This window comes from Eleutherodactylus coqui, chromosome 3, assembly GCF_035609145.1.
Source record: "Eleutherodactylus coqui strain aEleCoq1 chromosome 3, aEleCoq1.hap1, whole genome shotgun sequence".
NCBI lineage: Eukaryota > Metazoa > Chordata > Amphibia > Anura > Eleutherodactylidae > Eleutherodactylus > Eleutherodactylus coqui.
Genome location: NC_089839.1, coordinates 169,259,680 through 169,328,955, shown reverse-complemented (window position 1 = coordinate 169,328,955; position 69,276 = coordinate 169,259,680). Strand labels below are relative to the sequence as shown.

The 69,276-nt window shown below is 44.6% G+C and overlaps 1 protein-coding gene across 3 annotated transcripts; it reads left to right on the top strand.

Moving 5' to 3' along the window:
- Positions 1–12,348: 12,348 nt before the first annotated feature.
- TKT (transketolase) lies at positions 12,349–51,237 on the top strand. 3 transcript variants are annotated; one of them, XM_066596524.1, is made up of 14 exons: positions 12,349–12,542; positions 25,505–25,622; positions 26,725–26,838; positions 27,052–27,149; positions 30,795–30,986; positions 31,622–31,740; positions 32,883–33,076; positions 37,350–37,514; positions 38,288–38,444; positions 46,296–46,426; positions 47,308–47,391; positions 49,003–49,096; positions 49,916–50,038; positions 50,807–51,237. In XM_066596524.1, exons 1-14 carry the CDS (start codon positions 12,436–12,438, stop codon positions 50,986–50,988), a joined length of 1,878 nt encoding a protein of 625 aa, XP_066452621.1. In that variant the 5' UTR covers positions 12,349–12,435; the 3' UTR covers positions 50,989–51,237. The 3 variants fall into 3 exon arrangements, with proteins under 3 accessions (XP_066452621.1, XP_066452622.1, XP_066452623.1); XM_066596525.1 differs by lacking the exon at positions 12,349–12,542 and adding an exon at positions 12,753–12,779; XM_066596526.1 differs by lacking the exon at positions 12,349–12,542 and adding an exon at positions 13,394–13,409.
- The last annotated feature ends 18,039 nt before the right edge of the window (positions 51,238–69,276 follow it).

The window sequence follows — 69,276 nt, the reverse complement described above, 5'->3', positions numbered from 1 at the left end:
TCTCGCGGTTTTTCCGCGCGTTTTTCGCGGCGTTTTCGCAGCGTTTTGCGTTAATTTCCATTGACATTCATGGGTGCATTAGGAGAAAAATAGGGACACATATGCAACTGACAGTTCCTATGTTAAAAACGCAAACGCAACGCAAAAAAAACGCCAGTGGACAGGAACACATGTTATCTCTATGCCTGTGCAGGAAAAACGCAAAACGCAGGTAAAAAAACGCCAGTGGGTGCTCGCCCTAACTGTGCAGGAAAAACTGGTAAAATCCGTGCCATAAGTGTGGATTTTGCTGTGGCTTTTGTTACAGATTTGCAGAAATCTGCTGCGGATCCACAGCAAAAAACATATCAAAATCCGCACCTACAGCATAGATTTTGACGGGTTTTCCATCATGAGCTGCGGTGCGGAGTATCCATATTGCACGTTCCCGAGCATTTTTTGCTACGTGCGAACCCTAAATCCACTCTCGCACATCCGCTTTTTACCGCAATTACCAAAGCATTTTGAATGCCATGGTAATCGTGGTATAACATTCCCATTGATTTCAATAGAGCCTCGCAGGCATGCGCTCAAAGACACTGATTTTTGAGCGCTGTCTGCTCTATTTTACTGCGGTTTTGTGCTTTTTAATGCATCTTATCACCCACCATAATGATGGGGTACGTTAAAAACCACTGTCGGACGCAGTAACCTGCGCTCAAGCACTTCTGATAAGTATAAACTCTCCCCTATGACCCCCCAATGTTGATCCAGAGGAAGGTAAATAAACAGTATGTGGCCACAATATGGACCCAAACATTTGTCTGTATTATCTCCTTGTTAAACTAGTCGGACTTGTTCTGAACAGCGTCCTGCAGGACACCTGGCCCATATCTCTCATATCTGAAATTCCAGGCACTTATATGTGGGCTGACCTCCACACGCCCACTACATGTATGCAGGTTTACATAAACACTGAATGGCCACGTTTTTAGAGACACCGGCCCTTTTACGATTGGAGCTTCCCGGCATAGAAATTAGACCTGTGACCCGGAAGTTCAGCATAAAATCAAGTAAATACATTTTCTGTGGATCAGTTTCAGTGTGCATCCACATTAGATGGGAAAATCGAGCAACTTCTCGAGTCTGGTCATTAGTGTCAGACTCGCTGGGGCCAGGATTTATATGCCAGCCTTGTGGGGTTTTCTGATGCAATGGGGTGGAGAGTACACTGAGAATGCTGTGATCGAGTGGGCTCTGTGCGGTCCATTGCCGATTCCAGCCTCCTGATTGGCTGGAATCGGCACACGTGATGGGGCGGAGCTACAAGGACCAGCTCTCTGGCACGAGCGGGCCCATTCACCAGGGAGAAGACCGGACTGCGCAAGCGTGTCTAATCGGGCGATTATACGCTGAAATTAGACGGCACCATGGCGACGGGGACGCCAGCAACGGAGCAGGTAAGTGAATAACTTCTGTATGGCTCATAATTAATGCACGATGTACATTACAAAGTGCATTAATATGGCCATACAGAAGTGCTGAACCCCACTTGCTTTCGCGGGACAACCCCTTTAAGTGCTGCTCAGCCAATCAATGCAGTGCTCGATTAACCAATGTGATGGCTGTGATTGGTTCATCAAGCGCTGCATTAATTGGCTCATCATGGGTTGAAAAACCAATCGCATCGCATTGTGGAGGCGGGATTTATGAATTGCGATAGTGTTGGAGCTCTGGAGAGCAGTGGGAGGGACCTGAACCGAGCCTGCTAGGTAATGTATTCCTTTTTTCTAATGCAGTGCAGGGTGGGGCTTATATTTCAAGCTTCTCCGAAAAATCATGGTAGTGCTTACATTTTGGGTAGGTCTTATTTTCGGGGAAACAGGGTAGGTGAGTTTCTGTAATAATGACGTTATTCAGTCTACATACTCAATATAAACGCACACTAGTATGTATACACTTATAAAATATGATGTATCTCGGATGGGGTCGTGTCGCCTCCGGGATCCCATGGAACCCATTGAAAAATTGTTTCTACAAACTACCCCCCCCCACCCGTGCCCTCTCAAGGATCCACGGCATTATGCTGGGGAAGCTCACCCAGGGTCTTCCCCAATACACCAAGGGGTGGGAGAGGGACCTGTCACTGGAGCTGCAGGACTCTGATTGGGAGAGAGCATTCACGTTCGCTCACAAACTACCCCTGGCCTGTGTGGCGTAAGAGAAAAACTTCAAGCTACTCTCCAGATGGTATAGATGCCCAGATCTGCTCCATCGCATATTCCCATCAGTGCCAGACACTTGCTGGAGATGCGGGTTCGCGCGTGGAACCATGCTGCACATCTGGTGGGAGTGCCCGCCCATCCAGTCCTTTTGGAGGACCGTTTTTGAACTGTTTGAGGGGGTGTCCCACAGCACGGTGGAGGTCACCCCACAACTGGCGCTGCTCTCTGTTATTCCTGGTCCCTTTGCTACGATCAAGAAGGGTCTCCTACGTCATTTCCTCACTGCAGCCAGGGCCGTTATTCCACGCCACTGGCGAAGCGGCATCACCCCCTCGATTCTGGAATTTATACAAGAGCTGAATCAGCTAATGTACATGGAGGAATTGGGAGATGAGGGCTCTGGTGTCGAGAGCACAGGCAGGCGGGCCTGGTCAATATGGAACGAATTTCGCGACTCAGCAGAGTTTCAGAATATCACAGGGTGGTGAGGAGACAAGCCTCCCCAGGGTTCCCACGAAGTCAGGCCGCAAACACGGTTCCTGGGTTGACAGCTGATTGGAGTAGAGCGGTCATACATTTATCCTGCATGCCACGTAAGGGCCACCCCCCTGCTTGTTTGGTTACCTACCCTTGGTAACTCCCCCCACCCCCCTTTTTATTTTTATCATTATTTATTAATGTTTTTTTTTCTCTTTCCTCTTTCCCCCCTATCCCCCATACTATCTCCCTTCCCATCTGCTTGTATTCTAGGTCTGTACGCTCCTGTGTTTTTTCTTTTTGGTGCTTTTTCTTCCCTTTTTTTTTTGTGGTCTTAACTACTCAATCTGTGGTGTTTTGTCTTAGTTTTCCTTTTTTTTTTGTTTTTGTTTTTTCTTTTGTTTACAAGGGCTAAGCACATTGGCGGGTCCGGTTATGGAAAGACCCACGTCAAATGTATAACTACTGATGGGGCGCCAGCCAGGCACCGAGTATATGTGAGCTTCAATAGACTTTGGTATGATTGAACAGTTTTATAGCTCTTAGTTTAATGAAGCAGTCCTGCGAGACTAGCTACTTGTTATGTCTGTATTGTTTATTTTTATGTAAAGAATTTCTACAAAAGTCTTAATAAAAACATATTAAACATAAAATATGATGTATGGTTATTACTTATGTTTTTATGCTGAGTTCTTTACAGCAATGGCCGACTATAATAGATAGTTGCCCCGAGTTCCCTAGAGGGGGTTATAAGTGGGGAATCTCTTCTTTAAGCCACATTCACACGGACGAATGAGTTTTGTGCGTTGCGAGATCCACACAAATATGAACTCCATTCTTTTGAATGGATTTATTCACACAAGGATGAAAATCTTAGCAATCTTTTGATGTTCCCTCCGAACACCTCAGCCATTTTTAAAGAGGTTGCATGGCACTAGCGATCCTCTGACACATGTGAAACACCTGCCTGAGGATCGCAATTTCACAGAAACGACGCAAGGCATTTTTGAGAAAAAACGCCTCGCATCCGTGTGAAAAAATGATATTGGCTGGCGCAATATTGGACCGAGTTTCTCGGTTTGATATCACGCTCGCCTGTGTGAATATAGCCGGACATTAAGGCCTCATGTCCACGGGGAAAATCGGGCCCGCTACGGATTCTACATGTAGAATCTGCAGCGAGTCCCTCCTGCCCCGCGGACATGAGCGCTGAAAATACAAATAAATAAGAATTTACCTATCCGTAGCAGGCGGCGAAGCTCTGCTCTTCCTCACGGCCGGATCTTCTTTTTCGGCCGGAGGATGAATTCCTGACGCCGGCGGCACGTCCGGGCACATCCGCCGAGCCGAAGCAAGGGAGTTGCGGCCGTGAGGAAGAGAAGAGCTTCCCGGCCCGCTGCGGGTGAGTAAATGCTTTAAATTCCTATTTTAGGTCTCCCGCGGATCCGGACGGCTTCCATAGGCTTCAATAGAAGCCCGCGGGAGACCCGCACGAAAATGGAGCATGATCCAGATTTTTTCATGCTCCATTTTTTTTAAAATCCATTTTATTGACGATCCGCGGGTATTTATCTACCCGCGGGTGGTCAATGCATCCCTATGGGGTGCGGATCCGCGTGCAGGTAATCCGCTGCGGATCCTAAATCATATTTTGCCCGTGGACATGAGCCCTAAGAATCAGTGCTGGAACAGCAAATCTAGATTTAATTTGAGTGACTACAAATCTGCTTCCCTCTTTTCACCTGTTTATAATGTAGAAGTTTTTGCTTTTGAATCTCTGATAACTGTGAATTTCGGCCGCATGAGCGTATTTGCGCAGGCAAGATGCAGAGAACTGAATCCATTGATTTCATTCACATCTACGTATTTTGTATGCACATTTCGGTGGCGCAAAAAAATAGAATGTGCTCTATCTTTCTACATATTGGCACACCAGAAGTTCCCATAGAAGTCAATTGGGATGCGAAAATGCGCACGCAATACACTAGGTGATGTGTGAAATTCTGTGTAATTCCACTGGAAAGAGAACACATCTGCAACTTATTAGCCATTTCAATCAGTGCGTTTGTTTGCCGTGCGCAAATGAACATCTTTCAGTGCGCAAATACATTGCGCTGAGGCGCACCCAATTGCACTTACACTCATGTGAAGCCAGCCTAAGGCTGTAAGCACACAGGCGATTTTCATGTGCAAGATATGTCCGAGATGGACAAAACCCACGCTTGAATGGATGAGTTCACACACGCCATTTTTCTCTCAGATTGATAGTCCGAATTTGAAAAATTACTGCATGTCTAATTTTTGCGCATCTCTTCATCAAGAATTGCCCATCATTTTCTATGGGAGTGTTAAAATACAATAAAAAAAAAAAACGAATCACACTCGCATACCATGCTCAATTTTTAGAGCATGTTACTATGGAGAGTACGTGGAAAAAAAGAATTAGTAACTGCAGTGCAATGACTAATGATTGTAAATCATGTGTGAAAATCACAAAAACACATAGCAGACGCATGAAAATCGTATTAAAATCGCACGGAAAAATGATCAGTTTTTCACTGCCTAAACTCACACTCATCCATGTGGATACAGCTTAAGGCCATTTTCACACGGCCGAGAAGATCGTGCAGGATTTGTGCATTGCAAGATACACAAATCTCGCATGAATATGATCCCCTTTCTTTTGAATGGGGTCATACACATAAGTGATTTTTTTACCGCATTGACAAAAATAAATCGCAGCATGTCCTATCTGGGCATTTCTTCGTATTGCCCATTGTTTTCAAGGGGGCCGTCACAGTGTGCAAGGTGCACATGAGTGTGATGCGATGCAAGGTTTACCCATTGAAAACAATGAGAAACACTCCATGATCCTCCACCACAGCTAAAAGCCATGATGGAGGATCGCTACTTCCCTGAAGTGATGCGAGCTAGTTATAACACAAATACACCTTGCATCTGTGGGGGCATTGCATGTTGGTGGGCGCAATATCGGGCCGAGTTTCACTCCCTGATATTGCACTCGCCTGCGTGAAATTAGCCTAAATATTCTTTTGATGTTGCTTGTATTTTTAATTCGGGGTTTTACTTGTTCCCTGGTTTTCATGTCCCGCTGCCGTCTTACTGTAATGACTTGATTCCGTTTTGATAATCTTCCATTTAAACATCCAATAAAAAAAATCCCAGCAATCACAGATATAATGGGATGAATCCTCTCGCACATTGACATCTTCCATGTATACGGGTGTTACATTACACAATGTGTATGTTTGTATACACTATATACATATTTGTAAACTAAGTAAATGTTGAGGATCTCCCTAGTTGTTTTTCTTTCTTATTCTTCAGTAACAATTTAAAATCTTACAGGCAAAGTCGAATTAATAAGAAAGTGACATAATGTCCATTATCCAACATCCGTGATCACAGTGTCCGTAGTAATAGTAATCTCTGCCAGGTAGGGGAAAAACTTTATAGGAGCCTTGAAAACTTTCAGGGAACATATGCAAGTAAGCGGCTCTCAGCTCTTCTACAGTATGTGGCATATTAGACAACCACATTGCCTGCATATTGCATTTTTTCAGGGAACCAGTTGCTCCTACAGAAGGGATGCTGGCAGTAAGTTTGGAGGATTTCTGCACCAGCCTATGTTTATTTATTGCAATGCCAAATGATAAATCATTTTATAGGTGTAGTCTGGTGTCAGCATAAAAATGTCAAAGTGGTTTTCTGGCCAAAGCTATCCTTAGGATTGGTCATCAATAGTTAATAGTTGGGGAACCGCAGCTCAGGATCCCTGGGGATGAGCTGAACACCTGGCCCCTGTCAGTGTAGTGGGGCCTGACGCGTGTCATATGAGGCAGGAGTGGAAGGAAGTGCCCTAGCTGGCTTCACCTCCACTGAAATCAATGGGAGCCGCAGCAGCTACTGCACTTCAGTAAGCTCTCCCCAGTGTCAGAAGTGTAATAGCTGCTTCAGATCCCATTAATTTCAATAGGAGTGAAGCGAGCTAGGGCACTTCCACTCTCATCTCCTATGATGCACGTCTGGCCCGCTACGCTAACAGTGGGCCTGGCAATCACCAGAGATCACACATTGTGGGTCCCCAGTGAATAAGCATAGGATAGGTCATCAATAGACTAAGGCGTTATCCAGTGGGGGGATGCTGCCCCCTGCTGATCAGCAGATTGAAGGGCCTGTGGAGCTTGTGCTTTAACATTTACACTTAGTCAGTCTGTCTGCGCAGAAAGCAGTATACTCACACCAGAACGCTCAGTGAATAACTACTGTACTGGAATTAAGCTTAGTACATAAATACATCATCAGAACCAAGCTCATAACATACATACAGGACCAAAACCAACCTCAGGACATACATACAGGACCAAAACCAACCTCAGGACCTAGATACAATGCCACAACCAAGCTTATAACAGTAGCAAAACAAAATGATTATTTTGCAGGGGGCGCCGATAGGCTGATAGCGGTGCCTTAGAGTATTGGAGGGTCGGAGACACAGCCTAGAAGAGGATGATTCATGTAGCTCCGAAAGACACTGCTGCATGGAGAAAAAAGGTCATCTGACTGGGCGAACATAAGGGGGATCACTGCAACTAGCCCACCTCCGCCTCGTGCCCCCTGTACAAACTGGTGGTCGGCAGCTAAGTGCCATGCTTGTAGGTACTCCGACTGCTGCCGTATGGGGCCAGGCCTTATCAACATGTTCATTTCACAGTACCCATTGTGCATGGGAAAAAAAGCACAGGTGTGAGTAGCCCAATAGAAGTCAACGGGCTTTTAGCACCGCGTATTAGAGGCGCTTCAGAGCAAGGGGCTCTCCACTGTAATGTCCATATGCACTAATGAGCATATGTACCGAGGCAGTCTAAACTAAGTGCTGTCTCACATGAACGTATGGTAATAGCGTATTCCGCTCATGTAATTTGCGTGCAGAATTCGCTGTTCCAATCTCACCTAGACGGCTATGTGACCGCTCACACGAACTGCGCAAAATATGCATGCAAGAAAAACCACAGCATGCTCTATAGTACACAGCGATGGGCGACACGCAGCCAGTACATCATGTTATTGCGCACTGGCTGCGTGCCACACGCATATATCTCGCAGCCTGCATGCTGTGAGATATGTATGTGTGAGCCCAGCCTTTAATGTATTGGGAGACTTTTGGACAACCCCTTTAACTCCACAGCTTTTTATACCTTAAAGCTACAAATGAAAGCTCCGTGCAGCCTGGAAAGGCAGGTTCTTGCAGGTCAATGACATGCTTGTTAGTGAGCGGGATTGTGCCATCTAGGATGACTCTGCAGATTTCCCTTCATCATGTACAGTAGGAAAAAACTGCACATTTACTTCTGACTTCTACACAAACAGGTTTCAATGCATAATGGAGGATTTTTTCTAAGGAGGAAACATTTACATTTACACAGTTCTGCAGAAAGTTAAAAAGTATCAACTTATTGCGCTAAGGAAGTTGGCTCAATGCAGATTGCAATACTGCAGGGTCCAAGAAGAAAGTATTACACAAAGTATCAAACTTCCTGGAAACTTATAAAACTGTCCCCCCATCTAAAACAAGGGCCTGCAGAGTACAATACTGAGTGTGACTATTATCATAGTATCATGCATTGTACGTTGTAGTGATGGACGTTATCAGATGGGGATACAGCACTGCAATACCCATATGGTTTAGTTAGTACATAAGGAGTATAGAGGTGCTTTCACGCTGGGTGTAAAAATATGCCAAGGACAAATTTCACCAAAATCCCGATCTTTTATGTGCAAACTTTACCCTTTGCAAATCCGTGATAATATCCATGTATAAGTCACGTGCATCGACCATTTTTACAACCCGCCTGAAAGCCCCCCAGATAAGTGACGCTCTTGCTTCTCCAATGCATACAATACAATGAGCAAATTAGTATTTAAAGGGCTTGCCTCACCCCACTGAGATCAGATCTTTTGCGACATGCAGGTTGCAGCTACAGCAACCTGCGACTCACACCGTGACCCCATAGACCCATCTCAGCTTTTCAGAACAGAGATTGGAATCCACTGCTGCAGTTACCGGCCACCCACTACGAAAACAGCGGAGTGCTGCAGCCCAGCGCTATTTGCATATTGCTTAATGAAGAGAATGGGAGCAATGAAAACAGCGTAGCACACCGCGCATCATGGGGAGTTACAGAAACAGTGTAGCGCATCGTACTATGCCGTGTCCGCAGCTCTCATTCATTTCAATAATAGCTGGGCTGAAGCGCTCGGGAACAGAGGGCTGGGTTTTCCCATCATCGCCATGAAAAGCCGAAATGGAATACTCCTTTAAGGGGGTATTCCCCAGACTGAATTTTATGGATAGGTGATAAAAGTCTAGTCAGTCGGGATCTCACTGATCCCAAAAATGGGGAGTCCTGTGTCCCCCTCTTCTCCTCACTGCACTGCCACAATGAGCAGGAGACTGAATGGAGTGGCAGTCAAGCATGAGCGGTGCTGCTCCAGTCATCTTCAGTGGGACTGACGGAGATAGCCAAATGCTTTTGCTCAGCTATGTTGGTCAGCCCTATTGAAATGAATAGAACAGCACCGCACACACTCCGCCACCCCTCTGTTCAATCACTCGGTCACCATGGGGGGTGCAGTGAGGAGAGGAGGACACAGGACCCGCAGCAAGACCCCCACTGATCAGACTTTTATCAAGTTAAGCTTGGGAAGACCCCTTTAATTAAAGTTCGGGGTCGCAGGGCTGCGCAATGATCCTCTGTTGAGGCCAAAGTTGCCGTGTAGCCTTATCTTAAAATAGAAGTTAATCCAGCTTTTCTTGCTCGCGGCAATCAGTTGTCATCGGTAGGAAAGTTGTGGCTAAGCATTTCCTCTACAATGTACACTCAGGACTTTTCAGTCCGGTGAAATGGCGGTCAGCTGAACGGAAACTGAATGGACGCCATTATAGTCATTGGGGTCAGTTCTGCGCTGTTCAGTTCTGTTATAAAACAAATCCATTCAGACAGGGGATTATGCCATGATGGAGCAGAACCCTCGATGCAGATGTGAGAGCAGCCTGGCACTACAATGGGGGCAGTGGGGCTGGCACTGTTATGGGAGCACAGTACCTGATTGTCTTTTGGGGCTGAACTTTGACACTGTAAGGTTGGATTCCCACGGGGCAGAATTGCGGCGGAATTTCTGTGCAGACTTTCTGCATGGAATTCCGGCTGCATTTTTAATCCTGGGATTAAACAGCAAAGTGGCTGAGATTTGCAAAAATCTCGTCCACACGTTACAGCTGATCCATTGCGGCTAAACCGCGCTGAAATTGACATGCAGCGTGGAATGCAAAGCCGCAGCATGTCAATTGTATTGCTGTTTCTGCTGCCAGCTCTCTCCTCTCTATGAACTGCCTCTCTGCTGCAGAAATCTTGCAGAATCTTGTAGAACTGATGAGCTAGTGGCATGACAGTTGTATGAAGTCAGCGGCACACAGAGGTGCTGTGAGGGCTCACCCTCCTGCAATATAGGCACCTGTTGGCTCTCCAGGCCTATAAACGGGACTGTGAGGCTATACCACTGTCCCATCCTTAACACTGTACATACACAGTCCAGTATGTATCCCCTGTATGTAGAGTACAGTATATATTCCGGTATATACAGTACAGTATCTATCCACTGTATATAGAGCACAGTATATATCCCTGTATATAGAGCACAGTATATATTTCTGTATATAGAGTACAGTATATATCCCTGTATATAGAGCAGAGTATATATTCCTGTATATAGAGTACAGTATATATCCCTGTATATAGAGTACAGTATATATCCCCTGTATATAGAGTACAGTATATATCCCTGTATATAGAGTACAGTATATATCCCCTGTATATAAAGCACAGTATATATCCCTGTATATAGAGCACAGTATATATTCCTGTATATAGAGTGCAGTATATATCCCCTGTATATAGAGCACGGTATATATCCCTGTATATAGAGTACAGTATATATCCCTGTATATAGAGTGCAGTATATATGCCTGTATATAGAGTACAGTATATATCCCTGTATGTGGAGTACAGTATATATCCCCTGTATATAGAGCACAGTATATATTCCTGTATATAGAATACAGTATATATCCCTGTATATAGAGTATATTATATATCCCTGTATATAGAGTACAGTATATATCCCCTGTATACAGAGTACAGTATATATCCCTGTATATAGAGTACAGTATGTATCCCCGTATACAGAGTACAGTATATATCCCCTGTATATAGAGTACAGTATATATCCTCTGTATGTAGAGCACAGTATATATCCCTGTATATAGAGTACAGTATATATCCCTGTATATAGAGCACAGTGTATATCCCTGTATATAGAGCACAGTATATATTCCTGTATATAGAGTACAGTATGTATCCCTGTATATAGAGCACAGTATATATTCCTGTATATAGAGTACAGTATATATCCCCTGTATATAGAGTACAGTATATATCCCCTGTATATAGAGTACAGTATATATCCCCGTATATAGAGTACAGTATCTATCCCTGTATATAGAGCACAGTATGTATTCCTGTATATAGAGTACAGTATATATTCCTGTATATATAGTATATATCCCCTGTATATAGAGTACAGTATGTATCCCTGTATATAGAGTACAGTATATATCCCCTGTATATAGAGTACAGTATATATCCCTGTATATAGAGCACAGTATATATTCCTGTATATAGAGCACAGTATATATTCCTGTATATAGAGTACAGTATATATTCCTGTATATAGAGCACAGTATATATTCCTGTATTTAGAGTACAGTATATATCCCCTGTATATAGAGCACAGTATATATTCCTGTATATAGAGTACAGTATCTATCCCTGTATATAGAGCACAGTATGTATTCCTGTATATAGAGTACAGTATATATTCCTGTATATAGAGCACAGTATATATCACCTGTATATAGAGTACAGTATATATTCCTGTATATAGAGCACAGTATATATTCCTGTATATAGAGCACAGTATATGTCCCCTGTATATAGAGCACAGTATATATCCCCTGTATATAGAGCACAGTATATATTCCTGTATATAGAGCACAGTATATATCCCTGTATTTAGAGTACAGTATATATTCCTGTATATAGAGCACAGTATATATTCCTGTATATAGAGCACAGTATATATCCCTGTATTTAGAGTACAGTATATATTCCTGTATATAGAGCACAGTATATATGCCTGTATATAGAGCACAGTATATATTCCAGTATATAGAGCACAGTATATATCCCTGTATTTAGAGTACAGTATATATTCCTGTATATAGAGCACAGTATATATCCCTGTATTTAGAGTACAGTATATATTCCTGTATATAGAGCACAGTATATATGCCTGTATATAGAGCACAGTATATATTCCAGTATATAGAGTACACTATATATCCCTGTATGCAGAGTACATTATAGATCCCATCTATTTATATATATACAAGATATACACACTGCACTGTACAGTATATATATGTATCCCGGTTGTATCAGGAAGCTGATGGCCGCCGCCCTCCTCCAGTCAGTCCCCTTCCCTCCTGTCAGTCCCCGGCCGCCTCCTCCCGCCCCCCGCTCTGCCTATAATACGGTCGGTGTGCGGTCCCCGGGTGTCTCCAGCTGTCAGCCCCGCACACTCCTCACTAATCCCCGGCAGCCGCAGCTCTACCATGGCGGATTACCACAAGCCCGACCAGCAGACTCTGCAGGCGCTGAAGGACACGGCCAACCGGCTGCGCATCCTGTCCATCCGGGCCACCACCGCGGCCGGCTCCGGGTGAGTACCAGTGCCACCTGCCTATACATAGTACCTGCCGGGGCCATGGGTGCCAAGCAGCACTGCGGCCCCAGGTGACTACCAGTGCCAGTGGGCACCTCTATGTAGATAGTACCTGCCCGGGCCATGTGTGCCAACCACCACTGCGGCCGGCTCCGTGTGAGTATCAGTGCCACCTGCCAATACATTGTACCTGCCGGGGCCATGTGTGCTAACCACCACCGCGGCCGGCTCCGGGTGAGTACCAGTGCCACCTGCCTATACATAGTACCTGCCCGGGCCATGTGTGCCAACCACCACTGCGGCCGGCTCCGTGTGAGTACCAGTGCCACCTGCCTATACATTGTACCTGCCCGGGCCATGTGTGCCAACCACCACCGCGGCCGGCTCCGGTTGAGTACCAGTGCAACCTGCCTATACATTGTACCTGCCCGGGCCATAGGTGCCAACCCCCACTACGGCCCAGGGTGACTACCAGTGCCAGCGGGCACCTCTATGTAGATAGTATCTGCCCTGGCCATGTGTGCCAACCACCACAGCGGCCGGCTCCGTGTGAGTACCAGTGCCACCTGCCTATACATAGTACCTGCCCGGGCCATGTGTGCCAACCACCACTGCGGCCCCAGGTCACTACCAGTGCCAGTGGGCACCTCTATGTAGATAGTACCTGCGCGGGCCATGTGTGCCAACCACCACTGCGGCCGGCTCTGTGTAAGTACCAGTGCCACCTGCCTATACATTGTACCTGCCCGGGCCATGTGTGCCAACCACCACTGCGGCCGGCTCCGTGTGAGTACCAGTGCCACCTGCCTATACATTGTACCTGCCCGGGCCATGTGTGCCAACCACCACCGCGGCCGGCTCCGGTTGAGTACCAGTGCAACCTGCCTATACATTGTACCTGCCCGGGCCATAGGTGCCAACCCCCACTGCGGCCCAGGGTGACTACCACTGCCAGCGGGCACCTCTATGTAGATAGTACCTGCCCGGGCCATGTGTGCCAACCACCACAGCGGCCGGCTCCGTGTGAGTACCAGTGCCACCTGCCTATACATTCTACCTGCCCTGGACATGTGTGCTAACCACTATTGCGGCCCCGGGTGAGTACCTGTGCCACCTGCCTATACATAGCATCTGCCTGGGCCATGTGTGCCAACCACCACGGCTGGCTCCGGGTCATTACCAGTGCCAGCGGGCACCTCTTTATAGATAGTACCTGCTGGTTACACCCCATGTGTGCCAACCACTAACTGCACCCACTCACTGCAGGCAGAGGAGATGCTAACTGTATGGGCAGTGCCAGGTAGAAGTGGCATCACACATGGTGCCAGGCTGTGTACATCAGCTGTCATCTCTCCGGTCACAAGTGATAACAAATATGCGCACCTGTCCGGCGTCCATGCAGCAGACATAGAAGTGCTACGTGCAAAGTCTGTCTGTCCACCAGTGCAACTTCTGACCCCCAGTGACTGGTTTGGCATCCTTTTCCCTCCATTGTTTTTGGAACGCATCGGAGAGAATCCTGACAGGAGGGCTGGCATACGCGAAGGAGGCGTACATCAGCTCCATAACGGAATCCGTGGAATTAGGGTATATATCAATGAGATGGGCGATATCAATGAGATGGAATTCACATGGAATCCATTCATTCGAATGGGCTCATGCCCACGGGCAATTTGTCACTCAGACCGACGGTCCGTGTTTCAGAAATCGCTGCATGTCCTATTCTTGTGCGCGTATCATACGAGAAAACCATGTGTCATGTGCAGCGTCCCCCCCCACCCCACATCGGACAGCGCACAGACCGGGTTGCGCCCGATAATGTGGACCGCAGCCTGCATAGCCAGTGTAAATATACCCTGAAGCAAACGGACGCCATGGAGTATAACAGGATGCGTTCAGTTTCTGTCCGGTGACACTACGGGCAGACTCAAATGGACGTATGCGCAAAAATGCACGCGGTAGTATGATATTTTTGTGCATGAAAGAATTTTTTTTGCATGTTTTAGCGCATTTTACTGTAGTTTTGCACTGTTGGGGATCGTTGACATTGGCGCGGGTGTGTCCCTGCGTGATTTAAAAGCCTGTGCAGCCTAATTAGTACCAGATGTGTCCGCTTTCCTGTGAAATTGCGTAGTGTAAGGCCCAATTACACAGGTAGCGGGTGCGCACCCCCCGTTGAACATGTTGCGTTTTTTCGGCAAATGCAAAATGAGAGGATCCATTGAAATTGATGAGCTCTATTCTCTACGTATTGCACGCGCAAATACATCCGTGTGCGTCCGCCCTCAGGCTTCGTTCATATTCACGCTACAACGCCATTGCCACTTTCGTTGTTGTGCTCCACTATACCAACACAACAGTGCAAGTATCAGTGGCGCGGGACACCAAAAATGCCTGGCGGACCCCATGCCTATAATGATGGCCGTTAGGTCAGCGTAGGCATGCGCACAAAGTGCACACGTTCACTGTGCAAAAGAGTTGCGCAGGGGGAGCGTAATTTGCAAACAGCCCATGTGAAGCCTCCTTTAATCACACACCGGCGAGCATCACGGTTATGGATGAACGGCTCCATTGTCCGGTGCACCCGCCTGCAGGGGGGACATTTTTGTATTTAGTTGTACAGGACTTTCTTCGTGTCTTGTCCGTTTTTTTACATGCTCATTGATTTTAATGGGCAAGTCCCGTCCGTGCATCATATCAAAATAATGGGTTCTACCTTATTTTTCACGTGAACCGTGTGTCCGTGTGAATAAACTGATGCGTGAATTTGCTCATTGACTACTATGATCCGTGTGCTGTCAGAGGGCGGTCAGCTGCACACTGGGACAGCGCACCGACTGAAAATATGCTGCTGTGAACGACTGTAATAGAGGAATTGCATTCTGAGCGATTTCCTTTTCTGATGTCTTTAGTAGCATCTTTCCCTTTAAGAGCGAGAGCTCGCCTGCTACACGTAGGACTTTCTCCCAGGCTCGCAAGACTGCTGCTGGAATGTGGCTGGCTCTATGAGCACCATCCTGATCAGACCGGACGGGGACAGCGACTATCTCCCTGAAGGCAAATCTCACAACGTAGAATACATGTGGCTTCATGCTAAGCCATACAATTATCTGCATCCATTCAAATACTACTCCTTGCCTAGAAGCCCCCACATTTTGTCCTCCGGCTCCTCCATGGTCTTATTTATCAGCACTTTTTGTCACTATGTAGTCCGTGATATTATGTTGCAATTATCCTATAATTTTTTTACTTATTATATACCGCCTCCTACATGTATAGTGCTTTCTGTGTATTGCATACACCGTTTCCCCCTTTTTCCCAGGTGAGACAAATGCTGATAATGCAATTCCCCAATGCATTATAATTGTATCCAGAAGGAAGCCGGAACGATCCTTCCTGTAAGCGGAGTGTCCCATACAGTCAGGGACATGTAATGTGGTTCCTTATACCAAAATGTACAGTGTTACAACATAATTCTATATTAAGTATTCTCTAACGAGGAAATATGAATAGTGATCATGTCCCAGAAGTAGTCCTGAATCTACCCAGCACAGAGTAAAGTCATTCTTGTGTAAGAATGGAAGACCAGTGAATTACCTGTCCCCAAGAAAGGAGTGCCAGGGGTGTGGGAGGAAGGATGTACTGACACGAGTAATGTTATTGATGTACAGGGAAACATATTTAAAGTAATAGCACTGCATATATTTATAAATATGTGTGTATATAAAAGTATGTGTGTGTACATAATATATTTACACATACATCGTATATATCAAATATTTAGCAATTCAGAATAAATATATAATATATTCTCAATTGCTGAATATTTGCTACCCTAGCAGTCACTGGACCTATTGCTCCTGGGTTAAAGGAGGGGTTGTGCTGTGATTAGAGATGAGCGAACCTACTCGTTTCGAGTAATTACTCGATCGAGCACCGCAATTTTCGAGTACTTCCGTACTCGGGTGAAAAGATTCGGGGGGCGCCGGGGGGCAGGGGGAGGCGTGGCGGAGCGGGGGGTAGCAGCAGGGAACAGGGGGGAGTCCTCTCTCTCTCCCTCTCCCCCCCCCCACTCCCCGCTGCAACCCCCCACTCACCCACGGCGCCCCCCGAATCTTTTCGCCCGAGTACAGAAGTACTCGGAAATCGCGGCGCTTGGGCGAAAAAGGGGCGTGGCCGAGTACGCTCGCTCATCTCTAGCTGTGATCCACTTTTATCACCTATCCATTGGACACAACTCCTTTTTGTATGTGGTCCCTGAGGCAAACATCTGATCACCCATTGTCCTACTCCTAGGAAACAGCTGTTTTTGCCAGGGGAAGACGCATCCAGACAGAAGCTTCCTGCAGGTTAAATGTATGTTCTGTAATAGAAGAAAGTCCAAAGTTTGCCAGGATGGTTGCTGCTCGCCCGTAGAGGAATCCTCAGCAGGGACCTCCATTTTCTTATGTTTTTTGAACTAATAAAGAATATAAACAAGGGTTGTGTTCTTGGCACAACCCCTTTAAAGGGATTTTCTGAGACTTTTACTATTGATGAGCTATTCTCAGGATAGGTTATCAATAGTTAATTGGTTGGTGCCTGATGGTCGGGATTCCCGCTGCTGATCTGATCTCTGACACCATGGGTAGTGATGGACACAGATAGCGCCGTCAATACTGCAGTAGCCCAGTTTGGTACAGGCCTCAATAAAATCAATGGGAATTGCACCTGCACTCCCAAACTGGGCCACTGCAATACGGACGGCGCTATTTGCTTCCAGCACTGTCCACACTGTCATTGGGCAGACCCGCCAATCAACTATCAATAGTAAAAGTTCTGGAGAACCCTTGAAATACTTGCATCATATAGGAATAAATAAAGCATATAAAGCTGCAGAGTAATGTGCAATTACATCAAAGGGCTTTTGCCACCATAGTAAATGATGGCATATTACTGCCAGGACTCAAAATGAAGGAACTGCAGGTGTTCAATGTATCAAACTTAAGAATATAATATACTAAATTTCAGCGGTGATTCTGCAATGAATGGGTCACGGCCACTGCAGCCTGTGATTGGCTTATGCACAGCATGTGACCTCTACAGGTGCTTGGGGCAATGAGTCGCAGGGTTTCTTCGCTGGACTGGAGGGTTATTTAAGGGCTCATTTTAACATTCTTAGCCCCTGATATATATTTTTTTAGCCCTGGAAACCCCCTTTAATAAACTTCTACAATTCTTCGCCAATCCATCGTGCCAACTGTTCATTCCCTTTAGGACTTCCTGCAGCGCCCGGACAGAGAAGGGTCACAATTGTTTAGGAGCTGCTGTAAATCTATGACAGCTCATAGTGAGAAATTGTCAATCACAGACGTGCACAAAAATGCAACACAAGACCCCCTATTCACAGTGACAGTCATAGGACCCCCAATAATAACAGTCTCAAGACCTCAAATAACAGTGACAGTCATAGGACCCCCAGTAATAGTGAAAGCTGTAGGATGCCCAATAACAGTGAGAGAGACAAGGCCCCCAAACAAATGCGCGCTTCATACGGTCATAAGCACATTTACGCAGCGTATTTGTGTGATGGGTGTTGTGTTTTTGCTTGCGCTCGTTCTTTGTTTTTCTGCATTTTTTTCCACCTGTTGTGAACGCAAAATACGCTGATGTAAGTGAACCCATTGAAATCAATTGTACCATTCACGGCATATTGCATGCGCAAATGTTTGCATGTGCAACACGCCGCACAAATGTGTTAGTGTGAATAAGCCCTTCGAATTGCAACTCCTTCACTTGAATGAAGCTGTAATTCCCTGCACATGGGAGTAGGCGCTCTTGTGGTCAGGATTGGCACAGGCCCCAAAAGTAGGATCTGCACCGATTCTAATGTAATGAGATCTCTTAGCGATATTCTGTAGCATCGCAATAGGATTACCCCAATATCACCCCTTTAAATACCTCCATCACTCCTTCTCTGCCATTGCTCTGCTTTCGTAGATGTTCTAGCAGACTAGGTATTACTGTAGTTATTGCAGTGTATTTATGAACCAGTCAGCTCAGGATGAACAGTATCTGAGGCTTCTTTCTAGACATGGAGGTTTTGCATTCAGAGGTTGACTCTGATTGCATCTATACAGCAATCTCACCTTGGTGTAAGGCTGGGGATGGAACAGGACACAATGCGGAATTATACCCCTTCATCTAAGACCCTTCATAAGAAAGGAGCAGAATTCGGTCTGTGTCTTGTTAGAAGCAGAAATGATTTCATTTGCATTGCGGTAAGGTAAGAAGGAACGAGTACAATAGATGCTAGGAATTTGGCAGCAAGGAATGTGTCTCGGCCTGCAGTCTTGGGTGTTTTCTGGCCCGCAGCACAATAATTTCTGCTTTTTCTCACATAGAAAAGCAGTCAGAACTGATATATAACAAAAACACGAGATGCCCTTGGTGCGCCGCTGCCAGATGTCCTGAGGCTCCTGCTATCTCCGAGCCTTTGTCCTGACTGAACGCATCAGTTTATCCAACACCTGACAGCCCAAATGTGTGAAATCCCCCCCAATACCCTTTCCATTCATAACCCTAATGCTCTGACATCAGTCATGATTTTCTACTAAATCACCCAAAGAGTCGTAATAGTATATAATGTCTATAAGGGAGCAGTTTGTACAATTGTAAGATACTAGTTGAATTGTATATAACATTCTAAGATATGACAGAGCATATTTGTAAACTGCATCATTGTAACAATTTTTTTTTAGGTTCTTCTATAATAGTGCCCCTATTAATGGTGTCTGAACTGCCCCACCATGTGCCCTTATAAACTGTGCATTGGGTTACCCTCATTAATGGTAGAATCAGTGTTGTCATTGACAGTGAGAAAAAAAGCTCTCCAATAACAGTACCTGCCATAGGACCCCCAATAACCTTGAGAGCAACAAGTCCCTCAATATTGTTGATAGCCACAGGACCCCCAATAGCAATGAGAGCAATAAGACCTCTAATAATAATGACTGTAAAAAGACCCTTAATTACAGTGACAGTCAGAGGTCACCCAGTAATGGTGACAGTCCCAAGACCTCCAATAATAGTAACAGTCAGAGGACCCCCAATAACAGTGACTGCCATAGGACCCCAATAACCTTGAGAGCAAGAAGGCTCCGAATATTGTTGACCGCCACAGGATCCCCAATAGCAATAACAGCGCGATAAGACCTCCAATAATGACAGTAAGAAGACCCCTATTCACAGTGACAGTCAGAGGTCCCCCAATAAAGTGACAGCTGCAGAACATCTAATGTCTAGTGACACTCAGAGGATCTCCAATAATAATGACAGTAAGAAGACCCCTATTCACAGTGACACTCAGAGGACGTCCAATAATAGTGACAGACACAAGACCTCTGATAATAGTGACCTTTATAGCAGGGGTCCCCAACCACCGGACCGGGGCCGGGCCGTTGGGTGGTTAGCGCCGCTCTGCGGCACCGCCGGGAACTTTTGCTCTAAACACAAGGCCCGCGGCCCGAATCCGGCCCGCTGCCTTGTGCTATGTGGCCCGCGGCGTGCCGACGCCACTGACCACTGAAGCGATTGCCAGCGGGGGCGCCGCAGCTTCTCGCTGGTAATCGCGCTGTTCCCGGCTCACACACTGACGTCTGTGCAGCCAGATTCCCCTCCCCGAGTCCCCTGCTCATTAGTTCCGCAGGAGAGGACTCGGGGAGGAAGCGTTCCGGGCTGCACAATGACGTCCGGGCAAGCAGAGAGAGAGCGACAGCAGGGAGGAGGTAAGTATATGGGTTGGGGGGGCTGCCTATTACTGGGGGGGCTGCATATTATGGGGGGGGGCTGCCTATTACGGGGGGCTGCCTATTACTGGGGGGTGTGTGTGGAGGCTACTTATTACAGGGGAAGGGGCTGCCTATTACTGGGGGGGGCTGGTTATTACTGGGGGGTGGGGGCTAGTTATTACAGGGAAAGGGGCTGCCTATTACTGGGGGTAGGGGCTACTTATTACAGGGGAAGGGGCTGCCTATTATGGGGGGGGCTGCCTATTACTGGGGGGGCTGGTTACTACGGGGGGGGGGCTGCTTATTACTGGGGGGGCCCTGCTTATTACTAGGGGGGCTGCTTATTACGGGGGGGGGGGTACTTATTACAGGGGAAGGGGCTGCTTATTACTGGGGGGGCTGGTTATCACTGGGGGGGCTACTTATTACAGGGGAAGGGGCTGCCTATTACTGGGGGGGGCTGCCTATTACAGGGGGGTCTGCTTATTACGGGGGAGGGGGGCTGGTTATTACTGGGGGGGTGGGGGCTACTTATTACTGGGGGGGCTGCTTATTACTGGGGGGACCTGCTTATTACTAGGGGGGCTGCTTATTACTGGGGGGGGCTACTTATTACAGGGGAAGGGGCTGCCTATCACGGGGGGGGGGGGGCACTGCCTATTACTGGGGGTGGGGCGCTGCCTATTACTGGGGGGGGGCTGCTTATTACTGGGGGGGGCGAAACCTGCTTATTACTGGGGGGGCTGCTTATTACTGGGGTGGGGGCTACTTATTACAGGGGGAGAGGCTGCTAATTACTGAGGGATGGGGGCTGTCTATTACTGGGGGGGGAGATAAATTATATGCTGCCCTATGTGTGTGCTGGGGGGGGGTAGATTATATACTGCCCTATGTGTGTACTGCCAGGACATTCTAAATGTCATAATTAAATAAGAATGCACTAAACTCCAACCCCCTTCTTAACCCCGCCCCCTATAACCAAAGCTCCGCCCATGTCCCGCCCAACCCTGTCGGGCCTTGTAAAAATGGTCTTGCTTGAAGCCGGTCCCTGGTGCCAAAAAGGTTGGGGACCACTGCTTTATAGGACCCCCAGTACAGTAACAGCCTCAGGACATTTAATAACAGTGACCGTCACAAGAATTCCAATAATAGTGACAGTCAGAGGACCTCCAATATCAGTGATAGCCACAGGACCCCACTAACAGTGATAGATGCCCAATAAGAGACCCATTTCTCTGCAGTGTGAATTACCTGCGATGTGTAACATACTGACAAGATAATGGACATTTATATTTAACATTCAGCCCCCTAGTACTTCACAATAATTGTCTCTATGGGGTAATTCCCGCTGGCTTCTCCATAACGTATCTGCCAAACATGAAGGAAGTTCTCTTAAAACTTGAGGTAATTATTTTGAAAGAGGTATAAAAAAAAGAGAAGTGATAACGAAATAACTACAAGCTAGGAAGTCATTATTGGGAAAGTGTAAACTGTGCAAACCAATACAGGGTGCAATTATATAATAGATGGGTGGGTAGAAAGATAGATAGATAAATATGAGAGAGAGAGAGATAGATATCAGATAAATGGATATATAGATATGAGAGATAGATAGATAGATAGATATGAGATAGATAGATATGAGGAAGATAGATAGATATATATGAGAGATAGATATATATATATATGAGAGATAGATAGATAGATATATATGAGATAGATAGATAGCAGATGGATGGATAGATAGATAGATAGCAGATGGATGGATAGATTGTGGCCATGTTTACATTTTAAATCTTCTTAAGAATGAAGCAGAAGAATGTCCCAGTTGTTGCTTTAGTTAGTGATGAGTCTGTCATTCCTGGGGGGCAGTCAGGCCTTTAAACCGTCTTTACTCATCTCGTCCTGAATGTGCACTTTTAGCAGCAGTGGAATGTTTGGTGTGACGGTTTCTAATGCACAATATCATCCAGCACATTATGGAAGTGCGGTCCTCTTAGGACACACAGGACTGTTGTGTAAGAACTGTAGATGAAGAATACACATCATGTAATCAGCATTGATGGGGTTACTACATTCGTGAAGAAAGTGACCATTTCCCCATTGTTGCGGTATTTAATATTCTTATTGCTGCAGGTTCACAACTAGGGGGATCTTACATAATTAACTGGAAACATGGCGGATTTACTAATCCTGTCTAATAGTTAGTGTAAACTTGGACCAGGCAGTATAGTAATGTGTTAAATTTAGCGGCTAATGGTGGATGATACATTTGCTCCATCTTTAGTCCCTACCTTTACAGCATCTATTGGTTGGCTTACTTTGTGCCAACAAAATGTTGGTGCACATTGTTGCATTTTAAGCCACACCATTTCCTTTCAGCCACTCCCAAAAAGTGTTTAAAATGCATAATAAATGTGGTGCAAGCCATGTACACCAGTTTTCGAGTGCGGATTGAGTCACCTTAGCACCTCTGGTTATATCAAGCACCTTCTGCTCTTAAGAAGATGCCCAAGGTTTTGATCTCGTTGTCCAGCTAAAGGTGCTATTTGTATGTATTGACTTCCCCGTTTTCTGACTCTGGTAATACCTGACTTTGCTGCATTCTCCACATTGACTTGTTTTATTGACCATTCTCGTATCTGCTGCCTGCCCCGACTCCTGGCCTCTTTGTACTGTACTGAACCTGCTGTGTGTGTCCTGACTTTTGGCTTGTGCCTTGTATTTAAGTTACACTGCCTGCCTATACCAGAACCCTCTGACTATGCCACTGTTCAGATACTCAAGTTCTGCACCCTCGTCTATTGTAGCATCAACTCCCACATAGCTGAGACCACTTCTATTGTAACAGACCCGGCAGCAAAGCCCAGATCTTGACTGGTGGGGTGAAAAGGTAAAAACTGGGGTTCCCCAGGTGTTGTCTCTGGCTTTGGCCCAAAGTTAAACCACTGTGTGGCACATCAGATCCACGTCTGCTGACCCTGACTCTTATATTTAGAATAGGTCATCAATAATACGTTGCCGAGGTTCCACCATTCAGAGTCCCTGCCATTCAACTCAAGAAGCTGCTGCCAAAGACTTGAAAGCTCATAACGCTGTCTGTTCAACAGTTGTCCAGTTTGGTATTGTAGCCCTCTCCCATTGAAGTGCATGGAAGAGAGTTACAATACAAACTGGGCCACTGCCGAACGGACAGCATTATGAGCTTTTGGCCCTTGACAACAGCTTATAGTCAGTTGAATGGTGGAACCCCCTGATCTGCAATTGATGACTTATCCTAAGGATAGGATCAATAGTATTCGCTTGGAAAACCCCTTTAATGCCTGATGAACAGCGACTAATGCCTTTAGTCTGGAAGATACTGCATGTTTCATTAGGCTTTGTTGAGTTCTGTAGGGTAAATAAATGAGATCCGACAGATGCATAGCCATAGGGGCTTACAGAGGTAGCAAAAACCTTCAGGCCAAAGAGATCCCTAACCAATTCTTTATGCTGAGCAAAGAAGAAAAAGTGGATGGAACAGTCCCAAATTGGTTCCTGATGGTTTTATGGGGATTACATAGCCCCGTGAGTCATTATTAGGAGTGCTGCCAACACCTCGCCCTGGTGAGTGGGCATGAGGTGCCATGTGAGACAACTGTAAAAAGGAACCTGGTGCACAAAAGATTGTGCCATGCACCGGTTCCTTTTCACCGTTGTCTCACAACCAGTTCTTTAAGCTGGCCTCAGATTTGCAATGTTCAATTGCTCTCTGGCCTGGTGGAAGAATAATGAGTAAGACAATGAGGATAGATGGCATGATTATCATTTAATAATAGTTGACTTAAAGTGTAGGGATTGAAGCTACCCACTTCGGTGTAAATGCATGCCTAGAGAAGAATATACGATCGCTACTTCACCGCTGATCACATGCTCGTTCCAATTTATCTGGCAGTGTAAAAGGGCCTTTATTGCTATATCTATAGTCTACAGACTTCTGCTGCTATCTTCTCATCTTGCTTTTCTGACCAATGGTCTTACTTCTACCTGCTCCCTATTTCAGGCCATGAAGAGGAGACAGATCTAGACCTCGGCTAAGTATAAGTACAGTTTGCAGGGTTGGAAATATTAAACTTGCATGAAAGCTTCTTTTGTTTGTACCTAACAAATATGAAGTGACGCACGTGTGCAGATCATGGAGCAGACATTCATTCTGCCCTGTAAGGATGAGTAATCAGTATCTCCAGCATGTACATAACCGTCTATGTCTGTTCTAACCCGCATGAGGATTTTATAGCAGGCACGCTACACGTCACATACAGAATAAAGTCTTAGTCTGCAGTTAAGCTAGTTTTGTTATTTTCCAGATGCCCATTGTGTACTTGATAACGGAGTGACTTTTGATCTTTATTGTTGCATTTTTTTGAGTGTTATTTACACATTAATCATTTTTTTTATGTAAAGTATTAATTTACAGTCATACAAAAAATGAATAATATAAATCATAGATTAGATGCTGACAACCAGGACTACTGGATTTGTTAAAAAAATATATTACAAGGACCCTGTATTTAGCCCTTACCAATCCAATTTTGGATTCAGAGTTTCCTAGGGGGCTTTCTCTTTCTGACGTTATACAACGGCACCATCTGCTGGCTAAAGCCAGTACTGCAGTATGTGATGTGCCAGAGAACTTCCGACAGTGGAGCAGCCGAAAATACACAGTAAGAATACCCAGTCGGATGTTTTCCGACATTGGAGTTGTACAGGCTTCAATCAGAATGTCTGAAGACGTCAGACAGTGATTGGAAAGGGTTAAAACAGTCATAGCCTAGCTATATTTTTGCTGTATGAAGTGACGGATCTGCGGTGTCTGGGCGATCGTTCATTCCAAACTTATTTAATTTCAAAGCTGAGGGATGTGATTAATTTGGAACTCAACTAAATTGCAGCTGGGGGCGCTGTTGCATTGATGTCAATAGAAAGTATTACCTATATTGACTGTGGTGAACAGTGGTACTGCAAGTTGCTTTGAAAGATGTGAAGAAAATATGTCCCAGAAATGGCAGATCTTTAATACTTCTTATTAAAACTGTGTAAAGTCAAGAATATTGTATGTAAGTTATACATACTCCTGATTAGCTATATATTTTGTATGTGTGACTAGATTCCAAGCAAACCAATTTTAATTTGATCCCTTTTCCCTCTTAGACATCCCACATCATGCTGCAGTGCAGCTGAAATTATGTCCGTCTTGTTTTTCCATACAATGAAGTACAAGCCTCAGGATCCTAAGAACCCCAACAATGATCGTTTTGTGCTGTCAAAGGTATGTTATACATTCACACACCAAGCTTACCGTCACACTCAGGACATCAGGAGAAGCCATTTTTATAAGGACACATTCACACATGATATTTTTCCTGCAATTTTGCCGTCATGGAAAGGGAACTGTGTGTCAGTGTTTTCCTATTATTTTAATAGGGACAAAACAAAAGCCCAGATTTTATTTTTACATGATGTCCTGCAATAGAGTTCTACATGAAAGCAATTAAGGCTGCCTTCAACCGGGCCAGAAAATCGTGCAAGATTTGTGCATTGCGAGACGCACAAATACGAACCCCATTTTTTTGAATGGGTTCATACACAAGCAGCATGTTCTATCTCCCTGCGTGATCTCGCATCGAAGCACCCGTCGTATTCAATGGGCCGACAGCAGCATTGCACCATGTGCTAGGTGCACGTGATGCGGTTCGGGCTTTCCAATGGAAAGCAATGGGAGAAACTCTGCCACTGTGGAGGATTGCTACATCGCCGCAGTGATGTGAGGCTGTTTTGACTTTAAAACTCCTCACATCCGCGGAGAATTCACATGGTGGGGAGCGTGATATGGGGGCAGGATTCATGGACCCATATCGCACTCGCCTGTGTGAAGTTAGCCTTATAGGAGTGTCCTAAGGGCTTATTCAGACAACCATATTTTATGTCCATGTGCTGTTTTACAGCATACACATGGACCCTTATATAGCCTTGGGGGCAATTCACATAAATGAGTTTTCAGATGGACCAATGGTCTGTGCGAAAAATTAATTTTTGCATGTCCTATTCTGGTCTATATCACAGACGAGAATCAACATGCAATATCCACTGTCCTCGCAGATGAGTGTCTGTGTGTGGTCTGATGCAAGTTGCACCTTAGAGTTAACGCTAGTTCGACCTCAGTTGCACCTTTTTTACAATCCATTCAGGGCAGTCAGTTTTCCCATGTTGGCTTACTCTAATGTTTTTCCCATTGTTTTGTATTTGTAATGTTTACAACGTCTTGCAGATGTTTTTTTTGCTCTACGAGGGTGCTTTACTTAATGTTTTGTCTTCTTGATATTGAAAGAAAGAATAAATCTTTATGGGAACAAATCTTTTCTATCCTTCAGGGTCATGCAGCTCCGGTCCTGTACTCCGCCTGGGCAGAGGCTGGTTTTGTGCCCGAGTCAGAACTGTTAAAGTTGAGAACACTCGACTCTGTCCTTGAAGGTCATCCCGTACCGGTAAGTATTTACTATTACCCAAGCATCCACATTAACTTGTATTTTTGCATCTCCTGCCAACTATTGGCCTTCTTAGCAGCTCAAATATCCGTAGTGAATAATAAAAGAGTACCAATTTCACATTTTCACTGTCTCTCCTTGACCTGAAAGTCCTCGTCCAGAAGTTTGTTGTCTCTCATATAATATGCACTGATCTAATACTTTCTGCCGCAGAGACAAGAATTCACAGATGTGGCCACAGGATCGTTGGGACAAGGGCTGGGTGCAGCGGCAGGAATGGCCTATACTGCCAAACACTTTGATAAGGCCAGGTAACTCTTGTGTTACTGGATGAACTCTGACTGTTTGGATTTTGTCCCTTCTAATCTTCTCGTTCCCATCTCTTGAAATCCTTCTAGGCTTAAGTTATTTTCAGACTGCGTTTAACATTTAAGCTGAGCTTTCCTTCCTTGGGTTCCATTTGCATACCCGAAAACCGTATTCAATCAGAGACTATAGCGGAAGCATTGACTTTAATGAGGCAAATGGAGACCAAAGCTGCAAACCTTAGTTTGTTTGTTTCCATCTTTTGTGGAGGACACAATAGTGTAGTCGGCTGTGCTATAAAGAAAGACAGTTTGCACCTTTTGGTCTCCATTTGCCTCATTAAAGTCAATGATTCAATTCTGCCTTCCACTTGAATACCTTTTTCAGCTATTCAACCCTGAGGTGGAAAGCTCAGCATATACCTTAACTAGACATTGTTTTCTAGTAAAAGCTACTTAAAGGGATTGTCCCATCTTAAACACCCCCTTTAAAAGGAAAACCGACTTCCATAATAGTAGCATAGTATGTAAAGCCAAAAAAGACATATGTTTGTCCAGTTCAGCCTATTATTCCCCTCAATGCTGATCCGGAGCAAAATACCGCATGAGGTAGATGGCATTTCTCCTCGGGTAAGAGAAAACATTTCTTCCAAACTCCAAGTCTGGCAATTGGAATAATCCCTGGATCACCGACCCTTCTGAAGTCATAAGTGATTATAACATGTAATATTGTATTGCCCAATAAAAGCCGTACAGGCCCCTCTTGTACTCTTTTAGTGAGTTCGCCTTCACCAGGTCCCCAGGCAGAGAGTTCCATAGTCTCACTGCTCTTACATTAAAGAAACCCATACTATGTTGGTGTAGAAACCTTCTTACCACTAGACATAGAGGGCGCCCCCTTGTTACAGTTACAGTCATGGGTATAAACAGATGATGGAAGAGATCTCTGTATCATCCCCTGATATATCTATACATAGTTGTTAGAGCGCCCCCTTGTCACAGTCATGGGTATAAATAGATGATGGGAGGGATCTCTGTATTGACCCCTAATATATTTATACATAGTTATTAGCACGCCCCTCAGCCCTCATTTGTTTCTAAACTAAATAATCCCAATTTTGATAACCTTTCTGGATATTGTAATCCACCCATTCCATTTATTACTTTAATTACTCCCTTTGTACCTGTTCAAGCTCTAATATGTCCTTCTTGAGTACTGGTGCCCAAAACTACACAATATTCCATGTGTGGTCTGACCAGTGACTTGTGAAGAGGAAGAACAATGTTCTCGTCATGTGCCTATAGACCTCTTATGATGTACCCCATGATTCTATTTGCCTTGGCAGCAGCTGCCTGGCACTGGTTGCTCTAGTTAAGCTTACAGGTAACTAAAGCCTCCAAGTCATTTGCCATGTCAATGTTATCTAATGCTTTCCCAAATTTCGGAGTTTGCTAGGGAGGCTGCTCATCTTTCCGGCAGCAGGTGCTACACAGGAAATAAAGCAGTCGATAATGTAGTCATTTAAATTATGGTTGCAGAGGAATATGGTCCATATAGGGCATATGGAAAGAGGTGTGTCTGAATGTACGATCAATGAGGATCAAACCACTGAGAACCCTATTGAGGCCAAGAATGAAGAGTTTTTAAGGTTCCCATGTTTGTATGTATTTGCCAACAATATGATATGAATAAGAAGACTCCTGTCCATTTTAGCCCATATCCTTTTGTGAGTATCTGGTAGTAATTCCCTGCTCTACCCCATAGACATACTATGTATAATTCAGCTGAGTTGAACATGCATGTTCTTGGGAGCCTCAGGCGGAATTATCTTGAATGCTTACCTTATAACATTATACAAAGAAGTTTAAACTGTATTTCATAAATCTATATTTCTATGAGCAAATTGAGGTTTTTGAGTTCTTTCAATGTACTTGATAAGGCCGGGTATGCAATCCTATGCTTGTTTGCAGAGGAGTGTCTATTTGTCCTCGGCTTGCATTGTTCAGTAGCATTCCCGCTTTTTTATCGCCTTGCTTGAACTTGGCATCAGACGTGCAGACTTAGAAAGGTGCGGAGGTTTGTTCTGAGTCAAAATTATCCAGATAACCTTTTGCAATATTGTCATTGAATTACTGTACATGGATAAACCATGTTACATAATAAGTGCACTTCGTTACATATTTAACTTAGGCTGCTTTCACGTCCGCGGTGGGGGTTCCGTTCTGCTCCGTTCGAGGGACAGCAAAGGGGAATCCTCTGAGTGAACAGGTCTGTCTTATGATGGAACCAAACCCCACCGAACGGAGCCCGTTGACTATAATGAGGTCGTTCGATTTCCATTCAGCTGCCTGGCACTTTACTGGAAGAAAAAGTGCTGTCTGAAGCGCATTTTATTCTGATATTTCTTGCGCGATCTGTGACGGAGGCTCCAGCGCAAATGTGAAACCCCCTTACACTTGTAATTATTTTTACAAGCTAACATCTTTAAAAATGTATCCTAAATTTTAGTTTGGCACTTGCTTATATTACTATTAACTTCCATACATAAATCTTTAGCAGGTGCAATCTAAAAGCGAAGATGAAAGTCAACGTACGGTCAGAGGGGTGGTTCTGAATAGTTTTGTAAAGAAGTTATTTCTTAGGTCAATTTCACACAAGCCTATTGTAACTAGAGATGAGCGAACATACTTGTTTAGGGCGATTTCGCAATCGAGCATTGCTTTTTTTCGAGTAACTGACTACTCAAGCGAAAAGATTCGGGGGTGCGGGGGGTTGCTGTGGGGGGGAGAGAAAGCTCCCTCCTGTTCCCCACTGCTACCCCCCGCTCCACCACGCCGCCCCCCGAATCTTTTCGCAAATACGAATCCAATACTGATGAAATATGGATGAGATACTGATGCATCCACATTTAAATCACTCTCCATAGACTATAGTGGGTATATTTTTCACTCAAAAAGTACAAAAGTTGGATAAATTGAGTTTTTAAAACACATCCATGAAAAATATGCCCTTCTAAATACTTCTAAACACGAACCAAATATAGGCTAAAAACACACTTGTGTGACACTGGACTTAGTCATCTCAGTCAGTCCAGTCCTTAAATCTGATCGTCGATTGATGACCTGGAAGTCATCAATAGCAAAAATAAAAAATGTCCGTGAATACCCCCTTAATCAATGCACTGGGCTAATTTTAGAGAATACTACACAATTTCCTAGGGCCCTCACTTCCACTGGACCCCGTAAGAAACCTGAGGACGGAGCCTGGGAATCATTCTAAGGGTTTTTCAGGATTTAAAAAAAAAAAAAAAAAAAAAGACAGTGGTGATCCTTCCATGTCCGCTGAAGCGGTTGTGTGCACAGGACTGCCTGCTGGCTTCTTCAAGGTTCCCCATTTTAAGCCTATTTTTTTTTTTTTTGTCCCAGAAAATCTCTTTAATTGCGTGTGCGTTTTATGCCCCTGTCAGCACTTTTTCGCCATGAGCTTTCTTTCTTTGGTTACCTAGAGTTGGGTGTGGACACAGGGAATACCAACTTGTTTTCGGAAAGTATCCAGTACATGTATATACTGCCTTCTTGCACCATCTAAGGTTGCACCAACACGCCATAATTACCCGAAACTGCAAATATAGCCGTTCATTCTTTCCACAGTTACCGAACATACTGTCTGCTTGGGGATGGAGAGACCTCAGAAGGTTCTGTTTGGGAAGCAATGAATTTTGCAGGTTTCTACAAATTGGACAATCTTACCGCCATCATCGATGTCAACCGCCTGGGACAGAGTGAAGCCGCCCCTCTGCAGCACAAAGTAGAGATCTATCAGAAACGCTGCGAGGCCTTTGGGTAAGTGACGTTTGTACTACAGATTGTACGTTCCAGTGAATTGCTGCTTACTAGATTGTGACATTACATCTCTTTGCGTAAAGTTGTACAGGGGTCTTTAGGTTTGGCAAAATGAAGCCATTCAGCACTAAGGAGTTTTTTGTTTTCGTTAAAGGGGTTTTCTGAGTTATGGAAATACTGTGGAGAGGGGAGGAAATGGCTAGAAATAACTAAGTTCTACTCACCTTGATCCCACCGGTCAGCAGTAAGGTGTCCATGTACAGGGAGCATAACTTAGTTTGTTATTTTAACCATTTCCTGCCCTCTCGCGAAAAAAAACCCCTTTAATGTATTTCTGTAATGTTTTAGTGAAAGGACCTCCAAAGTGGCTGTAAATAATAATTTCAGAGTGCAATTTTATAGAAATCCTGTAACTCAATCAAGCAATACTTTTGAAATCAACTAATTATTTACTACGTTTACAAGATAAAGCAAACTGCTTATTGTCAGTTATTGGTAAAGAAAAAAAATACTAATTCTACCTATTAGCTGTCTGCATATAGTTTGTGTATGAGAGGTGCAGCCCTCCTGTGCTTGAGTTTGTAAAGAACTGTGCTAATGACCAGTAACACTTATGTATAATCTGTGCGTTCTAGGTGGCATTCTGTCGTTGTGGATGGCCACAGTGTAGAGGAGCTGTGTAAGGCATTCACTCCTGTGAAGAACCAGCCAACTGCTATCATTGCCAAGACATATAAAGGCAAAGGGATCACAGGTATAGTACACATCAGGCTATAGAGAACTCGCAAAGCATGAATAGTGTGGCAACTGGCTTTAGACTGTTGATGGCCTATCCTTAGAATAGGTAATCAGTAGTGGATCAACAGGGGTTTGTTGCCCTGGACCGCCACCTTACAGCTGTTCTCAAGGCGCTTGTGCGCTGAACTGATTTTTGCAGGAAGCAAACAACTCTATTCACACTGCATTGGCGAGGCTTGGTATTACAGGCAAAGTTTCCACTAAAATAAATGGGACCCTTGCCTGTAATTCCAAGCCTGGCCACTACAGTGTAAATGGAGCTGTCTGCTTCCTGCAGAAATAAACACAGTGCATCAATTTACAACTCCACTAACAGCTGATCAGAAACAGTCCTGTGCAGTTGACTCCCACAATCTACTATTAGTGACCTATCCTAAGACTATGCCATCAATAGTTTACAGCTGGACAACCCCCTTAATCAAAGGCAAACAACTCATTTTGGGAGGCATTATACTCTACTGTGATTCTTGCAGTGGTTGCCAGGATCAGACACTTGCTCTGTTGATGAAGCTCATTCATATATCACTTCATATTATGTATGTTTTACATCATAGGCCGTAATCTGATCTTACACTGTAAGAGTAGCTGCAAAGGGGGACTATTGCTCTAAAGTACTGTTTGCCCTTTGAAGTCTGTATAAAATGAACGAAATGCGAATGATTTATTGTTTGCCGGTCACTTGTTGGCTGTGTTTACACTGAACAATTCGTTCACTTTCGCTTGTTTAAACGATAACCGTTCTGTATAAAAAAGGCCGTTAACCCTTACCAATCCACTGTCTGATGTCTTTCTACGTTCTGATTGAAGCTTGTAAAGCTCCAATGTAAGAAGACATCCGACAAGGTATTCTTACCATCTATTGCCAGCCACTCTGCTGTCAGAGCCTCTCTGGCACACACACTTTCTTTAGCCAGCAGATGGCATCGTTGTATAACAGCAAAAAGAGAACGCTTTTTAGGAAACCCCAAATCCAAAATTGGATTGGAAAGGGTTAATGCTTCAATGGAAATGACAATTTAGTAGCTGATCCCACTAGCAGGAACATCTGATTATCAGTAAGACCTCATCTCACCCTGGTTTTTTTTATTTTTTTTGAAGGTATTGAAGATAAGGAAAACTGGCATGGCAAGCCACTTCCAAAAGACTTGGCAGAGCAAGCAATTAAGGAGATAGAGAGCAGGATACACAGCAATAAAAAATTAACCCCCGCACTTCCAGTGGAAGATGCACCTTCTATCAGCATCAAGAATATTAAGATGCCTTCTCCTCCCAATTATAAATTGGGTGACAAGGTGGGTAAACGCTCCATTATACTTATAGAGTGTTGAATGTGTAAGGCAGTCAATCTACTATTTATTGCTAGGGTGTCGGTGTGAATCTTAAGCAGTAGGTCTTAAATTTTGAGAAACAAAACGTGTCATCGGAATAAGACCTATTGTTTTTTTAAAGGAACTTTTATTTAGCCAAAAAAATTAACAGGCGCAAATCTAATGATTGTGCACCTGTTCAGATGGCAAGGGCCGGCACATATACGCCGAGGCCACAATGTCGTTGGGTGGGGAGAGACTTTCCCTTCCCTCGCTGTCTCACCTCCTCTCTTCTACTCTCCTTCTGTTTGCAATGAAAGTGGGTGGGTTGGGAGCGGAGCTAAGCTCCCGCCCTCTCCCTGCCCCTTGTCCGCAGCCAGTAATGGGAGGGGCGGAATAGGGCAGAGCTTAGCTCTGCCTCCGCCTTGCCCACTCCAATTACAAACAGCCGGAGGGGAGGAGAGTGGAGGGGGGAGGGAGTGTAGCAGTCACGCTGCTAAACTCCCTCCCACTTCCCTTCACTGGCCGCTGTCATTGGCTCTTCTAGGAGTATTTGCAGCAGCCAACGTATTCTGGGCAGAAGGATAGTTCCAGGACTATCTTTGCTGCCCGGCGTAAAAGCACCCTGCACTATCTTGGCCGTCCGGGCACTTTTACGCCGTGGGAAAACTCCTGTATGATCTGATGTATTGGAATCCAATGCATCAGATGGAAGCGTATATCAGCCGACCGTGAAAATGGCGGCCAATATACTCTTGTGTGAATAAGCCCTTATTCTGTAGACATCACATCTGAACAGTCACCTCGTTGCCATGACAGGCTGGATTATAATACAAGGTAACACCTATATATAGATAGAACAGAATCCACTATTCACATTAAGCGATAGTCACAACTCACCTCCTCCTCCTCCCTGCACAATGACCTCTGCACAGGTCACAGAGCATGCCCACTACACTCTCTCCCATAGAAGTCAATCTCCAATTTACAGGTTCTAATGCCCAATCTGGCTTCTCTAAAGCAGATTTCTGAATGCTTTTTAATAGTAGCTCAAGCAAGATGGCTGCTCCGTAGATATGGGCAAAGAAAGGAGAATAAAATAAATCTATCAGTAAATAAAAGCAGATTAGAAAAAAAAATATGTATCAGCATCTGGTTTTAATTTGTAAAAAGGAGATACCTTCCCTTTAATATCTGTGCATCATACATGTTCCTTTATGCCATCTGATTTATCATACATCACTTGTACAGTGTGGACTCCACAAGATGCATAGTAATCAGTTATCACCTGCACCCAGTTGTTAGCACTAGTAAAAAGGGTTTTACCACTTCAGATATTTATGGAATAGCCACAGTATATGCCATTAATGTCTGACAGGTGAGAGACACCCCTTTCTTCTGATAGATGTGATCTCCGAGGTGAAGTTCCAACTTACGATACGTTTACGGCATATCCTGCCATACACTCTCTGTACGCTAGTAAACTTCTATATTCTGCTGATTCGAGATGAAATGTTTATATGGAGTCTGGAGAGATAGTGGTTGGCCGAAAAATGCATATGGCCAGCTTTACCTTTTCATTGCAGTTAGAAGGTGATCTGTGCCCAGACTGATAGAATCTAAGAGCCCGATAGGACATTCATCCAAATGTTCAATTCCCCCCCCCCCCCCCCCTCCCCCAAGATCATCGGGCTGTGTAAAAGTGACAGCAATCAGCTAGCGCACATGCGAATACTTGTTCATCAACTGAACATTGCTTTTTAGCAAGCATAACTATACCTCGTAGCAGGTTGTATATCTTCCCAGCTCCATAGAGAGGAATGATCAGCGTGCTTGTTACATAAGGCTGAAGATCAGCCCTTGTAAAAGGTCCCATTTAGGGGTTTTCTCTTGATTGTGTTTCCCATCTGGTTTTATAATGAACATCGTTTTTTTAGATTATTATTAGACATGCAGGTCAATATGACAACAGCATGAAGCAATATCTGTTCAATTGGCTAATATTGTATCAGCAGCTGTATTGCAGCGTGTCTTTCAACACTTACATTAATAATTTTCCAATGGTCTTATTTACAGTTCACTAACCTCTAGCAACTTTTTCTGTAAAGCACAGTCCTATCTGAAATGTTCTACTGTTCTCTAGCAATAGGATCTTTTCTGTGTCTTCCGTTAACTTTATTTCTTGGTGAAATATAATCACTCTTCATCTTTTTTTTTTATTATTGGTTCTTTTCTGGAAGCGGATAGCATTGTCCGTATTACAGTGGCCCAGTTTAGTACTGCACGCACAACCCCCATTTAATTTAATGGCAGCTGTGACTGTAGTAGCAAACCAGGCCGCTGCAATATTGACAGTGATATCTGCTTCTAGTGTTGTCTGCACTAAAAGCAGGCCCAGTAAGCAGCTGATTGGTAGGGATCCCGAGTGGCGGACCCTCTCCGATCAACTATTGATGAACTAGCCTAAGGATAAGTCATCAATACAGGGCTGTGGAGTCAGTAAGCCCAACCTCCAACTCCCACTTCTAACTCCCAACTCCAAATCCTTTATATATGTTTTTTAAATGATGAATTTACTGTATTATCTACATTAAAATTGGAAAAACCCTCCAGAAGATTTTGAATTTATATATTTGATGCAGTTGGCTTAAGTGCATTTTCAACCCTTTAGTGACAGCCTTAGGAGCCAGTGAATCGTATTCCCTTTTGTGTTCCAGCGGTCATAACTTTTAAATTTTTTTTCTTCAGTGTAGCTGTATGACCTTTTGTATTTTGCAGGATAAGTTCTAATTTTTATTGGAACCAACTTTGGTTACATATAATGTATTAAAAAAACGTTTATTAATTTTTTTTTTCCTTTTGCTGAAGGCAATGGAAGAAGCTATTCCACCATTGGTTTTTAGTGATATATTTCTATGGCATTCACAGTGTGGCATAAATATTATGTTGCCTTTATTCTATTTAGTCATTACAATTATGACAACACCAAATTTATAAAGGTTTTATTATGGTTTAAAATTCTTTTGCATTTATTCTTTTTATAAGCCAGGTTGTTCCGTTTCTACCGACTCCACCCAAAATGGGACTCTGACTCCATAGCCCTGCATCAATAGTAAATGTCCCTGACAACCCCTTTAAGAACACTATTACACAAGTGCTGCTAATGCTTGCCATTTAATCCTATTTCCAGGGTTGCCCCTGGACTTGCAAGTTCAGCCAGGCAATTATCCCTAAAAGGCTAGCACTAGAATTCTTGTAGTTGTGATTTTACTACTACAAGCTGCAAAGTAATAACTATAAAATATAAAAATATTGTAAAGCATTATACACAATTTCAAGTTTTCATTTCTTGCTGGTTATCTACTGCACTGCTAGTTTCCACCATTCAGGACCATTATCTATTAGTGAACGTAGCTACAAAGAGTATCTGTCACTCTGGAGGACCCATCTTGACCATACATTGCACAGACAGTCCATTGATTTCGTTGGACACTATGCAAATAAAGGAGATGGAATAAAACCTCCACAGTGCCACCTATTGGAAGGCAGCATTCCTTCAAGCCAAAGTCAGACTCTTTATACAAGCCTTGTAACAATGACCGAGAATTAAAAGCAAAGCCAGACTCCATGCACAGACTTCCAATAGGTGGCACTATGGAGGTATTATTCCATCTCCTTTATTTGCATATTACACAGAGGAGCCTGAATGGCCTTTTGAGTCCCCTCACTCACCATCTAGGTGCTCTCCCTAAGGAGAAAAGATAGCGTTTCTAATGAAAACTACGTAATACCTAAATTTTCTCTCTGGTGACGCTGCCAGAGAATTGAACATACGCTGGAATTGAACTCCTTTTTACTCATTAGGGTCCCAGCATGGACGCCTTGTGATCAGCTGTTTGCCAAGTGGTATTTTCAACAGAAATCAATTGTCCAATGTGGACAATTCCTTAAATTACCCAGAATATACTTATATACTTATGGCCGCCTGCAGACGGCCGGGTCGGATCCAGCTGCGAGAGTTCTCGCAGCGGGACCCGACCCGAGTGTCTGCAGAGAGCAGCGTGGCACTCACCCGCTCCCGCAGCTCTGGCTCTTTCATGTGCCGGTTGCCGGGCAGCCGGCGCATGCGCAGACCAGAGCCGGCGGCCGGGGAGTGAGATTTCTGTGCTGGGCTCCCACCGCGGAATTTCCGCCTGTCTGCAGGCGGCCTAAGCTCCTCTGTTCATAAAGTTGTTTTAATTATAGATTTGTATTCCAGATTGCAACTCGTAAGGCATACGGGCAAGCATTAGCTAAACTTGGCTATGCTAATGACAGAGTCATTGCCATGGATGGTGACACTAAGAACTCCACATTTTCTGAGCTGTTTAAAAAGGATCATCCAGACCGCTACATTGAATGTTACATTGCTGAACAAAACATGGTAAGTATGCCCTCCGCACATATAAATGTAACCATATAGGAATGGTTGTTAATTGGTCTCTAGCTGTAAATACTGATGCTTAAGAAAGCCACAGCTCTGCAAACCATGTATATGGCTGATTACATTGTAATTATCAGCTAATTTATGGCCACAGTTTATCTTTGTTATGGTCATAAATTAAGTAATATGAAAATGCAGGAGAGGAGAGAAAGGGGCTAAAAAATAAATCATGAGTCCAGCCTCACTGACGAATCTCCTACTGAGCCTTAGGCCTCATGCCCACGATCGGGTCAGATTCCGCCTGCGAAATCTCGCAGCGGAATCAGACTCGGCGCCCCCCAGAGACCCTATACTCACCTCTCCGGATCTGTGGTGAGAGTCTCTGCCGGTGTGCATGCTACGTTGGGCGGTGACACAATTTCCTGCGATACTTCCGCTGTGCTCACAGCGCAGAGTATCGTGGGACGGACAGCTTCCATGGAAGCCGTCCACACGATTTTTTGCGATGAATGGGACATGCTGCGATTCTCCCCCGCGAGCGGAAAATCACAATTGATTTCCGCTCGGGGGCAGGGGAGAATCTGTTAACATAGCATGTCTATGGACAGTTATTGCTGCGGGATTCGCGGCGGGTGTCTCTGTTTGGCTTAACATGGAGGTTTTCTATGATTTTTATATATTTGTACTTTAGTGGCCATTTATAGACAAGATAATTATCAGATTTATTCAACAATGCCGGTCGGTGATCTTTATCCATGTTATGTTGTGTGCAGGTGAGTGTTGCCGTTGGCTGCGCAACTAGAGACCGGACTGTTCCTTTTGCCAGTTGCTTTGCCACATTCTTCACCAGAGCCTTTGACCATATTAGAATGGCAGCCATCTCAGAGAGTAACATCAATCTTTGTGGTTCGCACTGTGGGGTTTCTATAGGTGAGTGTTTTTCTATTGGTGTATATTACTCTTTGAGGATTCTAGAAGTCAATGCTGTTATCTTCATATACCTATTAACATGACATTTCAGAACTGAGCTCAACCTTTGGGGTTTGCACAGCGCTAGGTTTGTATATACTCACTAGATGAGATCTGGAATCTGCTTATGTGCAACTGCTCCATTTATCATTTGCACCAGTTTTCACCTTTTGGTGACATGTGACATACAAATACATGACATGTGCGCAGAGTGAGTATGGCGCGAGATCAGGAGCCAAGCTGGCGGTTATCAGCTGTTTCATATAGCTGACTACCGATCGCAATGGCTGTGATCGTAGCGAGCTCCATACACAGCTTCTTAACTATTTATGTGTAATTTTCAATGCCTACTGTGGCATTTAAGCCAGCCAAAGGTTGGGGGCACTTCCGATATCCCATGAGTCTCCATGACATAATCACAGGTTGCTAATGGATTACCATGGCAGTCTGGGACTTAATAGAGTCTCCCATGCCTAATATGGCATAAGCCTATTAAGCCCTGCCTTATGTCTTGTAACCTAATGTGACCATGGCATGATAGCTGTAAAAAAAACTTCAAAACTGTTGAATTTCTGGATGCCATTCGCTCTCTACTTTGCCATCCAGTCGTGTGCAACTGCAACTTGCCTGGTCTTTGATTTAGCTGTTCTGTTAACAGTCCAATCCTAGCTGCAAAACAGTCACGCTAAAATAGGTCGCAGATAAACCACGCAATATTTGGCCGCATGACTTTTATCTGAAAATTGATGTTGCACAACCAAAGTTGCCTTGTAGCCCTAACTATAGTCTTCTAATACTTCTTTAGGTACTTGTGCTCTGTTTTGTCCCTGTGCAGTAGTTATCATGTAGCGGCAGTTTAGCCCTCAAAATTCCATTATTAATATAGCTTTATAGCAAGTGTATATCAAAAGCGCCACCTAGAGGAGGAAATATGTGGAATTTTGAGAATTAGACTGTAGTTGGTACCATATGACTATAACATCATAGGGACAAGAGCAGCATGGATGCTTAAAGATGTCCAAGAACATGTTCATGTTCTCTCCACCTCCTTGATGCCCGTTTATTTTCCTTACTTTTTTCTAACCTTTTTATCCTTCATTTTCATTTTATTTGCAGTCTTCTACTTTCTTTTTTGCTTGGTCGCTCACTTTTTCTGTGTTTCTACCCTTTACTTTCCTGTTTATCTCAGTTTCTACCCCTCCTCTACCTTGTTCCTCCTTCACTCCTTTTCTTCTTCTCTCTTTTGCTCTGTGACTTTATCTGTCTTGTTGCCAGGAAATGTTGAAAACCATTGTGCAGTTATGTATGAGAAATTCAGAGCTTCCCACTTCTTCACAGATATGAGGAAAGTCTTGTGTAGAAATATTTAACCATATCTTGCATATTGCCTGCAAGGTCCCTACTGAAAGTGGTAGTCTGCCGTAGCATGGACGAGCAACACGGTTCCATTGGTCAGGGGTTTAAGCCAGTCAGCTGCTGTTACCTGCTGGCTCCCAAAACCACCCAGAGCAGGGCAAGAGGTGAAGTAAAAACCTCTTGGTGGGAAATCTCTCAGCCAAGCAGGGGTCATATAGAAAAGTGGCAGCTCGTTCATTTAAAAAGAGATGAGACAAAAAATTCTAGACCTTCCTGTCCAAGGATGAAAAGGCTGCAATAGTATGAACCACCATCAGTAGGGGACGCTATTTTAATTTCTGTTAGACTCTCATTTGAAGTCTATAGATAAACTGAAACAACCTAGCTGCCGCGATCAATAGTCAGACTCCTACTAATCAGACATTAATGGCATATGAAATTGATACTCCATAGATATTCATTGTGAGGAACTCCTTTAAAGGGAACCTTCCATGTCCTCTTAGCACTGTAAACTAAGTTCTGGTGCTGTTAGGGACTTGGCAAGGAGCTGGGTGATATATTTATTTATACTCACCTGCTCCCGCGATCCAGCGCTGTCACCTGGTAAAGTTAGCATCATCACGAAAATTTGACTCTTTTCAGAGCCCCGTGTACGTTCTCTCCTATTCAAGTCTTCGTGAAATTGCTGCGGCTTGCACACAATGCAAAAGTCATAATCCACAGCAAAATACATATGTAAAATGTGCAGATTTTGGGGCGAATTGTTTGTGGCAAGTTTTACTCTAAATGGTAATTCACCCATACGCATAAACCCTTTTTTTTAACCCTCTTCCCCCTTGTACTCTTCCCTTTTCTTTTTTTCTTTTCAGTCCTTCTTTGTAAATCCTATTTTTCTTTCTTTTAGTTCTCTTCTCTTTCTTTACTTCACACCTTCAAATATAAGAAGACTGATGTTTCCAGGTAGACCTGCATGCCATGTATGCTGGAAGCTGCTATCCCAATAACACAATAAAGGTGCTGATGTGTGACTAGTGCTACCCTGTTTTCCTGAAAATAAGACCTACCCTGATTTTTGGCGGGATTTTCAGGGAGGCTTGAAATATAAGCCATACCCTGAAAATAAGTCCTAGCTGCATTACATAAAAAAAGGAATACATTACTTAGCCAGCTCGGTCCAGGTCCCTCCTGCTGCTCTCCGGAGTTTTGACGTTCTTCCTGCAGTCCTTCGGCTGCCCACAGAAGATCACTTCCTGGTTAGGGATTCATAAATCCCGCCTCCAGGAAGCGATGGCTCTGCTTGGTTCTCGAGCGCTGTTCAGCCAAGCAGTGCAGCACTCGATGAACCAATGCGATGGCTGTGATTGGTTCATCGAGCGCTGCATTGATTGGCTGAGGAGCAGTCGAAGAATAAGTCACAGCCATTGCGTTGTGGTGGTGGGATTTATGAATTGGCCAATCAATGCCGTGGCTCAGCCAATTCATAAATCCCGCTTCCACAACGCGAGGGCTGTGATTCGCTAAACAGCGGTCGAGAACCAATCAAAGTTATCGCTTCTGGAGATGGGATATATGAATCCTGCAACCAGGGCGGCCGGGGACTGCAAAAAGCACGTTGGAGCTCCAGAGAGCAGTGGGAGGGACCTGGACTGAGCCTGCTAGGTAAGTATAATAAGACATCCCCTGAAAATTAGACCTTGTGCCTCTTTTGGGGCAAAAATTTATATAAGACAGGGGGTTATTTTGGGGTAAACACGGTAGTTACTGCAGTGACAAATGTAATACAATGCCATATGCAGGACTGTGCAAAAGCTTTAGGTAGGTGTGGAAAAATGCTGCAAAATAAGAATTCTTTCAAAAATAGAAGTATAAATTGTTTACTTTTGTTAATTAACAGAATACAACGTGGATGAACAAAAGAGAAATCTAAATACCATCAATATTTGTGTGACCACCGCACGCCTTCAAAACTGCATCAGTTCTTCCAGGTGGACTCGCACAAAGTCAGGGATCTTGCAGGATTGTAATGATGATAATGATTGGCCTTTTTTTATATGTAGGTTGAAATACAGTCATTAACTAATACAAATAGGTTTGTAGGAGGCTAATAGATGGGTGAGGAACAGCCAACGTCTGCTACAAAGGTGAGGTTGTGGAAAGACTGAGCACAGCAACCAGACACAAGGTAGTTCTACTGCATCAGCAAGGTTTCCCAGGCAAAGATTTCACAACAGACTGGGCTGTTTAAGCTCCTTTAAAGGACCATAAACGCAGTGGTCAGCCAAGGAACTTAGTGCAACAGATGAAAGACACATCATGCTTACTTCCCTTCAAAATCAGAAGATGTTCTGCAGTTTATTATCGGAGAAGTGGCAGAAACCAGTGGGACTCGGGTACACTCATCTCCTGTTCAGAGAAGTCTGGCCAGATGTGGTCTCCATGGAAGGATTGTGGCCAAAATCCATAGCTTCAATGTAGAAACAAGGCCAAGAAACTGAGCTATGCATAAAAATATTGGAATTGGCATGCGGAAAAAATGACAGCAGGTACTCTGGACTGATGGGTAAAAATGTGAAATATTTGGCAGTTTGTTCACTGAAGGCTGGTGAGCGGCACAATAATGAGTGTCTGCAGGGAGCAGTGAAGCATGGTGGAGAGCAGTACAATAATGAGTGTCTGCAGGCAGCAGTGAAGCATGGTGGAGAGTAGTACAATAATGAGTGTCTGCAGGCAGCAGTGAAGCATGGTGGAGAGCAGTACAATAATGAGTGTCTGCAGACAGCACTGAAGCACTGTGGAGAGTAGTACAATAATGAGTGTCTTCATGCAGCAATGAAGCATGGTGGAGAGCAGTACAATAATGTGTGTCTGTAGGCAGCAGTGAAGCACAGCACAACAATGAGTGTCTGCAGACAGCAGTGAAGCATGATGGAGAGCGGTACAATGAGTGTCTGCAGGCAGTAGTGAAGCATGGTGGAGAGCGGTACAATAACGAGTGTCTTCAGGCAGCAATGAAGTATGGTGGAGAGTAGTAAAATAATGTGTGTCTGTAGGCAGCAGTGAAGCATCATGGAGAGTGGTACAATAATGAGTGTCTGAAGGAGCAATGAAGCATGGTGGAGAGTGGTACAATAATGAGTGTCTGCAGGCGGCAGTGAAGCATGGTGGAGAGCAGTACAATAATGAGTGTCTGCAGGCAGCAGTGAAGCATGGTGGAAGGTCCTTGCAAGTTTAGACTGCCTTTCAGCAAATCGAGTTTGGTGTTTGGTCAGGAATAATGGTGTCCTCTAATGTTGAGAAGGGAATATAGGCAGATACTCATCCATCTTTCAGTACCGTCAGGGAGGTATCTGATTGGCTCCAAATGTATTCTGCAGCAGGACAACCACCCCAAAAATCCAGCCAATGGCATTAAAAACGTATAGTGTAAAGAAGAACAAGGAGTCCTGGAAGTGATGATACGGCCCCACAGAGCCCTGATCTCAACATCATCTAGTCTGTCTGGGATTTCATGAAGAGGCAGAAGGATTTGACCAAGCCGATATCTACAGAAGGTTTTTGGTTATTTCTCCAAGATACCTGCAATAACCTCCCTGCCGAGTTCCTTCCAAAACTGTGTGCAAACGTACAGAGAAGAACTGATGCTGTTTTGAAAACAAATGATGGTCACACAAATACTGATTTGATCTAGATTTCTCTTTTGCTCATTCGCTTTGTATTTAGTTGACAAAAATAAACTATTAACACTTCTATTTCTGAAAGCATTCTTACTTTGCAGCATTTTTTCCACACCTGCCTGAAACATTTGCTCAGTACTGCATATACCAGTGTATGTATATATAATATTTTGTGTGGATTCACTTGCACATATGGACACTTGCACCACGTTCACACGGTGGATTTGCTGTGGATTTTCTTTGCAGAATCTCTATACGAAAAAATCACAGCATTTACAACAGCAGCAAAATGGATACGATTTTCGGAATCTAATCCACATACTGCTAAAAAAAATCTGCTTCAAATCTGCACATCGATTGGCCTGGGGTGCAGATTTTAAACCCACAGCATGTCAATTTTTGCTGAGGGTTTTTTTTGCAATGCAAAAGGATAAAATCTGCAGCAAATCCACAGTTTTCTCGCACCAAAATTTGCTGCAGATTGTCTATGGAATTTACGATGCAGAAAATCTGCAGCAGATCTGCAGCGTTTAAACATACCCTAAAAAAAAGAAGTTGTAGTCTTAAAAACAGCAGTTTGCTAGTCGCTGTCTTTGGCTCTATATATTTTCCTCTGTTTTGCCCGCTTTAGAGCTCTACACTATTAGGCCTTAGTCAGACGGGCGTTTTTAGCCGCGATATGCGCATGCGTCCGGCGATTTTTTTAAAACCATTGCTTTGCAATGGTATCGGACACATGAGCGCTTTTTATGCGCTCGTCCGATAAATTATAGAACAAAAAATCGCAGATCGCACCTATCTGCGATCTGCGATTCCTGTTCTCTTCTCTATATGCGCTCAATGGGGCCGGCGGCAGCAGCGCCGACCCCATTGAGAACATATAGAAGACAAATCATTCTTCTCTGCCACAGCTGTAACAGCTGTGGCAGAGAAGAACGATGTTTGCCCATTGAATTCAATGGAGCGGCAATACAGCCGCTCCATTGAAAGCAATGGGCTGCCGGCGTGCGCGGGGTGAATTGTCGGGAAGGGGTTAAATATATAAGCCCTTCCCTGCAATTCCTCCTAAAATGTGTTAAAATAAAAAAATTCTATACTCACCTTTCCGCTGCAGCCGGAGTTCAGCCGCGGCCGCTGTCAGTTCTCCTGAACTGCTTCTTGGCACTATTCAGCCGGCGGGGCTTTAAAATCCCCGCCTGCTGAATGATCTGCCTCTGATTGGTCACAGCCCTGACCAATCAGAGGCTGAAAACACTCACACACCCATTCATGAATTCATGAATGGGTGAGTGACTGCTGCCTCTCAGCGCTGAGCCAATCAGGGGCAGGTCTGACTCACATCCATTCATGAATTCATGAATGGGTGTGAGTGAGGCATGCCTCTGATTGGCTCAGTGCTGAGCCAATCAGGGGGCAGGTCTGACTCACACCCCCTTCACACCCACTGCAGGACGGTCGCGCGGAGCTCCGGCTGCCGGCAGAAGGTGAGTATACAATTTTTTTTTTTATTTTAACACATTTTAGGATGGATTGCAGGGAAGGGCTTATATATTTAAGCCCTTCCCGACAATTCATCCCGGGCTCGCCCGCAGCGCATTGCTTTCAATGGAGACGGCTGTATTGCCGTCTCCATTGAATGCAATGCGCTGGACAGCTCCGGCCCGTTTCTAATGAAACGCGGCTAGGAGCAGATTTTCGGGCGATTTGCGGGCGACTTGCGCGCACCGGTCACGCGATTTGCAGATGCGCATCCGTCATGCGATCCGCAAATCGCGCGAAAAATCGCCCGTCTGACTAAGGCCTTACTGTGCCATGTAATGAACTTCAGCTTCCCTGTATTGTCTATTGGATTCTATTGTAGTTTGGAAACCATTCCTGGTTTTTTTTTTTGGTCAAGGAGAAGATCAGACTGTCACTCACTCCCATTCTCTGTCCTTCTCCCATGCTTTACACTGCAGCTCTGTTTTCAGATTGCCTGTGTACACTTAGAATGATCATTAAATGTAAGCAGCTAAAGGCCCATTTAGACACTATGATTATCGTTCAAAATTCGCTCAAATGCCATCTTTTGAGTGATAATCGCTGCGTCTAAACGCGCCCATTGTGCACTTTTTGTGCACTATTCGTTCATCGCTGACTTCAAGCCAGCTTGAAAACCGGTGTTCTTGCTTATCAGGCCATACACTGAGTTCTCTGTGGTTATCGCTAATGAAATTCTTTCAGCATCTATTCCACTGGAGAACAATGGATCTGAATACAAATAACAGACCTCCAGCTGTTATCTGCATTCAGCGAAAGGCTTCATTTGTACACTAATAAGATACTAAGTAACTACTTAGTAGTTTATGCAAAGCTGTCACTCAAACTGTCTTTTGAGTGATCATCGTTGTGTCTAAATTGACCTTAAGCCATATTTAGAAAAATGAAGGTTATCAGATAATTGCTACACATATGTAGGGGCAAGTGATAAGGGGAATCTGAAGTTCTTAAACTTGGGTAGAGGTCAACAGATCTGCCTAGTTAAATCCTATACTTCTTTATGCCACGAACTGTAGGACATTTCATATAATTATCACTGCAGAGACAGCCACATTGCAGACAGAGCCCACGACCAGCTTGTTGACCAGCTAGTACTGAAGGACTCCATTTAGTCATTAGCTGCTGGAATATTTTGCATCTTATTGGTGCATCTCACAGATTTTTTTCCAGGCTCTCTCCCATGGGTATCTTATCTACCAAGATGGCTGCATTTGACCCTCTAATATTTTCTGAATTTTTCTAGGTGAGGATGGAGCTTCTCAGATGGGGCTGGAAGACTTGAGCTTGTTCCGTGCTGTTCCCTCTTCAACTGTGTTTTACCCAAGTGATGCAGTGTCTACCGAGAAAGCGGTGGAGCTTGCTGCAAATACAAAAGTAAGTCCAGTGTCTGTGAAATGTAACACAGCAATGTATGTATTTAACATAAAAGTGATGCAACTTTGTAAATAGTCATAAAGGGGTTGTCCAGTTGTAAACTGTTGATAGCCTATCTTTAGGACAGATCATCAATAATAGAGCAGCAAGAGGTCTGTCGCCCAGGATCCCCATCAACCAGGCTGGTGCACTAATGCACTGTGCTGATTTCTGCAGAAAGCAGACAGCTCCATTCTTATAGCAGTGGCCAAGCTTGGTATTGCAGCCAAGTTCCCATTAATTTCAATAAGAGCTTTCCCTGTAATACCAAGCCTAGCCACTGCAGTGGAAACTGAGTTGTCTGCTTTCTGCAGAAAACAGCTCAATACACGAGTGCATTAGTACAGAGAACATCTGATCTGCGGGGATCTTGGGTGACGGATTCCCTGGGATCTACTATTGATGACCTATCCTATGGAGAGGCCACCAATTGTTTACAACTGGACAATCCATTTAAATAAAAATCTATTGTTTAGTGTATTGTATAGTGAAAAACCACAAGCAGGCATTATTTGAGGACAAGGAGACACGGAGGTTTGCACAGGAGCTGTAGAAATAAAGCAGTAGGAGATTTTTATTAAGACTATTTCCAGAGTTGCTTCAATTGTTATTTAGATGGCATCGGAGCAATAAAAACATTTAGTCTGAGAGCTATCCCTTGTTTTATGCAAGTTTTTTTGGTGCAGTTCGTACTATTTTCATTCTTTTTGTTGTTTGCACCAGATTCAGTAAATGTGTTTTTATGGGGAAAATTTACTTTCCCCATAAAGTAGATAGATTGTCTCGTGCAACGACTAATAATACTTATAAGTTCATACAGTATATCCTGCCTTGTTCTTCAGGGAATATGCTTCATCAGGACAAGTCGCCCAGAGAACGCAGTCCTTTACAACAACAATGAGGAGTTCAAAATTGGACACGCCAAGGTCAGTAATGGGGTCAAGAAGACACCTCTGTGGGGATTAAAGGGGTTATCTCACCAACTGAAGTTATCCGCTATCTATATAATAGGGAATAACTATCTGATCGCTTGGGTTCCAACCGCTGAGACCCCTACCGATCCCGAAAAGGGGGGACTGAAGGACCCCAAATGAAGGGCGTGGCGTAGAGCATGTGCACCGCTGCTCCATTTATTTCAATTGGATTGCAATAGATAGCCGATTACAAGTACTTGGTTGTCTCCATTAACCCTTTGCAATCCAATTCTGGATTCAGGGTTTCCTACCGGGTTTTCTTTTTCTACCATTATACAATGGTGCCATCTGCTGGCTAGAGCCAGTACTGCAGTATGGGACATGCTGGAGAGGCCCCCGACAACAGAGCGGCCAGTAATATACAGTAAGAATACCCTGCTGGACATCTTCTGACATCGGAGCTGTACAGCCTTCAATCAGAATGTCTTCAGACGTCAGACAGTGGATTTGGAAAGGGTTAATCCCATTGAAGGCAATTACATTGTTTGGTGGGAGAACCCCTTTAAGGCAAAGCTGGTGCAAGGTCAAAGTGTACATGCTTTGTTGCTGGGATTCTCCTCTCCCACCGGATGTTTTGTTCTGATAATGGAAGATGCAGATTTCAAAGAGGGCTTTACTGTCAATGCAAGCGCATAATGTCCGGAAGATGAATATGCTATATTGTGTTCAGCAGTAATTGGAGCCACTTCAAGAGGGGGAGATTTAGGCCATTGAGAATAAGGCCGGTTTCACACGGGCTACAAAATTGCACGATTTTGTAGCAATGTAACATTGCAAAAAAACCGCATGTATCTGAGGCCCATGGTTTCCTATGGGTTCTTCCACATGAGCGATGTTTTGTATGCTGCTACACTGCGAGACTACAAAATCGGAGCATGCTTTATACAGCCAAGATTTGCTATGTTTTGTAGCCCATGTTTCTCTATGGAGCCTTCCTTTCTGTTGCATCGCATGAAAACGCGGTTTTCGTGCAGTGCAATGCAACTTTTATAGTAGGAAGTCCTACTGTTTGTCCCTAAACTAAGCCCTGGCTGCATTAAAAAAAACACAATACATCACCTAACAGCCGCTGTCGGCTCTGCCGCACTTCTCCTTGCAGACCCCTGGCACTTGTTTGCAGTCTTCTGTCAGCACTTCCTGGATTGGAGGGGTTCAAAAACCCCGCCTCCAGGTTTTCGAGCGCCACAGCTCAGCCAATAAGAGCCAGTGCTAGATTAACCAATTACAGCCATCGCATTGAATTTTCCTGTGCATTTTCCTCTATTTTTCTGTGCATTTGCACAGAAAAAGAACACATCTGGCACTCATTAAAGAATTTGTCCATTTTAATGGCTGGGAGCATCGATGCATATTTTTTTGCGTGCGCAGTTGCATCCATCCTGCACGTGCAAAAAGTGCAGTAAAATACATCAATGCGTGTGCAAATATGCAACTTTCATTCTACAAAAATGCTCGCAAATTTGCATACACCCGTTTGAAGCCGGCCTACATGGGAGGAACAAGCTGTGTTCCCTGATATTATCCCGGACCTATGATGCATTTGTTCTCTTTGCTGTGTTTTAGGTTGTACTTCAGAGCAAGGATGATCAGGTGACAGTCATCGGCGCTGGGGTCACTCTGCATGAGGCACTTGCTGCAGCAGAACAACTTAAGAAAGGTACGGTAATATTCATAGGACTTGTAGTGCTTAATATGTAACGTGGGGTATAGACATAATGCGTAAAGGGGTATTCTCATCTTAGTATGTATAGCATATAGGTAGGATATGCCATAGTGTACTGGTCAATGGGAGTCAACTGCCTGTCCTGAGCACAAAGCGTTGAGGTCCCTTCAGCAATTTTCTGGCACAGCGACCCTCCCATCATCCTACAGCTCCATTCAAGTATATCATGCAGTGTATGCCACATACACCAGAATGCTACTGAGCTATCCTAGATTGCACTGCCATAATTCTCCACCATGTTTCTGTGCGGTCAGATCACAAAATATCAGACATAAAGCCAAAAAAATTAACAAGTGTCAAAAAAGGTGATCTGGGACATTAAGTGCCAACCCAGGGAATCGGCATTATAATTATATAAATAAATACAGATGTGGGAAACCTTACGTTGATATTGAACAGGTTCTGATAACTCGATTTACAGCATTGTATTTGAGATATCACGACGCACCAGTCATGTTAATGATTGCTGCATCTGTACATCCTACTATCTGTGTGCTGGTCTCTTAATCTCCAGCATTAGGGACCAGCGGGCATCTTCTCCAGCAGTGCCCGAGTGGAAGTACTGCCTTATAGAAAACAACCATATTTGGTACTTACAAGAGCAGGTAGATCCGCCATACTTGTGCCTGTTGCCTAAAGAGAATATTCATTAGAAACTAGAAGAATGCCATCATTACGTGATTCAGGGTGAAATTACTAAAAGTTTTCTCCCCTATACCATCTCCATTCTAAATATTTGCTTAATTCTTCTAGAAAAAATCCATATCCGAGTCATTGACCTCTTCACCATTAAACCTTTGGATAGAAAAACCATTCTTGAAAGCGCCAAAGCCACTAAGGGAAGGATCATAACCGTGGAGGATCATTACCATGAAGGTAAGTTTATTCTGTGGTTGATCGCTGTCCTCACAGTGTGCACAGAATTTATTTTTTGAATTGACAGACCTATTTCTGGTAAGTACAGTAGGTGAGGATACCGCCATATGACGCACTGCGGAGGTTCTGATCATTCTAAGGCTGGCCATTAACCGTAGATAAAGATGTGCTCTCTCTTACGTTTTCTCTTGGTTCGACATATTGAGAGATTAGTGGTGTGACATGATGTAGGCTCCCATGTTAAAAAACCTCTACCTGTGACAGATGCATCCGCTGAATGCCATTTGTCGTTCATAAACTTCCATGTTTAAAAGAAAAAAAAAAGTAGACTGTTCGAAAAGTGTACTGTATCCTTTAATTAAAATTCCAATTTTATCAGTAATCAAATTATATAAAAAAAACTATTTATCCTATAATGTTCCAAACTGTAATATCTAGATGAGTAAGGGGAGTAGCCACCCCAAAAAGGGCAACCCTGTAACCTGACCTGCCTTTCCTTGTAGATTCTATATGTAAAATAGCATTGCATTGATTAGGTTTTTCTTTTCCCATAGGCTCTTGCTCATGGGTTGTATCTGTTGTTGCAGCTGAGACCTATTCACTTGAATGGGTAGGATTTGCAATACCAGGCACAGCCTGAGGACAAGGGGGGTGCTGTTCTTGAAAAAATAACCTAATCCCTTTTCTACCCCTAGCCAACCCCTTTAAGTAAATGTATGATTTTACTTTCCTTTGAATAGAAGCCTCATTATTTTCTTGATTATCTAGGTGGCATTGGAGAGGCGGTGGCCGCAGCTGTTGTTGGTGAGCCTGGCATTACACTGAAGTCATTGGCAGTAACTGGTGTCCCTCGCAGCGGTAAACCAGACGAGTTGCTCAAACTGTTCGGCATTGACAAAGATGCCATCGTGGCGGCTGTGAAGAAAGTTGTTGCAAAGCCATGCAACTGAGGATAGAACTTAGCAGCTTCATCTTACGACCCCATACAGTATAGTGGCCCGAGTAATTGCAGTCGTACTATAATAAAGCTTTGGAAAAGAGGAACGGCTCCTTCTACTGTCTTGTAAATGGCAGAGCATATCACACTTACTAAACTCCTGCAGGCTTTGCTTTACTTTGATAGCGTCTTCCAAGTCTTGTTTTATACAGTAATCAAATGTAACTCCATAAACCCAATAAAACATTTTACTTTAATACTATCACTGTGCTGGTCGCAACTGATTACTAGACCCTCCTGATGGAGTGCCGCCTGCACCCTCAATGTATGGTTGAAAGTATATGGCAGGTTCACACAACTGGAATATGGGTGGCAGGTTCACACAACTGGAATATGGATGGCAGGTTCACACAACTGGAATATGGGTGGCAGGTTTACACAACTGGAATATGGATGGCAGGTTTACACAACTGGAATATGGGTGGCAGGTTCACACAACTGGAATATGGATGGCAGGTTCACACAACTGGAATATGGATGGCAGGTTCACACAACTGGAATATGGATGGCAGGTTCACACAACTGGAATATGGGTGGCAGGTTCACACAACTGGAATATGGGTGGCAGGTTCACACAACTGGAATATGGATGGCAGGTTCACACAACTGGAATATGGATGGCAGGTTCACACAACTGGAATATGGATGGCAGGTTCACACAACTGGAATATGGGTGGCAGGTTCACACAACTGGAATATGGGTGGCAGGTTCACACAACTGGAATATGGGTGGCAGGTTCACACAACTGGAATACGGGTGGCAGGTTCACACAACTGGAATACGGGTGGCAGGTTCACACAACTGGAATATGGATAGCAGGTTCACAAAACTGGAATATGGGGGGCAGGTTCACACAACGGGAATATGGGTGGCAGGTTCACACAACGGGAATATGGGTGGCAGGTTCACACAACTAGAATATGGATGGCAGGTTCACACAACTGGAATATGGGTGTCAGGTTCACACAACTGGAATATGGATAGCAGGTTCACAAAACTGGAATATAGGTGGCAGGTTTACACAACTGGAATATGGGTGGCAGGTTCACACGACTGGAATATGGATAGCAGGTTCACAAAACTGGAATATAGGTGGCAGGTTTACACAACTGGAATATGGGTGGCAGGTTCACACAATTGGAATATGATTGGCAGGTTCACACAACTGGAATATAGGTGGCAGGTTCACACAACTGGAATATAGGTGGCAGGTTCACACAACTGGAATATGGGTGGCAGGTTCACACAACTGGAATATGGGTGGCAGGTTCACACAACTGGAATATGGGTGGCAGGTTCACACAACTGGAATATAGGTGGCAGGTTCACACAACTGGAATATGGATAATAATCTTTATTTGTAATAGCGCCAACTTATTCCGCAGCGCTTTCAGGCATGGATAAATGCAAAACAATACAACAATTGCAACAATTACAATGTGAGGTACATTGGGTTAGACACAAATGGGTTGAGGGTGGTACAGGAGGTGCAGGAGTTGAGGAACACAGGCAATAGGAAATTTCATGTACAGATCATTTATTAGAAGGCATTAGGGTGGGGCACCATAGGGAGGGGTGAGGGACTAGGTCAGGAGATTTGGTATGCTTCCCTGAAGAGGTGCATTTTTAAGGCACGTCTGAAATTTCGTGCATCAGGAATTGTCCAGATGCCTTGGCGTAGAGCATTCCAGAGGATGGGTGCTGCTCTGGTGAAGTCCTGTAGGCAAGCATGTGAGGTTCGTATTACAGGGGTGTTTAGTCTGAGTGTGTTAGCCGATCGGAGTGAGCAGGCTGGGTGGTGTACTGACAGTAGGGAGGCGATGTATGGTGGTGCAGCGCCATGCAGAGCTTTGTGAGTGAGGTATAGGAGTTTAAATTTAGTTCTGCATTGGATGGGCAGCCAATGCAGCGACTGGCATAATGCAGAGGCATCTGAGTAATGGCTGGATAGAAAAATGAGCCTAGCTGCTGCATTTAGTATGGATTGGAGTGGAGCGAGTCTAGTGCGGGGGAGGCCAATGAGTAGCGAGTTGCAGTAGTCAACCCGGGAGTGGATGAGGGCAACCACGAGCGTCTTTAGTGTGTCCGTGGTTAGGAACGGACGTATTTTAACAATATTTCTGAGGTGCATGTGGCATGTTTGGGCCAGAGATTGGATATGGGGGGCAGAGGAGAGGTCAGAGTCCAGTGTGACCCCAAGGCATTGGGCATGCCGTCTGGGGGTTATGATGGTGCCAGACACTGGAATGAAGATGTTGAGGGGAGGTCGGTTAGAAGGTGGAAAGACAAGGAGGTCAGTTTTAGAGAGGCTTAGTTTGAGAAAAAGGGAGGACATAGTGTTAGAGACAGCGGACAGTCGGTGATATTTTGGAGGAATGGTCCAGAGATCTCACGAGAGGAGGTGTATAGTTGGGTGTCATCAGCGTAGAGATGGTATTAGAGGCTAAATTTGTGGATGGTTTGTCCAATTGGGGCAAACCATCCACAAATTTGGCCTCCAATACCATCTCTACGCTGATGACACCCAACTATACACCTCCTCTCGTGAGATCTCTGGACCATTCCTCCAAAATATGGCAGGTTCACACAACTGGAATATGGATGGCAGGTTCACACAACTGGAATATGGATGGCAGGTTCACACAACTGGAATATGGATGGCAGGTTCACACAACAATTTCTGTACTGTGTAAATATGTTAAACATACAATGCATTGCTGAATGGTATTGAAGCCAATGTTTCTTCTAACAAGAGAAAAGAAAATAGTTTTGTTTCCACTATTGGGATTCTTGCGTGTTAACAGTACGCGCAAGAAAAGATAGGGCACGTAGTTAATATGTGCGAGAAAGTTAGGGCAGAATCTACCTTCCCATTTCTTTTTTCACACTCGTGCGCAATAGTGTGGAGTCTAAATAGTCAGGGGAAAAAAGGATTCATGCGTTAATATTCTCCGTAGTGGAGAGCTTAATAGTGCATGCGCCCATAGGTTTTGTCCTCAAGGTTACTAACCGTTCATAAATTTATGGACACTGCAAAAAATGGGTGTTTGTATTACGCTTGTGAGACCACTGACGCAACCAGATCTCAAGCATGTGATGGAGGGGGACTTCATTCAGCCAATCTCAGCCACCAGACAAGCTTGCGTGCAGTTTGTAAGCACAGTGGTCCAATGTAGACAGAGAATCAAGTCTGTCCGCTACAAGCACGGTACAGGGCACAGGTACAGTCGACTGTTTAGAGTTTTTTTTAAGTTGTCTTTTTGGGACTCTAGTGCTGATGGCCTACCCCTAGCACTGTACATTAGCTGCCTATAGCAGCTCAATCCCATTCACATGAAAGGCACCGTGCTGCTCTCAGACCACATGACGGATGAACCATGAATTTTGATAGAAGTGTGCGTCTATCACAAATGTAATACAGGTGTTGCATCCACTGGGCGCACTAAAACCCCACTCCACAGAGCGGACGCAAACGTGTCCATTTAAAACCGCAAACACACACAGTACTTTCACGGACCAATTGCATCTCTCCAGAAGGAAGAATGGACAACTGTCCCTAACGAATCATCGAAAAAGGGGCACCCCTGCCTAAATGCGGAGTCATCACCTCGATAAAGGCAGTCCGACTGTCGTCTTCTACTGGACGGACTATCTCTGATCAGGGGAGCTGGAGTGATGCACTAAACATTCAGGACACAACACTGTTCACACACACACACACACACACACACACACACACACACACACACACACTGTACACAGAACAGGACTGCACATAAAGCACATGTCTGGCCACTTGCACAGACATACAACACAAGTCACTGTGCACACCAACATACAACAGGTAGTGCATACAACATGGACCCCACTGAGAGCTCACATGCATACCAATGGCAAACTAAAGCAGTCCAAGTGTCCTGACTCCAGGGAAATAGGCAGAGTCAGCCACCGTGCTGACATAGGGAGCAGTGTCAGGCATCACCCACCTGACACACACACAGGACATCACCGGAGGTGATGGAGCAGGTCAGAGGATATGATTTCAAGGCGGACATCTGGAGTTTTGGTAGGTGTGTCTTTCCGTGCATCAGCTGGGCCATCATGGGGCATAGGGACCGTGGTGGGCAAGTGCTGTTGACTGTTTGCCATACGTCGTCCCATTTCTGCTGCTTCCATATTAAGTCCATTTGTCTTTCTCTTCCTTGCTGGCTTGTAACTGTAAAGTCTTTAGCATATCAAAGTCCAAAGTTTATATCAAAGTCCAAAGTTTATATCAAAGTCCAAGGTTTGTATCAAAGTCCAAAGTTTGTATCAAAGTCCAAAGTTTGTTAAATTCTTCTTTTCTTCCACGGCTTGAGGGCCGCTGCCTTTGCTGTGTGGTCTGTGATGGTGTTGCCTCTTGTTTCTCTGTTGTAGGAATTGGTGTGAGCTTTCCACTTTGTCAGGTAGAAGTAAGTAGGGCCTCTGTGAGACTCTGCACCGCTGCATCATTCTTAATTGGCTGTCCTGCTGAGGTAACAAGCTGTCTGGCCTTCCATGTTGGGCCGTAATCATGAGCTATGCCAAATGCATACCGGGAGTCAGTGTAAATGTTTGCCGTCTTACCTTCTACCACTCTACACGCCTCAGTGAGGGCCTGTAATTCCGCTTCCTGTCCTGGGACATGTGGAGGCATTCTGCTTTTAGGACATCTTGTTGCGTGACCACTGCATATCCAGTGTGGAGTCGTCAATCACCCTGGTACCGTCTATAACAAACAACTCAAAATATGCATTGTTAACAAGGGGCTTCAGTAACCTTTATTATGGCCACCTGTTCTGGCAACATGATGGCTTCCATTAGTAAACTTACAGCTTTTCTATTCTTGATGGAGGAAACACAAAAGGCTTAGTGATGCATTGAGGTAACTATTTGGGTCAGGAGTACATAAAAAAAGTAAATCATCAACATATTACAAGAGGGTGGCCAGGCGTCTAATATCAGCTTCATGCATCTGGTGAACTGGTTTTGGGCTATTCTGTGCCCCTTATGGCAGCACTGTCCAACAGTACTGCTTTCCTCTGAAAATAAATGCAAACAATTACTGACAGTCTGGCTGGCCCTTTAAACTCTTTCTCTTTAACGGGGAACAAAAGGGGTATTGGCTGGGAAGACACATTTCTTTAAGGGCTTTAAGTTAACATAAAGAAGAGACAGTGTCTGCAATTGCATCTTCCTGGACATGTGTCAGGGGGTACTGACGGACCAAGGGGCTAAGAGCTTGTTCCTCTGCGTGCATAAGAGTGAGGACAGGGAGAGGTGTCGCTTGGTTTGCTGCCATCCGACAGAAGGTCGGGTGACTTTCAGACCCGGGGTGTATACGAGCCTCACCGGACGGGTGAAGTTTGATACAGCATCCCAAGGGTCCCATCACGTCAATTCTCAATATGCTTTCAGGACCTTCCAGCACAAGGAAGCGCGTGAGGCATCGCGACCCTTTAAACATTACCTCAAGCGGTTCAGTTTCTGCCAGCTGAATTGGCACTTCTGAAACCCCTTGCACCGATTACCGCTAGACAATCAGGCTGGTATTATATTTCAAATAGATCATAACCTTGTTGCAAGAAGGGAAAAAATAAAAAATAAAATTTAAAAATAGCTGACCTGCAATACCTAGATCACCTATATCTTCCCTCCCCCCCCTTTGAACTAGGGTACTTAATTGGAAGAGTAACTGAGTTCAAAGTAGTAGCAACAGTGAGAAGAATGACAAGAGCACATTGTAGCTGGATTTGACGGGCCAGAAATAAGTGCTTGGGTTGCACTTGTGTGTATATGCTCCGGATGTCATGGGGGGGTGAGGACCACTAGGGGGGGTAGTTCAATACCAGCTCCGAAGATTTGTTAACCATTGCCTGTACTGCTGCCACCGCACAAACACATGAGGGAGCTCCTCAAGCCACTGGATACAGCTTCATGGAGTAGTATCCAGGTGGCCGTGGGTGTCCTCCGTGCCTTTGTGTCAATACTGTCGTCCCCTGGCCAGAAAAATTCAGTACAGAAAAGAATAAAGGATAAAGTGTAAAAGGGTAAGAAATGAGCTTCAGGGGTGAGAGAGAAAAAAAAATGATTGAAAGACAGTCATAGAGTAGTTGCATAAGAGTGGAAACAAAGTGGACCCATGGGTGGCAGTATGAAAACAAAGCCCAGAAAGTGCGGAGTTTTGCAGCAGGTGTAAGTACAGGTATGGCCGTTTGCACGTTTTTTGTTTTTTTTTCCTACAGAACATTCTCTCAGAGAGAGTATGATTGTGGCTTGTTGGCAGGCTTCCAAATTATCAGCACACAGCGCCTACATCACACACATTTTACATTCATCCGTTCATGCAGTCAAGTGTCATTCAAATATTAGTAAGAGTTCACACAGGACGTAACGCGTATGATGCAACTGTCCTCATCTTGCAAACAAATGCATTCAATTCTGCTCAAGCAAGCAGGGCTACTTGTCCAGGGTTCTCCGCTCTAATCTTTGGCCTTGAGAAGCACACATTCCTTCTCTGCAAATCTCACTAAACTCTGTTCCTTCTCACTGTACCCCCCCCCCCCCCTTTCTGAGACAAGGGGGGGGCGACTTGCAGCTGCGGCTTTTCACAAATCAACATACAGGACAAACAGTACGGTGGTTAATTGTCACATAATTGTCTGCAGATTCTGCATGAACTCGCTTCATGTCATAGGGGGACACAGACTAGAGGATTCCCTTTCTCCTCCATTTTCCCCCTTGCAAAGTGGAAAAGATTTTTCCAGCAACAACTACATTTATGGGAAATTTTAAGCACAAACCTACTTGGGATGGGGGTGCTAAACACAGACTGCAGAACAGATAATCGGGAGAAGGCTATTTGCAGGCGGGATGAAGGGACTTGAATGTTTCTATGCAAAATCCAGAAAAGGCACTCGTCATTGCAGTGCGCAGAATTGGTATGCCAGGTAAAAACATACATAGATGGGAGATGAGAAGCTAGCTCATTTCTGCTGCGGAGCTAAGATGACATCTGAGGGGTAACTGAAGGTATTGTTGCAACAGATGCTAAAATGGCCGCTGGGCCATGGCTGGCACTGAAATGGCCACCGAAGGTGTGGCCTGACTGGGCGATGGTGACGGGAGGGTCCAGGAATACTACATACTAGACACGTATCAAGATATACCGACTGGTATTGGCCCCAATAACAACACGGTCATCTAGGGGCAGGACAAAAGGGAGAAAAAACATCATCCATGACACGGCCGGGGCGGTGCCCTCAAATGGTGAAGAAGGGCTGCCTTCCTTTGTCTTCAACTCAAAGCATATGAATAATCGCCATCTTGAAATTGCAACTTTCTTACTTCAACTTTACGTCACTTACTGAAACATTTATCTCTGCAAACCTGAGAAATCGTCTATTAACTAAAATTTCTTCATTATCAGCTAACACACTTTTCAAGCCTTCTCCGACAACCCCACCTTTGCAAAACAACTGTCAGCTCTCTGTGAATATGAACTATTCCCTGCATTTAGACTCATAAATAACACATATGCTGTGACCTTCTAATGACGCCACATGTTCTGCATTTTCAACTCCTCTCTACATACTACCAACTGGACAGGATCCAAAAGACCATCATCTACAGTCTTCTTCTTAACAATTCGCTACATTCTTTCCCCACGGCTAACTTGCTTTGTCTGACCTTTGCTATTTCTCTATTTGTTCCCATATAGGCATACTCCTTGCCTTGGACGTTAACTGGCGTCTCTGATATCGTATAGGCGTACCTACCGATATCCTCCCCTTCCCTCACTTTTATTATCTCAATAGGGGTAAAATCTTCCAGCAATCCCACAGATTACTTCGGAGGGTAAGAGGAGATCACATTTACTGATATCTTCCCCTTCCCTCTCCCTAATTCCTGCCCCCATCTCAATATGCCCACTATTCTTCACTAAGTAAACAGGACACTATATCACGAAGTACTTTTATAGAAGGACACGCAGTCGTCCTTGTCCCGGAATAGTTTTACAGCAACTTCCAGTAATCACAGAGATTACCTCGGAGGGTTAAGGGGAGACCACACTTGCCTCTCAGGGAACCTTTGGTGATATTATAACAAAGCCAACAAAAGCAGATAATTGCCAACGTGATACAAACAATCAGTACAGAAACTTCAAGAATTTCCTCAGGCGACATGGCATAAAACAGGGTATGAGTTCTTCCGTCTATTACAGTTTTATGAACACATACGTTAAAATATGGCGGAGTATTTTTATAAATACATGCAGCAACTAACCTTCTGTCAACGATGAGCCCACAAATCACTGGAAGCCCAGAATCGAAGTGGCAAGACAAGGGCCTACCTTTCACCGGTGATTTTTGGATTCTGGGGTCCCATGATCCTGGTCCCGTAGTGTTGGCAGTTGGCATCGTCAGATATCGTCTGCAGGTAAAGAATAAACTCCGCCCCACGTTGCTGGCGCCAAGTAACTGTAGGGGGTCCTTCAAGGGGGACCAAATGCTGATGTCGCCTAGGTCCAAATTGGTATAAGCAATTAACGAGCTCGGAGAAGTCACGCTGACCAAGCTGACAGAGTGTGATCAAAATGGCTTCTGGTTTATTGAAGCAAAAACATCAAATTAAATAGACCATAGACCACTGCCCAGACAGGAGGGGCTTGTGGTCAGCAAATAACTGCAAGGATACATTTCTTTTTAATGAGAAAGCAAAAGAAGGACAGTATAGTTTGTTAGAGACAGGATGTTCTTGTTCATTAGATAAGACAGAGTGAGAGGCCTTGAAGACTTCTAAGAAGTCTTCTCAGGCACCTGTTTCCCTAACCAAAACACATTTTGTATTTCTTACTATTTATTCGTATTTTGATAGCCTAGCAACTAAATTAACCCTCTACAGGGCCAAGGGCATTACATATCCTTAACAGCACACTGGGTCAATGTCCTGCATGTGGGGCATGAAGCCTAAAGTGGTAGTCCACATTTCATGCTACCCCCAAGACTTGTGGGACATTCATCTGTGTCTCTCCCCTCTTCACTTTTGGCATTCAGCAGCGACAGTTTGGGCTACCATCCAACCATCTCATCTGTGACATGTCTACACAGTAGAATTCTCCATTGCATATGTTGCAGAGGCTAAGCCAGAAGCAGAGAGTGATCATGGAGTACCAGGCGGTGTATGCCAATAGCAGGCGATGTATGAAGATCGGTCACTTGATGCCTGTGGAGGGGCTGCAAATCAAAGGCGTGGGCCTTTTTAGTCTACTTTAAGGAAGCAAACAAAATGGTCAGTTTTGATGATGCTTCGATCAGTATGACCATTCCTGCTGTCTGCCTGCTGGAACAGATGCTAGAGGGCCTCGGGGATAATGACGTATTGTCACAGGAGGAGGAAGGGATATCAATATCCCAACTATCTGCCAAGTCCACCTTTACTCAACACCACAGAGAGAATGGTTTGGGGTAACAACATAGTTCTCCAACCATGAGAGAAAGATAGAGGAGGAGGAAGAAGAAGAGTAGGGGGAGAATTTAGATTCAGTGGAGGTGGCTATGCAATTTTCCTTCCACCCATGACTAAGTTTTCTACATGGAAGTCAGGACCAGCCAGAGGACACTCTTAGGCCTGAGGAATGTGGGCCATAACCCTTAGGAAGTTTTAGGCATATGAGTGCTTTTATGCTGTAGTGCTTCCAAAAGGGCCGTCGCATAGCCCACATCAAAATATTATATCATTACTGGGTGGCCACACTCCTCGATTCCCGCTACAAGGCCAAAATGACAAATCTCATTCTGGCAGTGGAGAAGGACCTCTTCAGCCACCAGTTCCTCCATGTGCATTAAATAATTCAGCTCTTGGATAACCTCTACAACGGAGGGTAGGTTTGGGGTTCGCCAGTGGTGAGCAATAACAATTCGTGTTGCTGTCAAAAAGTGGCGGCTAATTTTACCTGAGGAAATGAGCCTGGAATAATGGAAAGTAACACCAGTTCAGGTGACATTACAACCGAACTGTTTGTTACTTGTTCATAAATCTGGAAAAGCACTTCCCAAAAGTACCAAAGAACCAGGCACTCCCACCACACGTAAAGCATAGTACTCCTATCGGGACCACACCGCTGATCCATCTTGTGAGGGTGGCTTTGCTGGCCTTTTGTTCCTTCTTGGGACATTTGTATTGTAGTAACAGTGCCTCTGAGTCCTATGGATATACAGTTAGACTGTTGCTTTGACATCAAGAGTAAATATGTCACTTTTCTTGCTCTTGATCCTGTGGATCTGGATAAAGTAAGGTAAGTAAATTTCCTGCTTGATGTTTTTCTTTGAAGAATCTTAGAGCGGCTATCCAATGGCTCAAACGGCTGTTTGGTAAAAGCAGAGCACAGTGAGATCCCATGCAGAAGCCTAGAAGGCAAGAACTCTTTTTCAGAGCTTGTCCATTCACTGGGCCCAGCCGAAAATAAAAAAAGAGGGAATACTCACCTTTCCTGGAGCCCTGGGACAAATCTGAGAGCCACCGGTTTCAGTGGTGACATGCTTGTAGACGGACAGGTGGTAATCAGATGTGCGATGCGCTAAGAGGCCTCAGTGTCAACAAAGATTCTTGCCAGGAATATATACGGTGATGTTGTGGAGTCTGACCACATTGATGGTAGAAGGTCTGTGGGTAGCCAACGTAATAGTGATTACTTAGAGAACCCCAATTCTCTTAGATTTTTGCATTCAGCTTCAAGACTGTGAGATGCAGTGTAAGAGGATGTGGATGCAAAATCACTCTCTATGAAAACAGATCCACAGTGATTGGAAATCTCCAATAGTTGCCCTAGATAGAAGGCATGCCAAAGAGAACCATGTCCAATGAGGTCTAGATGGGAAAATGTTTGTCACTTTGGCTTATTCCTCTAGCACTTTTGTCAATACTTTGGATAGATATCTAGTTTCTGCGCTATTTGTTAGTGGTACTGGGAGGAGAAGTTTGATTATGGTGATCTCCTCTGCCACTATGGCATCCAGCACTGGCCTCTGCATCCTCCTCACTATTTGTGCAAACACTTATGAATTCAGGATGAAGGCTATTAAGGCTAAGACAGTCCACTTCGATAATTTAAATTCTCCTGATATGAATGGCCAAGGTTTCCAATACATATTTTTTTGCATCAGTGTCCTGCATTCACTAGTCATCTGATAGCTTTTCGCGGAACTTTGCTTTTTGATAGAAAAACAGTGGGTAAGTTGTCTGACTGTACCAGAACATGATAATTGTGGAGATAAGCCTAAAAGTGGCAGAAGACTAGTCTGGCCACTCTAAATAGTTCCAAGTTAGAGAATAAGGCCTTGTTCGTCTTCCACATTCTTTGGACCCCAAGGTAGTCCACATGGGTACCCTAGCCCAAGAAGGAAGTATCTATAGCCGGAAGTCTCTTGGGCTCTGGACCAATAAAGCTTCCACTCAGAAGATGTACAGGGTGTACCCACCATTGTAGAACATGACAAATAAAAGGGTGGATTAATGTGACTCTGTCTAGGTACTTGCAGCATTTCTTACAGGAAAAAAGTAAACTGCTCTACAATGTTTCTATGGAATGGCATCTATGGCACAAGTCAGAAGACCCAATACTTTCATGGCAACTCAGACCTGAGTCCTGTTGTGGGACATAGGGGTCTTAACCGATCAAAGTATTGACTACACTCATAGACAATAAGATCTTCTCTAACTAGGGTCAAACAGAGAACCGAGGAAATAGAAAAATACAAAAGCAGTTTATGTAGAAACATTCCGTAGCAATTGTTGGTTATGGCCATGAACCTGGAAGGGAATTTAATGCCATGCAGATGAGAAATTTCAATGCTGATTTTAATAAAGGCATATTTTGCAGGATGTCATCCCTATGTACTCCATCTTCTAAATCCCTTGTTGGGTCACCCAACCAGACTCGCAGGGCTCTGGCCACTGGGACTGATGCTACTTTTATCCAAATCAGGAGTTGCAGCATTCGTGGTGCAATAAAGTTTTCTTTATTCCTCCAAATAAAAAAAGTACAACATTTCGACTTGCATCTTTTTCAAGTATAAGATCACATGTAACATGAAACTCTTATATACAACACTTATAAAATGGAAGCACAAATCATAATACACAACCGTAATTAGGTAGATCCTCCCACTAATGTCCAATTTACCTGTGGTTTGAGGTCATCATGCTGAGACATTCCGCTCATCTGTATGTGTCCTACTGATGTCAAACCACATATGTCATCCTCCTAGTGGCATATATAGCGATGTCTATAACATGTTATCACCGCGCATGTGCGGCGTCTAAAGACGCGTCTCCACACATACGTCATCCTCCTCATTCCATATCTCGCGATGTCTACAACATGATACAACCCGGCATGCGTGGAATCTCAAGGCGTCTCCACAAACTGACCACGGAATAGGATCAGCTTGCGCATGCGTCAAATATATCAGCACTTGATATCACGGTGTTTCTAATCAGAGACCAACCGCGCAACTGAGTGTTATTTTCCGGCAATTCTCCCAAAAATATAATAGCGCATGCACCGAACAATATGGCGTGCCTATCTGCTACCTTTGCTGCAGCTGAATCAGATGCATAAGCTTTCGTCATACTGGATTCTGCTTCATGGTCTATAGTATCCCTTAAAAGAGAGGAACCCTCAAATAGCTTCTCCTTTAGTTTTTTTGGAAAAAAATAATCTTTCTTGATTAGTTTTATGTGAAACATATCTTCCTGATCGTACCATGGATATAAGGCATGCATCTGACGATGAAGAATAGTACAGAATTTGTTTTTGGTCTTTGAAGTTCTGCATTTTTAAAACTTAGGACAACTAATCTTTGAACCAGGATAGGAATTCCCTGGCTTCCCCTTGATGGGAGGAGAATAAACAGTCTATTAGAGATCTAATGGAAAGTTGTCAGGCAATGGCTACTGGCTACCGGATAACATTGTGGAGTAAATGTTCTCCTTCTGTCTCTTGCAGAAAAAAAAAATGCCGGAACTAAAGCTTGCAGGGCTGCAAGGGAAGGCAGGCGTGACAGGGTTCAAGGAGCAGAGAGGGAGATGAAGCAAGAAGGACATGCAGCAGGACAGAAAAGAGTCACACACACCCGCCCTATGGAAGATGACATGAGAGATCATGAGAATTGTGATAGCAGCGGTGAGGGGAGGGGTCCTTGGAGTCAGCATAAAAGTGTGGTGGGAGGAAAGGCAAGGGCTGGATAGATACCTTGCCCTGTTTTTGATTGATTAGTAGGTGAGTCTGTCGCCTTTTGGCTTTGACAGGGTGGTGCCCTGCAAAGATGGTTGATGTGGCTAGCCTGGGTATGGCTAGCTAGCCTCGGGGTCGGGAGGTAGGCGACTAGAGTTTAGTTTGTGAGAAGTGGGTCTCCCGAATCAGGTGACTTGCGGTGGGAGGTGTGGTTTGGGAAATAAGGTCTCCTGAGTCAATTAGTAGGCGATGGGAGGCAGTTACAACTATTTCCCTGGTTGGGAAGGTGACAGAAGTTTTTGGGGCTCCAAGGATCTCTCCCCATTTTTTCCTATAGGGTTGGAATGTTTTATATTTTTAATGTTATGTTTGTAATAAAATGGCTGCTGTGGCCAAATTAATGCAAAGAAAAGAAGTTGTCTGTGGTTAATTAGGTAAGATGGGATTTTGAGGGGTGTTGGCAGCAGAGATGACTCCGTTATACCCGGGTCATATAAAATTTGGAATCAAACTTACGTTTTTTTAAAATTGTATTTATTAATTTTCAAAGCCCAACAAAATACCTGTGGGGTTAAAACACTCACTGTATCCCATTATTATTTCATTGATGGGTGTAGTTTCCAAAATGGTACCTTTTGAGGGTGTTTCTTATCTCTTGGCACCTCAGCGCCTCTGCAACCCTGAAATGGTGACTGGTACAGGTCCCAATGAAATGCCTCCACTAAATTCACCCAATGTGCCGTCAGGGAGATATAGTGACCCTGCCCGCCTGTGCTTGTCCACGTGTCTGTTGTTAAGTGGACCTTGGCAGTAACCGCGTTGGTGAGGGCGCGTACAATGTTGCGGGAGACGTGGTCGTGCAGGCCTGGGACGGCACATCGGGAAAAGTAGTGGCGACTGGGAACCGAGTAGCACGGGGCCGCCGCCGCCATCATGCTTTTGAAAGCCTCCGTTTCCACAAGCCTATACGGCAGCATCTCTAGGCTGATCAATTTTGCAATGTGCACGTTTAACGCTTGAGCGTGCGTGTGCGTGGCGTCGTACTTGCGCTTGCGCTCAAACTGTGGCGCTAGCGACGTCTGCACGCTACGCTGAGAGACATTGCTGGATGGGGCCGAGGACAGCGGAGGTGAGGGTGTGGGTGCAGGCCAGGAGACGGTAGTGCCTGTGTCCTCAGAGGGGGGTTGGATCTCAGTGGCAGGCTGGGGCACAGGGGGAGAGGTTGGATCCTGGAGCCGTGCGGACATCAGTCATGACTGCAAATTCTGTCAAGGCAAAAGAAGGCATTACTGGTACCATGTACAACACATACTGAGGGGGTAATGCCAACCTGGCACCAGTGCAGGGCAGTCACCATTTTCTGAGGTGGTTCGTGAGCTATACAAGAGATGCACTTTAGGGGCTTGCTGATCAGTTGGGCCCCACGGTCACCATGACTTTCCGGAACCGAGTGGCTCTGGATATGATGCTAGCCGAGAAAGGTGGTGTTTGTAAAATGATTGGTGAAAACTTGCTGTACATATATTCCAGATAACACAGGGCCCTCAGGTAAAGTGACTATCGCAATAAAGAAATTGGCCACATCGTCAGAAGAGCTGAAGCGTAATTCTGGGATAACTAACCCCTGGGATGAGTGGTTTGTACGGACCGGACAATGGAAACAATTCTTGATGCAGATAGGAATAGGGATTCTGGTTACTCTTATCATACTCCTGCTACTTTCTGTCTGTATTGTGCCCTGCATGAAACGCTCTTGTGCTAAGCTTACAGATCAGATGGTACCTGTCGCTCCCGTATACGTAGATATAGAGACCCCAGGCGATGGCTATATGCCTATAATACAACAGAGCGATTTGTCCCCTTATGGATCTGTCTCAGCAGAAACAGGGGTGACCACTCTAGTCTCCCAGCCATTAGAATAGAGTAGCATGTGTGTTGTAGATCCCTTCTGTGTCTATTAGGTCTTCGCGTTTAGTTAGCTAGGATTAGTTGTCGGGGAAGGGATTAGCCCTTGGACAGCTGACCAACAATGACAGGTAGGGCATAGATCATAAACTAGAGATAGGGAAAGCAAACCTTACCCCGCCCAGTAGAAGTTATAAGGTATTGTTTATTTTGAGACAGTTTCTAGGGGGATTTGAGAAAGTACAGCTCCATAAAATGGAAGAATCTGTCTCAAAATGGCCGCTAGATACAAAATGGAGCATTATAAGATGTAAATAAGCTTGTGTGTAGTGAAACAATAAATTTAAGCAGAAATAACTTGCAGAGCATGGCTTTCGGTGCACTGTCTAATGATTTGTTTTTTTCTATTCATCCGAGAACATTTGCCTGGTACAGTCGCTATCAAAAGAGACTCCCCCACTCCTGAGCTATGGGAAAAGAGCAAATCGTGCTGATAAGACGCTGCGATCATCCAAGCACCACAAGGGAGGATGGGATAACGTCCGGGAGGAGTAATCATTTGAAGGACATTTCACATATTTATTCTCACTGCGCTGATTGTTGAACAAAGCACAATTCTTGATGTTTTTTCTAACCCCATGACTAATGATGACGTATTCCTTTCCTGTATTTAGAACGATACTCAGTCAATAAACGCTCAGAGTATGTACGCCTTAAGCAGAGTGAGCTATATACTTGCCGTGGCTCTCTCTCCGTATCTGAGGAGAACTAGAAACCGACTCTTGTGTGGTTCTTGGCCTCCGTGCTGCAGCGGATACGAATTGATTTGGAACCCAAGACTTGAAAGGTTAATGTGACCGGTCATGTGTAACGGTCCTTAACAGGGGTCACTAACTTTTGCACTTAGAATTGAATAATCATATTGTGACCCCTTTATTTTTTCCTATTTAGGACCTAAAGAATGCTCCTGTCAAATTTCATGTTGTACAAAACCGGGAAGCTACATGACATAGGGGGCGACTTACTTTTGCACTTACATTGAATGATCAGGTTGTGACCCCTATACTTTTCTTATATAGGACCCAAAGAATGCTCCTGCCAAATGTCAAGTTTGTATGACCCCGGGAAAATAGAGAATTAGATTTGCTACATTACATAGGGATGCAGTTACTTTTGCACTTAGTATTTAATAATTAACTTGTGACTCCTTTACTTTTCTTATGTAGGAGCTAAAGAATGCTGGTGTTAAATTTTACGCTTGTACGATACCGGGAAGTTACGTAACATAGGGGGTCACTTACTTTTGCACTTAGCATTGAATAATCAAGTTGTGACCCCTTTACTTTTCTTACCTGTTTTCCCTAATAATAATACCTAGCCTGATAATAAGCACTTCCCCCTTTTTGGAGGGAGACTTGAAATATAAGCCCTCTCCTGAAAATAGGCCCTAGCTAACCTACATGAAGAAAAACATCAATGCTCACCTTGTCCGTGGCGTCCTGGTGCCTCGCGATTGCCTCAGGCAGCTCTGCGGCAAGCTGCAGTGTCCTCTGCGGTGACACCAGTTTAATTCTGGTGACGTATGTATTGAAAGAAAAAAGAGATGTATTGGATATATCGATTAAATACACTGAACCTAACGGCTTTAATGAAGTTCTAGAAAAAATATAAAGAAATATTTTAATGTATTGTAACTAGAGATGAGCGAGCACCAAAATGCTCGGGTGCTCGTTACTCGGGACGAAATTATCGCGATGCTCGAGGGTTCGTTTCGAATAACGAACCCCATTGAAGTCAATGGGCGACCCGAGCATTTTTGTATTTCGCCGATGCTCGCTAAGGTTTTCATGTGTGAAAATCTGGGCAATTCAAGAAAGTGATGGGAACGACACAGCAACGGATAGGGCAGGCGAGGGGCTACATGTTGGGCTGCATCTCAAGTTCACAGGTCCCACTATTAAGCCACAATAGCGGCAAGAGTGGGCCCCCCCCCAACAACTTTTACTTCTGAAAAGCCCTCATTAGCAATGCATACCTTAGCTAAGCACCACACTACCTCCAACAAAGCACAATCACTGCCTGCATGACACTCCGCTGCCACTTCTCCTGGGTTACAGTCTATTTATAAGTGCGTCTGCCACAGTAAAAGCAGGCACACACTGCAGAGGGTTGGCACGGCTAGGCAGCGACCCTCTTTAAAAGTGGCGGGGCGATAGCCCACAATGCTGTACAGAAGCAATGAGAAATCCAATCCTGTGCCACCTCCATCTGGAGCTGCACACGTGGGCATAGCAATGGGGAACCTATGTGCCACACACTATTCATTCTGTCAAGGTGTCTGCATGCCCCAGTCAGACCGCGTTTTTTTATATATAGTCACAGGCAGGTACAACTCCGCAATGGGAATTCCGTGTGCACCCACAGCATGGGTGGCTCCCTGGAACCCACCGGCGGTACATAAAAATATCCCATTGCATTGCCCATCACAGCTGAGGTAGTATTGTCATGTTTAATGCAGGTGGGCTTCGGCCCACACTGCATGCCCCAGTCAGACTGGGGTTCTTTAGAAGTGGAAACAGATGCATTTACAACCATGCTGTGGACCCACAGCATGGGTGGGTGCCAGGAACCCACCGGCGGTACATACAAATATCCCATTGCATTGCCCAACACAGCTGAGGTAGTAATGTCGTGCTTAATGCAGGTGGGCTTCGGCCCACACTGCATGCCCCAGTCAGACTGGGGTTCTTTAGAAGTGGAAACAGATGCATTTACAACTCCCTGTGGACCCACAGCATGGGTGGGTGCCAGGAAGCCACCGGTGGTACATACAAAAATATCCCATTGCATTGCCCAACACAGCTGAGGTAGTAATGTCGTGCTTAATGCAGGTGGGCTTCGGCCCACACTGCATGCCCCAGTCAGACTGGGGTTCTTTAGAAGTGGACACATGCAGTTACAACTCCGTGTGGACCGACAGCATGGGTGGTTCCCTGGAACCCACTGGCGGTACATAAATATATCCCATTGCAGTGCCCAGCACAGCTGAGGTAATATCAGCTTTAATGCAGGTGGGCTAA

What these genes read in the sequence shown, in the direction of transcription:
- TKT (XM_066596524.1), top strand. Translation starts at nt 12,436, where the DNA reads ATGGCGGATTACCACAAGCCCGACCAGCAGACTCTGCAGGCGCTGAAG. An exon ending in AAACGCTGCGAGGCCTTTGG is followed by an intron (nt 30,987 to 31,621) that starts GTAAGTGACGTT and finishes TGTGCGTTCTAG; the next exon opens with GTGGCATTCTGTCGTTGTGG. An exon ending in TCAAAATTGGACACGCCAAG is followed by an intron (nt 47,392 to 49,002) that starts GTCAGTAATGGG and finishes GCTGTGTTTTAG; the next exon opens with GTTGTACTTCAGAGCAAGGA.